Consider the following 72,089-nt stretch of genomic DNA (forward strand, 5'->3'; position numbering starts at 1 on the left):
CTGCTTCTGGTCTTGAGTATACTGGTAAGCTTGAATACAATAATGTTTCAGACGTTATAACCTGTGAAACAACAATATCTGCATTAGAGCAAGCTAAGGAAAATAGTATGTAAAGCTTGATTTCAGACCTGTTCAGAAAAATGAAACTGCATTTGCCTGCAGTGCCTGGAAGATTGTTGTTTTTTCTGCACTGTATTTAACCTTCTTCATGAGATAAACTCATGACTAGTATCACAGACTGCCCATAGTTTGCCTTAATACCTGAAGGAATTCCAGCCTCCTAATTTATCCACCACATGACTTTAAAAGTACTGGTGGATTCTGAATTTTACAGGGAGAATATAACAGTTTGTTGCTAAGGAGCCATATGTCAGGCGATATAGATAGCAGAAGACTTTGAAAGCTTAAAAAAGAAATTTGAAATCCTTAAAGAGGTAAAGCGGGACTGTTTCTGGAATAAAGGAAACAGCATTATACCTTGTGGTTGCTTGGGATGTATGTTCATAAAAGATAACTGCTGTGACACAGTGATTAAAATGCCAGATGAGGTCTAGGTTTCAAAAATGCCCGTCTCTCTCTCCCTCTCAAGTTTATCTATCTTACTGGGGTTGTTCAGAATAAAATGGAGGTAAGAGAACCATGTACATGTTCCTCTTCTTGGAAGAAGAGTAGAATAAAAATGTAATAGAAAATGCCAAATAGAACCCTATGTGCTAACTTGCAAATGAGACTACCCTTCTGCACACGACCTCTCTATGCACAGACTGAACATGTGAACAGTGAGAGCAGACTCAGGTGTTCAGGCTGGCCCTATCTTGTGCCTTCATGCAGCTGCCAGATCATAAGCACTTCCTCAATGTGTAGCTGCTGTGCTCAAAACAAGCCAGTGATCACACAGAGATGAGGGGGGCAAAGTCGGAGCACTTTTCCCCAATCCTGTTTGCTGTGAGTTTAGTCAATATGCAGAGTTGTTTGAAGAGAGGCTAATGGGGCTCTCCGTTGCTTCTGGTTTCTTCATAACACTTTCACCTAAAAGTCTAATAAAAATTACGGATTATAAGATTTTGATTTCAAAAGCAGCTTGTCAAGAGGCAACCCATAAAACAGCCTTTACTGGAGTGATGATTTCTGTCTTTGCGTTAATGCATTTGAAAGCTAGAGCTGCAACAACTAAATTCACTGTACATGCAATACAGATACCTTGCCTAGCTGGGTATACTTAATCCAGTGTGTATCAGTTGATGTGTTAATGATTCAGTGCTACAGTTTGAAGAGAAGCAGGCAGCAGTAAAAGATACCCATGTGAGAACTGATTATTTATAGCTCTGCATTCTCAATGAAGCTGATGGGACTGATCCAATTTGAGAAGTCATGGAGCATTCTCCTTTGATCAAATAGCAAATAGCGACCCCGTAGGGACCAAATGAGGACAGGGAAAATGTGCGAAAAGAAAGGGTTAACAAACTTATTCCTCCCTCCTGTGCTGTGGCTCTGATCCAAACTGGAGGCTTCATATTTGCTACATACCATTTTTAAAAACTGGAAGATCATTTCACAAATTCCTTCTGACACCGCAACACAGAATCTCAATTGTCTTTATCAAATAGTTACAAAAGTTCCACACATGGCAAAGCTTTTTAAAATAGATGTATGCTATTTCTACATAGAAAAGAGTCCAGTAGCACCTTTAAGACTAACCAACTTTACTGTAGTATAAGCTTTCGAGAACCAGTTTTCTTCGTCAGATGCATTTCTACAGTGACCTCTATAACATATTACATATTTCCACAGTGACCTCTATTACATACTATTTCTACACAGCCATCCAAATTCAAGCAGCATTGAAGACTGGGTTTAAACTGATGTGATGTGATAAAATCCAGATCAGCTTTCAAAATTTCTGTCCATAGTATGAACAGGGCTTTTTTTCTGGGAAAAGATGTGGTGGAACTCAGTGGTGGAACTCAAGACCACACAATGATGTCACTTTGGGTCAGCTGGAACAAGGGGGGGGAGTTTTTAAAAGTTTAAATTGCCCTCGGTGAAAATGGCCACATGGCCAGTGGCCCCACCCCCTGATCTCCAGACAGAGGGGAGTTTAGATTGCCCTCCACACCGCTCAGCGTGGAGATCAGGGGGTGGGCCACGGGCCATGTGGCCATTTTTAAGAGGTGCCAGAACTCTGTTCCACTGCATTCCAGCTGAAAAAAAGCCCTGCTGCTGAGGAAAGCTAAGTGTCTTCATAGGATACACACAGCATGCAAAGTATTCTGGGACATGTTCTAGAATACAGGCTTAGTTCAGTAGCCTGTATTCTAGAACTAGACAGGCCTCACACCTCACTGTCACCACAAACTGAATGCAACCCAATTTCCCATGCAGCAGCAGGAGAGGACTTGTAGTTAGTTCCAAGCTTATTCTCAATTTCTGATTGCCTAACTGTGGAATCCTAGGTAAGTTTCTAAGGAACCTCAGGAATCCCCCAAACATTTAGGGAGCCACTGGTTTAGGTGATCTATCCTCAAACCATATAATAATCTACAACCCATATAATAACAGACTAGACTTTTTTACACCCATGGTGCCACTCTGACAGCTATTAATATTGAGGTTCTTACATTTTTTATTTCAAATGTTATTTTATATATTACATTATATACTACATTATATAGCTAGAGTGATTATAAAGCAGTGACTATTTCTTTGCATTCGAAATTCCTGAACAGGCTCAAAGTAATCGCCAAACTGACAAAAATGGAACAATGCACATGACTGGGAATAAAATAAAAGCTTGTTCAAGGGAATTTGCTTGGGGACATACATGTATTTTGGGCATCACTTAACCAAGTCAGCTGCCCTTCCATGATTGTTACACAATAAATCAAAGGGTCGTTCAACATCTGCTGACGTAAGCAAAGGTGGCTTCACAAGACCCTTTCTGCAAGTCAGTTTCTATTTTTTAATTTCCATGATTTGCAATTTATAAATGCAAATGTGGAGTTTGTTAATATTTTTTTCTTTAATAGATGAGGAGAAATGCACCCACTTGGGGGGCTATAAAACCTCCCCATTCATTTTAAAATGTCCCTCTGTTGGTACAAGAACAGGAAACAGGAAAGAAGTTAATTGCTCTCAAGCATCCTCATTCCGTTGATGGCTCCCCCAAGCTCTCAGTATTTAGGCCTTGGTTATGTAAATGCTCCTAGCTAGCAGAGAACAATCAAAGGGCATTCTGAAACCCTGGCAGGAATGTGACACTTCAGACGGGACAAAGTCTGTGGGATGTGAGATGCCAGATAGTATCTCTTCCTGGGAAAAACAGGAAAAGAAGAAATGACCCATGGGGGGAGGGGTGGGCAGAGAGATAATAAATTTCCTGGACAAGAGGAGAATGGGATACTTTTTGAAGGGTCCATTTTGGCTAATAACATCTCGAAGAAAGAGCTCTCTTACCCAAGCTCTAGCTTGATGGCCGCTCTTGCCATGTGGAGCTAACTTAGAGTTGGCATCCCAGACAAAGACTCCAAGGTCATGGGAAGCTTTTAGAACACTGTAACTTCTAAGTTGAAAGAGCCTGCCTTGGCATAAGGCCAGCTAGGGTATGTATAGGGCTGAGGGACAGAGGTTTGTGTGTTTGCACCATTTCTTTGTATTCCTTGCTCAATCCATTGCCATGCAGAGTATGTGTGTGGGCTTTCCTTTTCAATAAATCCTTCTCTTTTTTAAACTTCTGGAAGTTGTTCTCCATACTATGTAGCCCTGCATCATTTAAGCATGCTATCTAAATGAGTGCCAAGGAAAGGGAGGTGGTTGGTTGCTAAATCACTGTCTCCACAGTATTAAGCTGTCTCTGCGGTAACCAGTGGTTGCATAGCAGGAGAAGCAGAAACTAGATGGAGCCTTTAAATGGCATCATGGATGGAGTGCTACAAGTGTTGGCTCTCTTTGCAAGTAATACTTTCATTGACTGGCTGGTGGCAGTGGAAATACCAGAGAGAAGAGTGAATATCTCTCCAAGAGTCTGACAGACTTGGAAGAATTGAACGTCTTTGTTCAGAAACTTAGAGCAAACAACAAGTGCTTAGACACCTCAGAGGGCCAAAATGGAATGGGGTTCATGGACCATGAGGTCCAGTCCACAACACTATCAAGCTAGCATAAATTACATAGGCTGATGTTGTCTGGCTGCCATTTTATGACTCTTTTGATGTATATCAATAGGGAAGTCCTGCTTCAGAAAGCTCCTTCCCCAAATGCTGTATCATTTATCATTACCAAAACAATGAAGGTAACATAGGTGGATAGTCATGCTGGACTGCAGTAGATCAGCAGAAATCGAGTCCGGTGGTACCTTAAAGACCAGCAAGTTTTTCAGCGTGTAAGCTTCTGAGAGTCAGAGCTTCCCTCTTCAGACACCATCTGTGATTTCTAGGTGTCTTATGGGCCAGCTGAATGTGCCACCTCTGACAAAATCCTCCATCTAAAAGAACCCCAAAGTCATCTGTGATTGTTGCAGTTAAATTGGACACAAACCAGGTCACAGTCTAACACAAAGTGAAGTATGTTTATACCTACTGAAATCAATGGTCTTAACTGTACCTAAATCTGTGATAGGTTGTGGATCACATTTTCATTAATGTTATTGTTTGGCTCTTTATAAGTTTCCCTTTGAAAGAAATTAATTAAGAGAAAATGAAAGTTTGGCTAGAGCTCGTTTTATGAGTCTCTCTGTTTCCATAATTTAAGAGCTTCCATGAACTCGTTTTCCTTTCTAGAATTACTGCTGCAACAAGAGGGCCTGTGCTACCCTTGCACAGAAAAAACAATGTATTACAAAACTATTTAACAGAACGGGCTCTACTGATTATTTCATGCAGGATCATTCTGGGAATAAACACAGTTCTGTAAATTATGGATCCAATGGATTCTCTTAGTGGGGACAGTCTGCAGAGGGAAAGGAGGAATTGGTGGAAATCAGGACAACTTTACATAGGAACACTGGTACCTTCTTTTAATAAAAAAATACTGTTTAAGGTTATGGAGCAGTTTAGCAGAAAAAAAAAGAGGTTATGTTTTTGGGGTCAGAGGGTAGAGAGCTAGGGAAGGAGGTGTGTGAGAAAAGGGTACTGATCTTGGCAGAGGCTGCAGCTTAATGGGAAAATTAAGAAGAAGAGCAAGAAGTGATAACTTGCCAGTCCTAAAGAGACACTGTAATCTTGTGGTGATGGTTGTGATGAAGAGCCACTTTGAAATGCTGAAGCTGAAGTTAATATGGCAGCCTGAAACTTGATTTTGGGTATCGTGACAGTTGTTCGGGCTAAGCTAAGCTATTTTGCAACAAGAGATGCCACTTTCTTTGTTGGGAAACTCAAGCAGGTGGTTTTACAGTGCAATGCTAAACACGGGTCATTTCATAGAAAAAGAGCTGGAGGAACTCATTAGCATATCTCATTAGCATAACTCATTAGCCTAACTCATTAGCATATGCCACACCCCTTGCCATCGCTGGAAGTGTGTCATTAGCATGACTGATTTGCGTATGCCACACTCTCTGACATTACCTATCCTGGGTGTTTTGGACCCAATCCTGGCCATTCAGGGCCGAAATTGGGCCCAAAATGTCAAAAAGGGGCTGAAAATGGCTGAAAAGGGGCCCAAAATGGTTAGGATCAGGCCGCTGCTGAGTGGGAATGTGATCCACCACCCATCAGAGGCCCAATCCAGGCCGTTTCAGCCACAATCCAGGCCAAAACGGGCCTAAAATGGCCAAGAGTCAGGTGGGCGGGGCCACCTGACATGTGACCTCTTTGGGGAACTGCTGGAACTACGTTCCTGCACATTCCCCCTCAAAATGAGCCCTGGCTAAACACAATTAGCCCCCCTCTAAAGCCATTGAAATTAACTGACGGTAACTATGCACAAGACTGCACTGTCATATCTGATGATTATTACATTGTTTTGAAAATATGTCAGATCATGCTGAAATGTTTGTTAATGTCTCACAAGTTCTGGTCATCCTGTTGGATTTAGGGTGGTATCACAGAGTCAGAAGCCTCTAACTTGGATTGCATACTATCTCATGCAACCCAGATTGCCTCACTGTGAAATGGTATTGCATTGCATTGCATTGTATTTCCTCCAAGGAACAATTAAAGAACTTTGCCCTTGCTAAAATGGAGTCCCTTTTATATCTTTCTAGCATTGTAAGGCCTTGGGCTTATAAGGTTTGGGGAATGTTACCCTTGAGCATCATAAATACTACAGAGCTCTGGAGTTCAATTTTCATTAAACTGGACCTGAAGGCTTCTGAAATAAGACGCTTCTGGGAATCAAAACGTGAATCTTATAACAGAGTTTTTTCCTGGAGAGGAATGCCATCACCTTCATTCCCTTCTTGTGTGTGTCCAATGCAGTCTGGCAGGCTGCTGTTGGAAACACAAGGCTGGACAAGAAACCATAGATCTGACCATTCTTATGGATTTATGATCTTAAGATATGATCTGTCATTTCAAAGGTTTGATTTCAATTCAGTGCGGAGGCCATAAATATTGCAGCAAAGAGGCAAGTTCAGTGTGTCCTACTGTGTGTTAAGCGCTGCTTTATGACAGCTTTGTAACAGATTGCAACACTATGTCTGTAGACAAATTGCTTTTGATTTCAACCAGGTTACTACAAGCCTCTGCAACCTTCAGGAGTTGTCTGGCTCCAAGTCAACACGGAGATAAAGATCAAGGGCATGGTAGGCCCATTGCAGGGACAGGGAAGTGAAATTGTAACTGGTGATGAAGAGAGGGCAGAACTGCTCAATTCCTACTTTTCCTCTGTCTTCTCCTGTGAGGGAGATGGTGCTCAACATGGCAATAACAGAACACATGATGGGGGAAGAAAGTTACAGCCTAGGATCGGCATAGAGGTAGTATATAAACACCTAGTTTCTTTAAATAGAACTAAGTCCTCAGGGCCAGATGAATTACACCCAAGGGTACTAAAAGAACTCACAGATGTAATTTCTGAGCCTCTATCCATTATTTTTGAGAATTTTTGGAGATCAGGTGAAGTGCCAGAAGATTGGGGGTGAGCAAATGTTGTCCCCATCTTCAAGAAGGGGAAAAAGAGGATCCAAGTAACCACTGACTCATCATCAGCTTGACATCTATACCTGGAAAAGTCTTAGAACAAATAATCAAACAGTCAGTCCTTGAGCATCTAGAAAGGAAGGCTGTGATTACTAAGAGCCAGCACGGGTTTCTCAAGAACAAGTCATCTCAGACGAACCTTATCTCTTTTATTGAGAAAGTTACTACCTTGCTAGATCAGGGGAATGCTATAGACGTAGTCTATCTCAATTTCAGGAAGGCTTTTGATAAGGTTCCACATAATGTCCTTGTCAACAAGTTGGTAAAATGTGGTTTGGATCCTATTACTATTAGGTGGATCTGTAACTGTTTGACAGATCGCATCCAAAGAGTGCTAGTTAATGGATCCTCATCCTTTTGGAGAAGAGTGACAAGTGTTGTTCCTCAGGGATCAGTCCTGAGACCTGTTCTGCTCAACATTTTTATAAATGATTTGGATGAAGGAATAGATGGAATGCTTATTCAATTTACAGATGATACTAAGTTGGGATGGATGGCAAATACAGTTGAAGACAGAGTAAGGATACAGGATGATCTTGACAGGCTGGAAACCTGGGCTAAAACAAATAAAATTAATTTCAACAGAGATAAATGCAAAGTTCTGCATTTAGGTAGGAAAAATCAAAAGCATAACTATAAGATGGGGGAGACTTGTCTTGGCAGTAGTAGATAAACATCTGCTAAGGGTCCCTGGCCCCAGAGAGGCCCACCTGGCATTGACCAGGGCCAGGGCCTTCTCGGTCCTGGCCCCAGCCTGGTGGAATGCTCTGTCTAACGAGACCAGGGCCGGGCAGGATTCTTTATTCTTTTGCCGGGCCTGCATTACAGAGCTGTTCCGCCAGGCATATTGGCAGTGCTACCCACCAAATTTGCAGGGGAAATAGTCTTCACTGTCCTCCCCAAGTTTCAGAGAGATTGCACCCCAGGAAAGGCAGGATCCATGGGTCTCCCCCTTTCATGTCATCTTCTTCACAGTGGCAAAAACTGGACTGTCTGCTGGAACCTACTTTGAGGGGTTACAAATTGATCTTCCCAATGTCCAATACCACCAAATTTGCAGGGGACATAGTCCTCACTGTCCTCTGAAGACCCCCAAAATTTCAGTGAGATTGGACCCTGGGAAAGCCATGATCCATGGGTCCCTCTCTTTCCTGTCATTTTCTTTTCACAGTGGAAAAAACCTTAATGTCTGCTGGAAGCTACTTTGAGGGCTTACAAGCCAGAAGGAAATCCCGAAGGAGTTCAGACAGAGTTCAGACAGTCCATGCCTATGTTGCCAGGGGAATTGATTGAAACGTGCCAGACTGTCTGGCTTTATGAATGGCTGACGAACGCTACGAAGAGGGCTTGGAACGAACACATGTTCGTCGGGAATGGAGCCTTACGAACAGCTTGCTCGTGAATAGCGGATTGGGCTCTTCGTGGCTTTTTTTTGTTTGTATTGCTGTTCATGCCCATCTCTAGTTCAGAGTAGAAGTGTCCATTGTTGAGTTGCTCGCACAATACAATAGTTAATATTCTAAAATGTGCTCACCTCCTTCATGTATACAGTTACCAAACTCCAGGTGTGGCCTAGAGATCTTCCAGAATTACAACTGATCTCCAGACTACAGAGATTACTTCCCCTGGAGAAAATGGCTTTTTTTTAGGGTAAACGCTATATGGCATTATTCGCTAGTGAGGTCCTTTCCCTCCCCAAACTCTGCCCTCTACAGATCTCTAGGAATTTCCCGATCTGGAGTTGCCAAGCCTATTCACAAAACATGAACTAAGGCCGAACTACATGAGCAGTTGGTTTACATTTTACTCTGGATTCCGTGAGATTCCGTGAGACTAGTGAATGCTAGTTACCTGAAGGTTAGGTATATATGCACATGTGTGTGTAATCTTCAAAGCAATTAGCTATTTCTGACTGAACATAAAATTTGTTTTTTTCAGCTGTTGTTTTTAAATTTTAAATTATAAAAAGGCATCGCTAAAAGCATTGCTTCTACAGTACAAGGGTTTTCTTGAAATAAGTTGCATGGTTCAGGCAATTTAAAATTCACACTTCTCTCTGAACATTTTGCAAGCTGTTATTTTTATCTTTCAGATGCTCCCAGAGCACTCTTTCCTGCAGTAGCCCCTACTCCCCTCCTTTCTCTGTAGGGCTCCCATGAAGCAACAGGGACAGGAGGACATTTGCTTTCAAATTGAATAATAGGAAGACACACAGGCTGCCATGACAGGTAGGCTGTGAATGTTTCACACTTGGTCTTTCCCACTTGTCTCTTTTTAAAGTGGAGTATATAATGACATTAAAAAAGAAATCAGCTGTATTCTTTTAGTTGCACTTTCTATACTGCCATCCTAAGTTCAGAGAAGTCAATGGGCTTTGAAGAGTGTAACTCTGCTTAGAATGACACTATAAGTCACTGTCCTCACTGGGATTCATTTGAGGTTAACTGGCTGTTCTAAACTTTTTGTTTTGATCTCACTGAAGATTCATTAATACACCAATCATGTGTGTGTGATTAAAATAATTTGCAGCCAAAATTATACCTAAAAGATGTTCAATTCTACTGAGCTGAGAAACATAAATCTCAGTGTGTTTCAGAGCCAGTTTGGTGTAGTGGGTTAAGAGCGCGGGACTCTAATCTGGAGAACTGGGTTTGATTCCTCACTCCTCCACTTGAAGCCAGCTGGGTGACCTTGGGTCAGTCACAGCTTCTAGTTCTCTCAGCCCCACCCACCTCACAGGGTGTTTTGTTGTGGGGATAATAATGGCATACTTTGTAAACCGCTCTGAGTGGGTGTTAAGTCATCCAGAAGGAAGGTATATAAATCGAACGTTGATGTTGTTGTTAGACCGGACAAGGCAGGCAATACTCCCTTGTATATGTTCTCAGGGTTCAAAATGAAGGTGCGGCATACACAGGCAAATGGATTGTATCTTTTTGTTTTGGAGGTGGATCAATGTTCTAGGCAAGTTGAAGATATGGATATGGCTGTCTTAAAAGAGTAGATCACTTTGGTAGTTTCAGATAAAGACCACTGAGAGAAATCTTTTCCCAGAGTGTCATGAGCCAGTCTGGGCTCAGTGAAAGTGAGGACACCTCAGGAGAAGAGGAGCTTTGTGTAACCAGCCCTGACTCAGCCGCTACCCGTGATCAGGAAGAACAGTTGCTGGCTAATCAGAGTCCACAGCCAGCAGCTGAGGCAGAGCCACCAGCACCCTCCAGCTCCTACCACAGGTGAAGCCCAGCCAGGGGCTTCCACCCTCCCAGGTTCACCCACACCCAAAGAACGCTGCAGATGAAGGCAGAGAGTGGAGCTGCAGGAGAGAAGGTGCAGTGTTCACCTCCTGGGACAACGCCAGCTGCTTGTGGATAGTGACGATGAGTAGCATCAGGACAGAGCCCAAGCAGCAGGCTGCAAACCACGTCTGGCTATAAAAGCCAGTCTAGAGGAACTGCTAGGCATGGAAGCAATGAGTTGAATTCCTGCTACTGCTGTGACCACTCCCTTGAACCTTGTCTTGCTCCTGTAGCCTTTAGACCGTGCCCTGTCTCTGCCTGCATCTGGACCTGACTTTACTGGTACTGACCTAAGGACCCCCTGACTTGGCTCATGGACTTTGGACTTTGGATTTTGGATTAGTGCTCTGATCCTGGACTGGACTTTATTTGGGCTAGCCCAGCACCCATCACAGAGGTTCCATGATGACTCTCCAACACACCATTCTATAAATCCCTGCCTCCAGTGAAGCTGATCTAGTTCATATCTAATTTAACCCTGAATGCACCACCTTCAATCTGACAGTGAATTATTTCTAATTACAGCTTTGTGTGTGTGGTACCCTCAAGTCAGAGTTGATTTATGGCAACCCTGGTGGGGGTTTCATGGCAAGAAACTATTAGAGGTGATTTGCAGTCACCTGCCTCTGTAACCCTAGTCTTCATTGGAGATCTTCCATTCAATTACTAACCGACCCTGCTTAGCTTCTGAGAGCTGATGAGATCAGGCTCACCTGAACAAAAGCTTTATTAACAGAACTAAAAAACTGGATAGGAAAGAGAACAAATAGCTGCCTTAATAATTGACAGAGTTCTAGAAAAGAGGTATAATAAAAACAGCATTCTGCAGACAGACAAGGAGAAAGTCCCTTTAGAAAGAAGGCACTCCCCCATACACCTGTCTAGCTAGAGTTTGTTGACCCCTGCAGGATCTTTTTCTTTTTTCTTTGTACACAAAACATGCTCTACTACAACAGTGTTTGGGCTGTAGCATTTCAGACAGCAAGCAAAGGCTCACACAACTAAATGTTTCACCATATTATAAAATATCTCTGCATATAGAAAGCAAGATGCCCAGAAAACAGGCTCTAATTGGTCTCTCACCATGCAAAAAAGAAAATGTTTGAATGGAAGAACATTTACTCATTTGAGGTCTGGCAGTGATCTGAAGAGATATGGCCCAAACATTGATTTACCATCTCAATGAGAAGGCTTCATTGTGCACAAGCTGCCTAGAATGTTACAGAGTACCTGTATTTTATGAAAAAAATGTCTGTGGGTATCTTGGAGCAGATTTACACATTGCATTTTATTAAAGGTGTTTTTAAATTAATAATGGGCTTCTTGAACAGTCTGCAAACACATACACCACAGACCCTTTGTGGAAAGTAAAAAAAGGGTAGAAGAAACCCATTATATTCATTATAACAAAAGGAATGCGTCACACTGACACCTCCATTCCTCTCCCAAGTATCAACTGTCAGCATATCACAATAGTATATATAAATATTGTTTCTTCAAGCTTACATGTCTACAAAGGCAGCCTATATATCTTGGCACTGGTCTTCATTATGTTGGTTTCTAAAAATGACATATTCGTGGTTGGACAATGTATGCACTGTAAAGACTTTTTTGCCACAGAGATTGCTCTAAGGATCCATTTGGTCTGCCCTGGGGTTAGCCCCCAAATTATCAATATCTATCCCAGAAATAAAATAGACTGATTAGTCTCTCCAGTTTGTGCCCAAAGGGGGCTGTTTGTTCTGTCAAGTATTACTGCAAATTGAAAATCTATCCCAAAGGATAATTTTCCATCATCCTGGCCCAGTGGGTTGATCAAGCCCAGAATTCCTCAGCTAAAAGAAATATAATGAGTCAGAACCCTTTGATCTTGTCTGGTAAACAGATTAGAGGTTGTTATACCAGATTAATGTATCCTGAAAACATGCCCTAATGTTTTTTATGGCATTAGCTGTAGACAAACTGGAGTTACCAATGCTCATCCCATGGTGCACCAATTTATCTCCAAGGCCCACCAGCACTCACTACATGTTTCTCATTTGACTATTGCCACTATGATGGACTCTCTTGGTTAAGTGAGACAGCAGCCACAGATTGGGTGTTATCAGTACAGACTTCTAATCACACAAAAAGGGCCCTTTCCACACAGCCAGTTATTCCGACCCTTTGCCCGTTTTTTGTGTTCAGCCTCCACACACACTCCCCAAAAGTGCTTACCTTGCAGTTTGGGAGGGGAAGTCAGGCATTTTTGTCATCCTCACCTGACTCCCTTTCAATTTTTTTTTTGCTCCGCACATGCACGATTGCATGCTGAGATTTTTGTGGGAGGAGCTGGGCTGTGATCAGACATTTCCTCAGAACGCTTTAACCAGTCGCATGCCCAAGAATGCAAAAGAAGTGCTCTATCAGCCTGCGGCAAAAGAAAAGACTAGTGCAGTCCCAGAAAGTGCAGTCCCAGAAAAGGCACCCCCCAAAAAAGAAAACCAAGGAGCCTGCAAGTGTTTTGCAAACGGAGACGTCTGGAATCATGGGGGAAAGCCACCAGCGTTCTATGAGTGGGCCATCCCTATAAGGATGTGTGGAAATGGCCAAGTTCTTGCATAAGTCAACTTTTATTTAACATGGTTCTGGGTGAGCAGGTTCATCCCTAATTCATCTACTTTAACAAATATGCTAGTTAAACCTTACAGTTAGCTCAGATATTCAGAAGAGCAAAGTAGCATCAACTTGTAATCATGTAGGGGATTGCATTTGACTGGCCCTTATATCTAACATGCCAGAGGAAAGGTTACATTGGAATCCCTTTTAATTTTTCTTCATCGGTGTTTGATTAATACTTGCATAAGCAAAATAATTCTGAGAATTTCAAATAAGTGATTTTCATGTGATTTTCTTCACATGAATTTCTGCACTGTATCTCTCAGAGGGCTTCACTACAGTGAGCTCTGCATTTTGGACACTTAAGCCCAATTTAAACATGATGCTGGTTAAGCGCCAAGTATTCACTCATGTAAGTGTTCCATGCAGCAGACATTTTGCATTAATGTACTTGCTAGTTCACACTTATGCAACATTAACATGCCCGTAATCTATAGCTGGGGAAATATGCCATTAAAATGGTAATCCTTTACAGATATGGGCCAGCAGATACATAAAGTGGATCGAAACACATAAAGTGGATTGAAATACTGCCTGTGACAATATTTAATTTGGACCTTTGACACTGCTAAAATTAATACTGTTTGATATAAAGAACCAGTGTGGTTTAGTGGTTACACTATTGGATTAAGGTCAGATCTCTATTCTGTCCTGTAGCTTTTAGCCGGTCACACTCACTCAGCCTAACTTACCACACAGGGTTGTTGTAAGAATAAGGTGGAGGAAGAGAGAACCATCTATAGTGGCCTGAGCTCCTTGGATGATGGGAGATAAATATAATGTATAAACATCTTTCTAGTAAGCCTGTATAATAAACTGCAGCACTCTGAACTTGAAATAATCTCCAAACTTTTTATCACTTCTGATTGAGAAACGAATTTCCATTCTTAATTATCCAAAGGTGTTACCAATTTATAAGCAGGAAGATAAATAACATCTAGTGTTTATGAATGTGTTCCTGTTAGTTCAGAATGTAGAATTTAAGAACCTCCAGGGGGGAATGGTGACAGCTGTTATTTTGGAACCATTTCAAAGTGTCCACACCTGACACTTACTTTTAATTTACACCTAGCTGCTATATTCTTTCAGGTCTCCCTCAAGCCTCAGCAGGCACAGTTTGTCACCTGTCATACATCATTCTGAAAATCCAAATAAGTCTCAAGCCATTAATGCTCTGTTCGGAGAAGGCAATCATGGATCCAGTCAGTTACACTGGGAGATTAACTCAAGCATGAAACTGAAGATCCAGCACACAGTAACTGTGCAAAACAGAAGTCTCAGGAGCAACTCCGTCCCTAACCAGCTCCAGCCCGCACATCGACAGACATACAGTTTATGTTAGCAATTCATTCCTGACCTAAATCTGAGTAGATTTCAGCCTAATCTTTATTTATTGGAAGTAGGTCCTGTCAGTTTCTTAGGGACTTCAGAATGCAATCTTTACTTTCTGTATGGATCTGTAGAGAGGCAGCATATACATTTTCTACATAAATAAAGAAACCGCTGGATTCATATACAAATAAAGAAATTATCCTCAAAGAGTTGAGCTTGAGGACTGATTTCATCATCATTGAATATTTAGCTGGTTCAAATGCTCACTTTACCATGGAAACTTGGGCCAGTCCCATACTTAAGTCTAACCTACCACACGGTTGTTGTTGTGGCGATAAAATGGAGGACAGAAGAATGATTTAAGCTGCTTTGGAGTTCCCATTGGGGATAAAGCTGGGTTAAAAAATAGACATGGGCACGAACAAAAAAAAAAAACCACGAACATGGTGTTTGTTGTTCGTTGCCATCCACGAACAACAAACATTGATGAACATGACCTGTTCATGAACATGTTCGTTGTTTGTTGTTCATGGGGGCCAGCAGGCTCTCCTCCAGCCATCAAGATCCCTACCAAACCACTCCCAGAAACCCTACCTGAGCAGACAGCAGGAAATATACCAATAATAAATAATAGCTTGGCCCCAGAGCCTGGCTGCAGCCCTGGAACCTGAAGGGGTAGATCCCTACCGCACCACTCCCAGAAACTTTACCTGAGCAGGCAGCAGGAAAGGTACCAGTAATAAATAATAGCTTGGCCCAGAGCCTGGCAGCAGCCCTGGAACTTGAAGAGTTAGATCCCTATCCTACCACACACAAAGAAAATTCAAGCTCCAATGCACTCTCCCTGTCTGTCTCTCAAAATACCAACAGCAACTGTCTCTCCCTCACTATCTGCAAAACCAGAGCTAGGAGCCTGCCCCCCCCTCTTTGCTTCCTTGTAACAAATTTGGAGCTCCACACTTGAAAGGAAGACCTGCCTATCAAACTAAATTGGGCTTAGATTGGGGTTTCCAGGGCAACAGCAGGAGTTCAGACGAGGCTTGCAATGACCACCTGTTCGTTTAGAATGGGGCCTCATGAACAGATTGTTCGCGAACAGCTGATTGGGCTGTTCCTGGCTTTTTTTAGTTCGTATTGCTGTTCGTGCCCATCTCTAGTTATAAACAACCTAAATAAATAAGTCAGAAACTTATCTGTACAATTGCCTGTGCTGTGCAAAGATTCAAAGGTCAACAAATTTCATGACACATATCAGTAAACATATGTAGTGATTGTCCCAAAAGAAGACAAAATGATCAAACAATTTGAATCTGATTTAAGCCAAACATGAGGTTTTGAGAAATGGACAGAAGAAGAGAAAGGAGAGAAGAAGAAACAAAAAGAGTTTAGGAAAGGGGTTCTAGAAGATGCAGAATTTTAGAAACAAAATGCTTAAGATTTACAAAGCAAAATAAGTTTCACTGAGTTGAGCACAGAACAGTCAAAGAATGCTTGATATACTGGACAAAACTGAATTTCTACAATGTAGTGAGAAGACAGAAAAACAACAGTCTTGTAAAAAAAATGTTCATACTGCATTTGTTGCGGAGTACCTCCAGCAAAAGCAAGGTCTAATGTAATAGTAGAGAGGCAAAAACAGAGAGTGAGCATTTGTACATTATAACCTCCACCAGCAGCTCTCAAAAAATTATCATAGCGGCAATGGAGAATTTTCCCTGGCCATATAACTCAGCTATAAGCCAGGAACCAAAAAGGTTCCATGTTCATCTTTGCACACATCTTTCCCCCCCTTTGTAAATAACTGTGTATACACTGAGGCTGGGAACATTTCTACTCACACTTGCATTAAATAAGAAAGTGAAATGAGCATGTAGGGTGAAATTAACAAAGTTATATTTTGTTAATTTTCTTTTATTTTCTTTCTAGCTGTCAGATCTCCCTAACATTCTCACTGTTAGCTGCACCTGTCCCCCTGCTCACACATCTTGGCTGGGTTTTGATTAATCCTTTTTTGCTGTTTTGTGACATTTATGTATGTGCCGGCATTGCTATTAAGTTGGGGAGGTTGCCAAAAATGTATGGGGGGAGTAGTCAAAATTTTCTCCAATTCTTTCCCCAGATCTGCAGAACTCTGCATGATAGTAGTAGTGACTGGCTCAGTTGCATGAATTTGGCTGTCTATGCATGGTCCAGCCTTTCTTTATTACATATACTCAAACATGAAAGAGAGGAAGCTTCAAACAGTGGAAAGATTAGGCATCAAAAATAAGTATTTCTACTGACAGTATTATTACTGGCCGAACAAAAGCCTAAGGTGATCTTGAAATGGAGGAAGGAGAAAAGAAGGATAAAACTTTGCAATATTGGGTGATGCCAGCTGCCCTCACACTGAATCAGGGCCAGATCTAGGGTTGCCAGTGCCCGGGGCAACCCTAGTTCAACCTTGCTCACGCGCGCACAGTGCGCTCGCTCCCGGGGCGGCATGATGACATCATTTTGGTGACGTCATCACGCAGGGTGGCAGAAGCAGCGTGTGGGGCTGGGAAGCCGCCTGCGCCATTCGCCTCACCGCTGGTGAATGGTGCTGGCAGCCTTGCAGCCCCCCGCACTGCCTTTCGCCTGCCCCATGGGACAGGGGGCAGCCTGCTTGCCGTGCACCCCCTGTCCTGCAGGGCAGGCAAAAGACAGCGCGGGGGGCTGCGAGGTCACCCGCACCATGCGCCTGCCCTGCAGGACAGGGGGCGGCCAGCTTTCCCCTCTCCTGCGGGGCAGGTGAATGGTGTGGGTGGCCGTGCTACCCTTTGCCTGCCCTGCAGGACAAGGGGTGCGTGGCAAGCCGGCCGCCCCCTGTCCCGCGGGGCAGGCGAAGGGCAGAGCAGGGGGCTGTGAGGCTGCCCGTGCTGCTGCCCATGTGCTCCGGCGCCAGGGGCAGACTACCCCCCTGCCCCCCCTCGATCCAGCCCTACACTGAATAGGTAAATGTATATTCAATTTGTAACACACACACAATATTCTATATACACGAATGATTTGTCTTGGAAGTGATGTGTGATGTGTTATCATCAAATTGATAGAAAATAGTGAGCACAGTGCTTACCAGTTTCACATATTTCCAAGAGGAAATTATCTCCAAAGTTAAACATGGACACACTGAATTCAAAATTTTTCAAAAGCTGGGGGTGGATGGGTTGGAGATTGGTAAAAAGAAAATTGAAAGAGGGAGCCAAGAGGGTCAAACCTCTTCAGGAAACTTGGGTGATATGTAAAAAAAAAAATGCTAACAGAAGCTGAGATAGTCATCTCTACAGATAAAGAAAAGTGCAAACCTGTTCCAAAGGATGTCATTACGATTAATGCAGACTATCAAAGACACCTTAAAATGTCTATTTCCTGCCTCCCCCTGAATCTCAGTGCACTTTGCTTTCTTACTTAGCTAGGTATACACTACTAGAGATGGGCACGAACCAGAAAAAAACCAAACCATGTGGTTCGTGGTTCGTCAAATTTCACGAACCTGCCCCTGGTTCGCAAACCAGTTCATTTGGTTCATGAAAACGTCACGTCCAGCTCAGAAAACCATCACTTCCAGGTCAGCAGAAGGTCACTTCCGGGCCAGCAGAAGTTCATTTCCAGGTCAATAGAAGGTCTGCAGGAAGTCCATCCCCTGTTGCCTAGAAAACTAATTGACTGGCACCAGGCTGTCTGCAGTGACGAACCAAAAAACGAACCAAATGAACCAGCCTAAAAGTTCATGGCAGTTCATCAGAAATGGGATCTGATGAACCGTGGTTCATGAACCATGAACCAGCCTGGTTCATGCTTAATTTTGGTTCATATTTCAGTTCGTGCCCATCTCTATACACTACTAACAGACTTTTCGTTCCTTCTTGGAAGGGAAATTAAACAGAAGTAAATGGAGGCAACAAGCTTACATATAAATGGAAAAGAGCCTCAAAACCTGCCTAGGAGCAACCAGGGAGACAAAATCCAACCTGGTAGCTGAAGCAGCTGAAAAGATCACTTAACAGTAGTCAAGTGGGCAATTTAGTCTCATGCTGATCACTAGCAAACCTCTCAATCCTGCCCATGGTGAATCAGCTAAACAGGGAGGGGAAATGCCATTTTAATCATATGCCTTTCGTCCCCTGTGGAATGATTGAGAAAAAAAAATCATTCTAAATAAAGTCTTTGTTTGAAAAGTAGGGCATTGTGAATGAGGTATAGGTCTTACAGCCTGAGAACTGAAATTTGTAATTGGTGCCCTTTAAAGCTGGAATTTTCAGACAAACCAAAGGGAGTTAGGAGCCTTCAACATTCATCAAAGGTGAGTGGTCGTTGCATGCTCTGAAACATCCCAATTTTTACATGTTAGATCATTCCAGACAATTCAGGGAAAGCCCTCCCTTCCAAGCTGTACCTTAGCAGTATCAGTGATGCTGTATTATCATCCCAGTGTAAATCTACTGCCAGAGGGCTGCTTTATACCAAAACAAGTCATTGATCCATCTACTGCTGGTTCTGACAGGCAGAGGCTCCCCAGGATCTGAGGAAAAGAAGCAACTTTCCAAACTATATGCTACCTGAGCTCCTTAGAGAACCTGTATATCTTCTGCTTTATCACTGAGAGATAGCCATTACTTGTAGACTGCATGGGAGTGGAGGGGTCGTGTTGTTTAAAAAGACCACAAAAGATCATTGTAAAAAGATAATACAGGCCTCTCAGCTGGCAGCTGAAGGCTTGAAGCCAGGGAGGATAAGCAGCAGCATTCCCCGGCCTCCTAAGGCTTGACCTGTACAGCTAGTTAGGCCCTTGCCAGGTTTTTTAGTTCATTTACAGTTAATGTTGTTGCCAAAATAAAAAGTGGCCCTTTATTATCCAAGCCTTGTGTCTATCTCTTTATTCTGACTGGGGGGCGGGGCAGCAAAGGTCAGATACTATATATGGAAAAACGAGAAGAAAGGAAATGAACAGTAGAAGAAGGAAATGTTGATGATGTTTCAGGCACCAACTAGTAGGTGCTGATGATGCAATAGCAAACAATGTCAACACATCACTTCATGTGCAATAGTTACATTATCAGAAATACAAATCAGATACACTTATACAGCATTCTCAGTAATGTGGTTGGGGGAATATAGTTTTTATTTATTTTATTTATAGTCTGCTTTTCTCACTGAGATTCAAGATGGACTACATGATGTAAAATAATGCAATCAAATAGCATGACAAACCCAAATAAAAAATGCACAAGGGCAAGGATTACAAAAATTAGAAACCATGTAAAAAAAAAAGTATGAGACATGATATGTCAAACAATAAAAAAAACAGAATCACAAAAGAAGAAACTATGCAGTTAAAAGATAATACACATAATAAACAGTGGTATAGACTACAATCCTGTTCTCTTTATAAAAGCACCTTACTGAACACATTGTTATACTATAGCCCTATTCTGTTTATAAAACTGCCCTACTGAACTATTCTGTTTTCACAGTCTGCACAATGACAGAAGTGTGGGAGCCTTTCTGGCCTCCTCAGTCAGGCCATTCCACAATGAGGGGGGCATAACAGAGAACATCTATTGATCTTATAAATAATGATAATGATAATAACAACAATAACAGTAACAATAACAATTATGCTTATATACCACTCTTCTAGACAGATTAGTGCCTCACCTAGAGCGATGAACAAGTTAGTATTGTTATTATCCCCACAATACAGCTGGGGAGCTGGAGCTGAGAGGAGTGGCTTCCCCAAGGCCACCTACTGAGCTCATGGCAGTAGTGGGATCTGAACCAGTAGAGTGCTGATTCACAGCCGAACCACTTAACCACTGTGCTACAGCAGCTATCGATCCATTTGCAGAGTGGCAACTTCAGAAATCTTTGCTCAGATAAGCAAAGCTGTTGTAGCAGAGCACAGGAGGAGGGTTGGTCCTATCATTATGAGGGTCCAAGGCCATGAAGGCTTTGCATGTGATACCCAGTGCTTTGAATTGAACTCTGTGACTGATAGGTAATCAGTGGGTTGATTGTGGTCTAGCTATAATACTCATATTCTGCCTAGCTCCTGATAGTAACTAAGTTTCCAAGTTGACTTCAAGGGCTGACCCATATAGAGTACATTTAACATTAGTCTAGCCTTGAGGTCACTATGGCATAAATTCACATGGCCAGATTGGCTGAGTCATGGTAGGGATCCTTCTTATGGTCTTAATGAAGATGGAAAATTGTGATTTTTTGCATATATATTAACTTGGTTCCAATATAATCCCTACAGTCAGTTGAATCCCATCAGATGAGGAAAGTACAACATCCTTCAAGAGCTCAGCCTTTCATTATTGGAAAGGAGGAGAATGTTTTATGGCTTTGCACACAACAACTGAGTAGCTATTACAAATGTCATGCTTGTGAGGGTGGAGAAAGACACTTAAATTACACCCTGTCGATGTAGGAGAACCGAAGAGGTTCCATGAAACTGAGAGCGGTCTTGACTTTTTTGTCAGCAAGCGGACATTTGTCTAAAGACAGTGGTGGACCTGTTTGGGTTAATTCTGATGCTTCATAGCTAACTGCAGTATCACACTAACTGCAGTGTGATAATTATTGGCTTTCAGAAGAAACAGTATCATGACAGTACAATAAGCTAATTCTGTATTACTTGTTCAGCTAACAAGCGTGGATGCTAGGACATTGGACCACATCACTAGAATGTACTTTTCCTCATTCAGCAACAGAGTAGAGTGTCGCAAGGGTCATTTGACCACTCTTGTCCAGGCATCCACTTCTCCTTTTTCCTAGGGGCAGTGTAGCCACAGAGTGTGGCACAAAGCTAGGTGAGCCAAAGCCAGTAGCAGATGGAGAGTGCAGGATTTCCTTGGAAGGCGGGAGTCTAGGCATTCTGCAGTGGTCACTACCACAATGTATAGTTGTCAGCAAAATAAGACTACCAGATGTAATCCATTTCCTGTTCTGTGAGTAGCGCAACAAGCAAAGACATATTGTTGTTGCTCAGCTCTTGTTCACTTTGTGGTGGCTTGTACACGGAGAACGTTCAAATGGAAGTGCCCGAATGTATGCAATGTTATTGAAAAACCTCAAAGACCACAGAAATGTTAATACGTTTGTATTTGTGAGTCGAAGTGGGGTTCATGGCCTTAAAAACCTTAGGACGTTTACCCCAGCCCACCTTAGCCCAGATGTGACACAAGACAACATTGGTGGGGTAACTATTAGGGTAATCCAATCAGAGGGGAGGCAGCAGGAGCTACTTACTATGCTGCACCATCCCCTTAGCAGGCATTTTGCTGCTGCGGTTGATCCCCCCTCCCATCCAAGGGGTAACACAGGAATAGCTGGTTGTCAGTTGGGCTAAAGAAGAATGGGGGGGGGGTTATGTCTAATTGGCTGTGGTGTGACCTCCTTTTTTGCCTGCTCCATGCTATCTCAGGTGATGGGAGCTGTCTAAATAGGCCTAGTAAGAGGGGGGAAATCTTTTTACTGGTTAGGCCACAACTAGTTGGCAAGAATAGGGAGGGCTGCTCAGGATAGGTAGGGTTAATCAGCAAATACCTAGAGGCATCACAGTGATGGAGGGCATGTCTGGAACAGGCCATCACAGGTTGTGAGGCTGGGGGGGGGTGCCGAGAAGGAGCACCCTTGGTGCTGAGTATAATCCCTCAAACCTGGTATGTGCCTTGTGTCCTGTCAGGGGAGGCAGAGGACACTGGACATATCTTGGCACAGATCAGCTATGCAGACTGGGATAAACAAGCTTGGGGAAACACCATCCAAGTTTGGAGCCAGGGTGGACTTGCCTGGTGGGCACCCAAGGAGGTTGCCTAGCACAGACTGCCCTTAAAATAGCCAGCTGATGTTCAAATAAGCAGCGATGTAGATCAGCCAGTTCAATAATTAAATATATAAATAAACAATAAGTTGACCCCACATAATCGTCTGTGTATTTTAGTGTGTCACGTTTAGGATGTTGGGGCAAATTAACTCTGTTTGTGACAACTCATGTGTGGCCACTGTCATGTCACACAACATGCTTGATCTGTATTTGACTGTAACCCATTTGACATGTGCTAATATAGAAGCATCTGCTGTGGCACATTGGAGCCTTTTGTTTATGTGGTGCACCTCTTGATTCCACAGTATTTTCTCCATTTTCTTTCTCTGCTTCTTTTTTTTCACATTCAGAATAAAAAGTCTTTTCACTTTGGTTTTTTTTCTGTTTTCCTTACAATTACTTCCCTCTGACCTTTGCTAAAACTTGTAAAATCACAAGGAGATCAGCGTGAAAGAAATCATGTGCTGTAGGAATACTTATCCGAGAAAACTCATTGAAGTAGAAAGGGTTTAGTAAGGGGGGAGACAGAGAGAGAGAAAGAGAGAGAGTCATGCCAACCCAAACTATTGGCAAGACTAGGATTAGAAAACAGACAGAAATCCAAAACAAATTAGCATTGCTGTGTTCAGGGTGCGAGCGGCCATAAAGACGCACAGGAACTCATTCAAGAACCTCTCGGGAATACGACAAAAAAGGTACAACACAGAGATCCTTTACGAAATAGCTTTTGATGTCTTAGAAACTTTGTTACAGCAGAAGTACGGTGCTAATGCCTAAAACAATAACCTCCAATACTTTTGGATTTAGGATTGAGAGCACTTTGGGGATCCATCTTCCAGAGTATTATATAGGGGGAAACTGCCTGTGAGGACCACCGTAGGTAAAGCCTAGAAAGTTTTCCCCCTTAATGTCCTTTAAAGTCTCTGACTGGAAGATCTCTTACAAGAATGCAATCCAGATTGTTTCTGTGAGGGAGGGATGGAAAGGAAATAGCTCAAGGACAATGCATGGATTTACAAACTCTTTAAGAAATGGACTTTGCAAAAGGGAGTGCTTCCATTTTCTGATTTAAGCAGTTTGGTTGTATTGCTTCATGTTTGCATATGCCTGTTGCCACATACTCTGCACTGCAGATTGTTCATTCACCTGGACAGGCACTAACTACCCTATGTGCTCCTAAATGCTGGTGATAAAAAATTGCTGTTGATGGTGCTGATGGAGCAACATCAAGGGACAGCTGCATTACACTCTCCTTCTAAAATTAAAAACAGTTTAGAGCAGTCGAGAGGGTTTCTTCCCTGTAATGAAACAATGTCTTATTGGGTCTTCTACATCATTTTTATCTCTTCCTCATTTCTCTTCTCTCATTTCAACAGTGCCTGGGGAAGACATACATTTCTGGATACTACCTCACAAGAAGCAATACAGCCTTGGATCCTTGTTCTGGACTGTTATTATGCAGTTAACAGTACTATTTCTCCTCACCCTGTCCAGAGAAATTAGCGCACAATTCCCCCGGCAATGTACCACAGTCAACATACTAAGATCAGGTGAATGCTGTCCTGATCTATCTCCCGTCGTGGTTCCTGGTTCAGACCGCTGTGGATCATCTTCCGGAAGGGGTCAATGTGTCCAAGTGACAGCGGACTTGCGGCCCCATGGGCCACAGTACATGCATGATGGCCGAGATGACCGGGAACAGTGGCCTCTTCGCTACTTCAACCGAAGCTGCCGATGCAATGGAAACTTCTCTGGATACAACTGTGGGTCCTGTCGACCTGGCTGGAGTGGACCATCATGCAATCAACCAACCAACATCGGTAAGGATAATAAAAACATAAAAAGAGAACATATTTAAACAGTTATGATGTTTAGCCCAGAGCTGCTTCTCTTTTCTACTATAAATTCAGCATTTCTCAAAATTAATGCAGAGACATTTCTTTGTTAGAGACAGCAGTCTTAAAATTAAGTATCCATGATGACACTTCGGTTTTCAGAACTTCTGGACATTCACACGGCAATCAACAGAAGTTTCAGATGCATAGTCATTCTGAATGCCTAAATAAGTCAACACCTTTCATTAAATACTTTTATAGCCACTTCAAACCTCCAAAGGAGAAGGAAAACCAGGATTAAAATGTTGCAAATAAATTATAAATAAATAAGAATATTTTGGAAAGATATGCACTGTGATGGAAGAAGTGGCAATTTGTTGTTGTTGTTATGTGCTTTCTATGATACCTCTCCAGAGAACCTGCTTGGGGCCAATTTTTACTGCTCCTTGCTTCAGTGCAGTAAACCCTCACCTTCTTTATTAGCAAACTTTTGAAAGGGGCACTCTGACCTGGATAGCCCAGGAGAGCCTGATGTAATCACATCTCAGAAGCTAAGCGGGGTCGGCTTTGGCAGTAATTGGATGGGAGACCTCCAACAAAGAACAGGGTTGCAGAGGCAGGCAATGGCCAGCCACCCTTGCTAGTCTCTTGCCATTAAAACCCCACCAGGGGTTGCCATAAGTCATCAATGACTTGAGGACATTCTCCACCACCATGAGGGGGGCACGTGTGAAGGTGCAAGATAAAACTGAAGGATGAAATATGGCATTCAAGGTAGCTGAACAGTCTCCAGCAGAGAATTCTCATTGAGAATTCTCATTTGTAGGGTGACTGGAGGCTAGCATTGTGCCCATTCCGATCTAGAGAGAAAGGAAGCCAGTAAAAGCTGACAACTCTTTTAATGGAGGCTACCTACACAAAGCTTTAAGAGGACATGGGAAAGATCCTATTTTCTTCTAATGTTGGTGTTGGATTAATGTTACAGATCCCAGATCCACATCCTGTTTGGAGGTGGCTGTATATTTGCACACCAAACAGATGGTTAGTGTGGGGTTAGGATGGGAGGAAATATAGGATCTTTAAGAAACAGAGAGTTCATATTTTTGTTAAAAGAAAACATACAGAAATATAGCTTGGTGCCACTGTTAGAGGTATCAATTCAACCCACTTGTAAGTGGCAAAAAGGCAACCCAATTTCAGAACATCTTAGAGCAGGCATAGAAAAGCATCATAATGCATAATATTAACAGTGGTGGGTTCACATTGAATAATGTGAGATGCGTAGAACAGTGGTTTTTTAAAATGAAATGAAGACAGAAGCAAAGAAAAATGACTAGGAGGATACCAACCCACTCACACAAGGAATATCTATGAAACAAGACCTGCTCTGAGCCCACTTGTGGGGAGGGCAGGCTAAAAGTCCAATAAATGAAATGAAGAAGACTTCGGCACAGAAAAGAGGATATGACCGGAATACATAAAAACGTTAGTAGATATATGTAAAATAGGACTAATTTAGCATCCTTTCACACCATCCTCATGGCAAATACAGCCTACACTCCAACATTAATTTGAACTTGTTACTCATTTTTGTATTTATTGTGTACGCTAGTGTTTTTAGCTGAACGGGTACATTCAAAGCATGCCTAGCCAGCAGATTTCATGAGGTGGTGTAAAGCGCTGTCAAGTCATTGCCGACTTATGGTGGCCCCTGCTGGGGTTTTCAAGGCAAGAGGCGGTTTGCCATTGCCTGTCCCTGCATAGTGACCCTGGTCTTCCTTGCTTAGCTTCCAGGATTGGAGACGACTGGGCTTGCCTGGGCTATCCAGATCAGGGCAGCAAATTGGCTTGTAACTTTACTAAACATATGCAAAGATAACCTCTTTAGAGGTCCAAATCTTCACAGTAGCACTATGATGGGGACAAGCATGCTGCAAAGCCTGTTCTCTCTCTACAATTGCCTTGCCAGCCTGCAGAATGGACTGGAAGACCATTCCAGCCTGCAGAATGGACTGGAAGACCATTCCAGCCTGCAGAATGTAGCTGTTTCAATATGCTTACGTGTTATGTGAATTATTCTTTTCTCTTTAGGAAGTTTCTTTTTTTTAGTTTCTAAAAAAATATTTTTATTAGTTTCCATTAGGGATAGGGGAAAGAGGGGAACAAATGTCAAAAGTATCATACATTCTGCTTGAAATATCATTCTACTTTTCTACATTTTCCAGCGTTCATCATTTAACTGTGATTATTAATAAAAAGTTACAATATTGTCATCATATAATTACAACATTCGGGTCCTTATATTATTTCTCAACCTGTTGTAGAATGGGGTCCATGGCGCAGCAAAGTCTTCTTCTATTTGTCCTTCCATTAGTAACGTCAATTTGTCTAGTTCAGCATTTTCCATTATTTTCGCTATTAGCTCCTCCTAGTGGGGTGTTACTGGTCTTTCCAATAAAACACTAGTAGAATTCTTGCTGCTGTCACTGCATTTATAATAAAATATTTCTGATCTTTATCTAAATCTTCTGGTACATAATTTAACAAGAATATTTCATGTTTCCATGGTATTGAAATCTGTAAGATTGTTTATAAGAGTCTATGAACCACTATCCAAAATTTATGTACCTCTTTGCAAGACCACCACATATGATAGAATGTTCCCTTATGTTGCTCACATTTCCAACAGTTATTAGATACATTTTAATACATTTTCACAAGTCTATCCTGTGTTAAATACCATCTATAAAATATCTTATATAAATTTTCTTTAAATGCCACTGATTTAGTTAATTTAACATTCACTTTCCATATCCTGTTCCATTGCACTGGATCAATACTATAACCTAAATTTTGTGACCACTTATTATTAATTTCTTCTACCCCCTTGTTTTCTTTCTTCATTTGCATTAAAAAATACACACATCTTTTTAATCAGTTTTTCATCCGAGTCACATAATAGCTTTTCAAAAGTATTTTTCTCTAATTGGAAACCTCCCAATTTTTTATCTTTGTTATATCTGGATTCTATCTGAGACCTTGACCACCAGTCTAAATTAAAACCTTGTTTCTGTAATTCATCTTTTGTTTTTAATCTTCCAGTATCACCTAACAGGTCTTTCTATCTAACCATCTTGTCAACTGAAAACACATTTGGTTGCGAAAACGCTTCTAAAGGAGATATCCATTGTGGAGTTTTAGAGTAGATTTGTGGTACAATTCTTTCCCGTGCTGATATAAGGGACTTTCTAATCCAATGATTCTTAAAATATTTATGTCCTTGTGTTTTCCCATACCATAGAAAAGCATGCCATCCTAGCTGTAGATCATGTCCTTCTATCGCCAAAAGTCTTTGATTTTCCAGAAGCCCATACTAAGCAGCATTCTTTATGATGCATTTTCCAGTCTGGTAAGGCCAAGCCTGCATTTTCTTTCCCCTCTTGAAGCATTCTCAATTTAATTCTTGGTTTTTTCCCTTGCCAGATAAAATTAGAGACTGTCTTATTTAACTCTTCAGAAAAGGATTTGCTAATACATATCGGGATAGTAAGTTTCTAGGCCATATATGGCCAGGCATGGATGCTAACTTTTATAGAAAATAGCACAGTCCTTTGCCAAGTTACTGTATTCTCATTACAATCCTAAGAAGAGTTATGCCCTTCTAAATCCATTCAGATTCATTGACTTAGAATGATATAACTATGCTTAGAATGGCACTATCTTGCACCTAAACTGTTCATTATTGAACATCTCTTATATATTCTTATTCTGAGTGTTATCAGTAACATAACAATCATTGGTGATGGGCTCAGATCAAAGAACACATCCTTCCTATTTGGTCACGAGGGTCCCAGAGTACATTTTACAATGGGTTGGCCATTGGCAGTCATCTGTTTCAATTTCTTGACTTCTTCTGTTAACATTCTTAAAGATCTGAGCCTTTACAGCAGAACATTTTTCTATTGAATTTTTCATTGAATTTTGATTTTAAAAGACTATCAAAAATTCATCAAAATAAGGGTAAATGACAATTCATTGGCGAGAATTAAGGAGCCCAGACTGAAATCATTTGTGTGTTGTAAAGTGCATGAAGTTAGAAATGTGACTGTCAATTCATATTCCTATATAATAATAATAATTATAACATTTAATTTATATACCGCCCTTCAGGATGACTTAACACCCACTCAGAGCGGTTTACAAAGTATGTTATCATTATCCCCACAACAACAATCACCCTGTGAGGCGGGTGGGGCTGAGAGAGCTCCTAGAAGCTGTGACAGACCCCAGGTCACCCGGCTGGCTTCAAGTGGAGGAGTGGGGAATCAAAACCGGCTCTCCAGATTAGAGTCCTGCACTCTTAACCACTACACCAAGTAATGCAGAAAGCTGGTGCAGGCACATTTAAAATTGCTTTTAGTGCATCAGAAACCATATACACACATATTTAAAACTGCCTTTCTCAAGTGCACACCAAATGGCATGCATGAATCAGTTTCAGAAGGTGCACCACCTTCCATGTTTTATCACAGAGTCTTCCTGCTTTGTGTTCTAACTTGCTGTTTTATGTCTTATATATGTATTTTGCTTTGATTTTAACTGTTTTATTATTTATTTTTATGATGTTTGTTCTAATGGTTAGGTGCCTCGGTGGCCCTGACTGGGTAGAAGGGTGAGAAACAAATATTGTAAATAAGTAAAAGAAAAAAGAGAAAAACTTTAAAATAAAATAAACAGGCTTCCAGATTGTAATGTAGGTATACCATCTGCAAATATCGAAAGGGTTGAAAACAGGTGTCAATTGTTTTCGGATTCTAATTTTCTATTATTACAACTTCAATTTAGTCATGCTGGAACTTATGTTGCTGTGATTCTGATCTGTTACAATTAACTATTCTTTATTTAAATTCTTTTTGGTTAGGCGTTGGCACCAACAATCCAACAAAATAACAATTTAATGTATGTGCGCACATACATATATACATAATATCACTTGACGTATCTTTGTCATTTGCTGTTTTAAAAATGGGCATATCAAAGCTCTAACACCCTATATAGTTTGAGCTACTTTAAAAGATATAGAAGCAATTGAACTCAACAGTATACGCATAACTGATATCCTGTTGGCAAAACCATTGCGTTGGCCCCAGATATTGAGATCGCCAGATGGCAAGGAGTAGGTGGGTCTGCACGCTTCCTTCTGCCTTGTGAAGGGACCACTGGGATCACACTGATCATGAGCTCTTATTTAGATTCATAATCGTATTCATGTATGTTGGTGTCATATGCATGTCCATTGTCTCAGGGATCCTTACCCACATTTGTGGCTAATGGCTGAATTAACAGCATATAGAAGAACCCATGTAAAAATCCAATATCTGCGGAAGATGTCTTTCTGGATCTGCCATGGCCTTGCAAGGCACCTACCTGGGATGCGATTCTTGGATAGGAATGGTAATCTAACTTGTAAATATTGCTGGAAGCATGGGAACATTCCATGAAAGGCTATAGAGCCTCAATATTGAAATATTGAAACTATTTCTTAGTATTCTTGTTCCCAGGCATCGGAATGACCATGTTGCAAAACTGAGATAGGACTACATATTATACCACACAAAGAGATGGGACAGTCTATGACATCTACAGTTGCAAGTGGGGGAGAAATTTTCTTTTCTTGAGATCTTTGGTTTAATTGATCATTTTAGATATTTCTCTTTAGATAGGAAACTGAAAACTGTAAGTTATCAATTTGACAAATAATTGCCATACTTATGTTTGGAACCACCTCTTTTTTAATCCTTAGTCAGAAGAAACATTTTGGATCTGAGCAGAGAAGAAACAAATCGTTTTCTAAATGCTTTGCAGCAAGCTAAAATTACAATGCATCCTGATATCGTGATAGCCACAAGGAGACGTGAGGAGATCATGGGTCCTGAGGGCAATACACCACAGTTTGAAAATGTGACCATTTATAATTACTTTGTGTGGTCCCATTATTTCTCTGTCCGAAAGACATTCCTTGGACCTGGTCAGCTGAGTTTTGGTGGCGTAGATTTCTCGCATGAAGGACCTGCATTTCTTACCTGGCACAGATACCATCTGCTGCAGTTGGAGAGAGACATTCAGGTGACGTTTCTTTTATTCATATTCTATATTCTCACATTAGAAATCATGCAGGTTTCCAAAAGCTTTCCACAAGTCCAAGAATCCAATTGCAGACCTCGCTGCCCTCGGTTACCTTCATAGAAGTTTAGGTTTTGAATAGTATTGAATTTTGCTTGGAATAAATGCTTTGGGATGTAGTGGTTCCTCAAGGTCAGTGAAAAATATATTCTTAATTCAGAGAAAGTAAAACAGATCATTCAATGAATTTTCTTTCTAGATCACCTTAGTGTGTAGGTCTCAGAAAACTGATTTTTAGGTTTGGTAAAAAAAGATTCCTCTGTTCAAGGAATCTCTGTTCCTCTATATCCCCTTGCCAAAGGAGGATAAACACTGTTAAAGTCATTTTCCCTTCATTGTCCCATTAATAAAATCTATTACTGTCTCCCTTCTAACATTTTTCATCAACATCATCTTTTTTTATCCTTACATTTAATTTTCTCTATGGGTCAGTTCACACATGCACATTTTCCTTCGTATGAATGAAGCATCAAGTAGTGGTTTGCATAACGAAGCATCACAGATGGAACTCTCTTACAACCAGTGTCACCTTGAACGGTTTTTTTTTTTAATGGTATCAATTACAGTGTTAGGTAGTCAAATGATGAGAAATCAAGTGATGTACAGGCACGTGCACGGAGCAGACTAAGAAATTAAAATGGACCTGGAACAAAAGCATCGGGGCAGCTCTGCGCATGTGCCTGATCAAGTTGAAGGGCAAAGCTTAGCAGGTCGAAGGGCACAGAAATGTAAAATACAGCACTTGGTCCTGGACCAGTTGCTTTGTCTTCTGTCTTCCTTGCTTACATGCTTTTAAAAATCCCCACCTTCCTCATTTTCACAAGATAGGCTGTTGTTGGCCTTTAAAAAATTATTAAAGTCCTCATCATTTTTAATGGGTGAAATGTCCATGCGGACAAACAAGGGGTGCCTGGAGGGATGGAGAGGAGCAAGGCTCCTGCTATAACGGGAGACCCCCTGGCATTGGTCCCCAATTCCGCCTGCTGCTTCACAGGTTGGTGGGGGGAAATGAGGGGGCGCAGTGGTATCATTCTGATGTGTGGCATTCCTTCTGGCATAAAATAACAAAAAGCAGTTTAAAAGGGATTTACTTTTCTTCCCCGATTAAATTCAGAGATACCGGGGCGGGGGGAGTAATCCTTCAATGTCTTTAAAAATACAATAGTCTTTAAAAATACAATGGTCTTCAGATCCAGAGGAGTTGGCCGTGTTAGTCTGTAGTAGCAAAATCAAAAAGAGTCCAGTAGCACCTTTAAGACTAACCAATTTTATTGTAGCATAAGCTTTCGAGAATCACAGTTCTCTTCGTCAGATGCACGGAGGCAAAAAGAAACTGGTCAGATATAGAGGAGGAGAGGGGAGGGCGGAGTAGATGCAAACAGTTCCTTCTGATATGGAGATGCAAACAGCTCCTTCTGATATGGAGATCAGTTTGCTTCTGTTAAGGAAATCAGTTACCTCTGATAATGAGATAACCATTCATAGTCCCTATTCAGTCCCAGCTTGACAGAGTCAATGTCTTTAAAAATACAATACACCAAGTTAGTTTGAGAAGGCACAGCAGGATCACTTAAATCACCTTGTGTGAGCTAAATATCCTGCCCGCCCACCCACTCCCACCCACTCCCACACACCCCACCCCATGAACCATCCTTCTATGTTTCTTTCACTTTCATGGAAAATTGAGCAATTCACTTCAATGAAACATAGCCATCAAGTATCATGTGACACCCTCCCCCCCCCCCCAAATAAGAGTATAGGGCATGTGAATTAAGCAGACAAGCAGACAATGTGGTTTATTTCCACCAAAGCATCCGATGTCTGGGTGGGAAAAACACCATCTCATTTATTCCACATTCAAACCAAGACAAGGGAAGAAACTGCAGAGAAGTGCTGTACATGAATTGACCAAGGTTTCAGCTGATCTACCTACACCACAATGAAGCTCACCATTAACCCATCTTCTCTCATCAGGACATGCTACAGGATCCTTTTTTTGCACTTCCCTACTGGAACTTTGCAACAGGTAGAAACACCTGTGATATCTGCACAGATGACCTGATGGGAGCTAGAAGCAACTTTGATGCCTCTCTTATAAGCCAAAATTCTATATTCTCTCAATGGCGAATTTTATGTGACAATATTGAAGACTATGATACTTTGGGAACCATTTGCAACAGTAAGCCAAGATTGTTTGACTGTGTTTGGTTGTTGCTGCTCTCTCCTGTAGATTTAATGGAACAACTTCCAGGGCATTACAACTTCTACATGGCTGTGATACAAAACCTACTGTCTTAAATCCTTATCTTGAATATTCTACCCTCCAGTTCCTAGAAAAATAAGTAACAATTTACTTTTAGATCTTGAGGGATTTAAACTGAGAAAATGGTGTGTGTGCTATCACTTCGGCTGACCTTTGGCTTGACAATCTGATCAAGAACTTTCCGCTATCTTGTCAAATTTTGAACCATGATCTTATATCCAAAGCTGATTTTTTTAAAGTGAACAATTGTATAGGTTTTCTCTGCCTCTTTACACCAAGGGTTCCTTCACAGCAGCTACCCTAATATACCCCCATTTACTGTGTGCAGGGCTTTTTTTCTGGGAAAAGGGTGGAATGAGGTGGTGGAACTCAGTGGGTTGCTCTCGGAGAAAATGGTCACATGGCTGGTGGCCCCGCCCCCTGATCTCCAGACAGAGGGGAATTTAGATGGCAATCTCAACTCCCCTCTGTCTGGAGATCAGGGGGCGGGGCCACCAGCCATGTGACCATTTTTCAAGAGGTTCCGGAACTCCGTTCCCCCGCATTCCCCCCTGAAAAAAAGCCCTGACTGTGTGTGTTTGAGAGAGATTGTGCCATTGCCACTGAAAAGACACTTTCCAGGAAATGCTTCCTGACAACAAAAAAGAAGGGGGGGGGGGAGGTTGACTAATGCAATACTAGAGCTCACCCTGAAGAGACGAATACATGTTATCCAGTTCTTATGAAAAGTCCTTTCGATAGGAAAGCAAATCTCTTGAAATTCAGCAACACTCTCCCATCCCTGCTACTTATATGTACAGCCCTCTCCCCCCAGCAGATTTTATCACACTTCATAACCAACTCCATAAAAGCCTGGAACTGACAAGCTTTATTAGTTTCAATTGGGTACAACAGTATTCCTGCAAGGGAAGGGAGGGGGGGTGTCAATTCCACTGATACTTATTATTATGTGCATTCCCGGTAGAAATGACTTAGCTATGACCCAATTCAGTTTGAATTTAGAGAAGGTCAGTGAAACTTACAAGGCTTGTCAGTTTCATCAGGGTCGCCCCATTAGCAGCTAGAGATTTTTTTAAAAATGGCAGCAGGTTAAGTGACATACAGAGGGCAAGTTTATTCAACAGGGCTTACTCCCAGGAAAGTGTTTTTTAGGATTGCACTAACAGCCACCAACACCATCATCGATCACTTCTCTATTCTAGGTGAGATGACATCTGAAAACTTAAAATTACAATATTAAAAACTGCAAAAAAATGTATAAGGGGGTGGGGGGGGGGGAGAATGGCATGATAATTATGAAAATGCAGGGATACAATTGGCATGGTATGACCAGGATGTTTAGGAACACCCAAGTGAACAAATGGAATCCATGCTGAAGCAAATGACCCAGTGTGGAATTATCTGGAATATCTCAGATGTGCTGCAGGAGCTAAAATGCTCTAATTTCATGCAATAAAAATTCAAAATACCCCCTAGACAGACACAAACACATTGCTTGTTTTTATTAAGCCTGGCCTACCATTGTAGTTTTTAGGTTTTAATCATCATCTTAGAGCGGAACTACAACTAACAAAAGGCACAGGTTGGACACTTGTCAGCTTCCCTCAAGTTTTGATGGGAAATGTAGGCAGCTCAGCGGAATGTTGGACAAGTGACAGTTGAAAAGTCCATTGGACAGCAGTCGGAGAGCCAACCTGCAAGACTAGGATGCCTACATCTCCATCAAAACTTGAGGGAAGCTGACAAGTGTCCAACCTGTGCCTTTTGTCACTTGTAGTTCCGCTCTTAGAAATGCCAAAAAAACCTTCACCCTCTTATTTCCTTCCCTCTTTCTCATGACAGGCACCGAAGGTGGTCCAATTAGACGAAATCCTGCTGGAAATGTTGCCCGCCCCATGGTGCAGGCGCCTTCCTGAGCCACAGGATGTTGCTCTTTGCTTAGAAGTTGGACTATTTGATACACCTCCGTTCTATTCAAACTCCACAGACAGTTTTCGTAATACAGTGGAAGGCAAGTAATTATTCGACAAATGGTCTGGAAGCAGGATGGGTGGGGGATGAAATCTGCCGAACTCATCACACTGAGTAAAATAGGTCAAATCCTTTGGCGGGGTGTGGGGGGGGGGGGGGGGGGGGGAGGGAAGCACACAGACTATCTCTATTTTCTGTCTAATCCATTACTATGCGGTGAATAGCACGTGTCTTTGGGATACCCTTGAAACTGCTTTTGAAGCTTTCCAAACTGGAAATAAAGTAGCAGGCCTTCACTTAAAAGAAGAAGAGTAACGTGTTTTTTAAAAAGCAAATGTGTAAAAAAGCCCAAACATTACCACATGCCATAACCATTCCCAATCATCAAAGGCAAAAAAAAAGTGTCTTTTTGCCAATATTTTAAAACACTAATTTCCACTGGGAAAAATGTTGGTTTTATAGAATCTCACACATTTATTTTGACATACTGAGCTACTGCAAAAAAATAAAATTGCATGGCTAGCACCGTTTCTGGCTTTAGCTGCGAATACTATCCTCCTCAGAAAAGTTCTACAATGTCAGCTTTTTCAAGTAGCTCCTTTCTTTACATAGTAAACCAGTCTGCTGCACATACACTGATATTTTTTCCAAAGCTCATAAAAAGTTGACAGGATACCCACGTCAGTTTTGCACACCCTCCTGTGAACTGTGAATGGACCCACTTGCACGTGTCCAGTATTGCAAGTATGTTGATTATGTTTAACATGCTGCAATTATCTGTTCTAAACAGTGTTTGGTATGTGGGATGGGGGATGTTTTCTTTCATTCATTCAAATGAATTAGACAAAAAATTTTCCTCTCAGAGCTAAATCACTGCCAAAATTGTGAGGCAAACAAGTGTAAAAAACACTATACTCTTAGATAAATTGGTGCATGTTTTAAACTAGTGGGGAGATTCACTTAAGTTCATGTATCATCAATTATTTATTTTAAAATGTAATAATAATAATATAATAATAACATTTGATTTATATACCGCCCTTCAGGATAACTTAACACTCACTCAGAGCGGTTTACAAAGTATGTTATCATTATCCCCACAAACAACAAACACCCTGTGAGGTGGGTGGGGCTGAGAGAGCTCCTAGAAGCTGTGGCTGACCCAAGATCACCCTGCTGGCTTCAAGTGGAGTGGGGAATCAAACCCGGTTCTCCAGATTAGAGTCCCGCACTCTTAACCACTACACCAAACTGGCTCCCACCAAACTGGTGTAGTTCTTTGGGAATTACTATTAATCTGGGATTTGTCTGCTTTGTGTAACTCAGTTTGTGTTGTATGACTAGTGTCCCAACTATAACCCAAGAACAACGCTTAAAATAAATAAATAAAATTAATCAAGTAGTCCAGTAATAAAATTACATAGATTTCATATGCACAGTACAGTTTCTTAATCTGACACCTGTGCACAAACACAACACATCAAAATGGCAAGGGATCTTCTGACTCTGGTGGGAAGAATGGACAGCATGGTGGGAGCAGATCTGGCAGGAGAGGGAGAGGAAGGGTTTTGGAAAAGCAGGAGCTGCCAACAGTAGTAAGCGGTCTTGACGTTGGAAGTGCCCCCCCATTCCCCTGCAGATCTCAAGTTAGTGTTCTTGAAGCTGCAGTTTCTTGAAAAGGGAGACCTTCTTATACTACCTTCACCTGATATTTGACAGTGTCGATGTCCTAATGGAGTTCTAATATTCCCCTAAGTTCTATCCAGTTCAGCTAGAAAACCAGGAAGCTACAGAATCAAAAGGAGGGAGGATCTTCCATTGAAACCCATGGGAAATAATAACAAAACAGAATTGTGAAAATGAAACAATAATGAAAGAAACATTAACAAAAGAAAACCACGTGAAACAATCCAATAATGAAAACAGTATCATTGGGAATGAATAATAAAAAAAGAAATGAAACAAACTCTTGCACGCAAATCTAATGCTTATCAAATATAGGATGCAATGCTATAGCCACACACTTATCAAAAGCAGGCTGCATCCATTTCTGTCCTTGTTCTGATTTTGAGATTCTAATCACATCAATCACAGACAATACAGTTTCCTCTGAGATCTGAATTTGTCCCTGCAGTCTAACCAGTTATATCCTTCTAATTCCACTGATTCTGCTCAGGCTCGTGCAGTATTATCTCCTTTCATTTTTATGAATTTGGGAATGCCAGGGAGTATTTGACTGGTTTCCAATCCTTCTGGTTTGATAGCTGCCATCATTGTCTTTAGAATATCGTACAGCTTTTGTGTCCATTTGGTACGATCTGGCAATGCCAATGTTAGCAAAAGTGAAGTTTCCAAGCATACAGATTTTCTCATTTGCTATTTTTAGCACCATTCTTGCAGGAGAAACTTTTACAATGTGGTATTAACATAAACAGAGATCTGTGCCCTGAAGCATCATCATTTTAATTGACAGTGAACAAGATGAGAGAGGGATTGGAGAGGTGCAAGGGAGAGAGAAAAGATACAAATTCACGCACTTGAGAAGGGCTGAAGTTAGGTTACAGCTGAGGTCTGGAACAAAGGCTACACTATAGCCTTTATAGAAAAGGTAAGCTTTGCAAAATGAACGGAAGGAAGAATATAATATGGAGAACCTCACACATGATTAGGGAGGGAGTTCCAGGGATAAGGAGCAGCAAGAGCAAAGGGTAGAGACATTCAAGGATCTTGAGGCCTTTGAGCAGACAAAGATCTCATTGTTTGGTTTCTACAGTTATGGGTCAGAACTTAGAACATACGGAAAACAGGGCTTTTTTTCAGCTGGAACGCAGGGGGACGGAGTTCCGGAACCTCTTGAAAATGGTCACATGGCTGGTGGCCCCGCCCCCTGATCTCCAGACAGAGGGGGGCTGAGATTGCCCTCTGCGCTGCTCGGTGGCACAGAGGGCAATCTAAACTCCCCTCTGTCTGGAGATCAGGGGGCAGGGCCAACCAGCCATGTGACCATTTTCGCTGAGGGCAACCCACTGAGTTCCACCACCTCTTTTTCCACAAAAAAAGCCCTGACGTAAAATAATATAGAATGATAAAACATCCTCATAAAATGGGGATTTTTTAAAATGTTCAGTTCCTACTGTTTTGGTCTCACTTTATAAAATGGTTAGGAGGGTTTGTTTGTTTTTGTAAAAGTGCTCCAGAACTTCTGAAGACTACAATTCCTACACATGAAGAATAAGCATAGTGGTGCTGGAGAATCAGCACTGAGGAACGGGTCTCTCTGAAGCACCTTTCTAAAACAGCCTACAGGCAGCCATTCAGGAAAGACAGGGGGATTTGAAGAAATAGTTGGCTCACTATGATACATGGGCACATTTTGACACGGAATCCTGCTCCTGAGGGACACCCGGAACAGGAATCAGTGGTCTCCTGTGGGAAGAGGGAATTGGCAAAAATCATCACCCCCCCCCCCACATGCACACACATACACACACATGCAAATTCTAGGTGGGATCCAAGTGTATATTTAGCTTTGATCTGATGCTTATGCACAAGATTCTCACTATGATTCCCAATTTGTGCCTCCCATGTCTGATGCACAGGCTACAGCGATCCTTCAGGGAAGTATGACCCAGCAGTCCGGAGCCTTCACAATCTGGCCCACCTCTTTTTGAATGGCACTGGAGGGCAAACCCATTTGTCCCCGAATGATCCCATCTTTGTCCTCCTGCATACATTCACAGATGCTCTGTTTGATGAATGGTTGAGAAGACACAGCGCTGGTGAGCTGGCTTTGTTTGTGTTATTTCACCACATACAGCAAGGGAAGTTGCCCATTATAACAAACTGTGCATGAAGGAAATTGGCCAGGTGCCCATCTACGTCTGCACCAAGGAGATATTATGATCTTGCTGAAGTAGTAAGACCCTTCAGTTAGGGTTCAGTAGCACAACTGAATTCTTTTCCTCATGTCTTTGGAAGCAAGAATAAAGTGCAGCCAAAGAAGGAGTTATTGTATTTGTTGTTGACGCCAAGTAAGTTACAGAAAGGGATCACAAGACCGAGGAGTGTTTAACCATGTCATCTGATCAGGGCAAGGGAAGCCGTTGCAATCTCTGTTTCCTTTTCATAACTTCAGAAATGTAGACAAGGCCCTGTTTTTTTTTTAGTCTTCAAAAAAAAAGAAAAAGGCAAAACAGCACAGCACTGCTATACCTTTACATGCAGTCTTTAAAAAAGGGAGACAGCCATGGATTTTCAGAGCAATTCAAGTGGCAATTTTGGCAGGTCCCAGAGAGCTGTTTAATCCTGCAGGGAAATCACATAAGTTCATGTCATGTTTCCCTAACAAACACAAAACAAAAGCAGATGGTGTGGCAGGAGGCAGCCAGTCTCTTTTTGGGCCTGGGCTAATGCAGATCAAAACAAAAAAAGGAACAGGAAAGACACATAACAAGAGTCAGAACATATTTGAAGAATGGGACTTTTCAAACCACATTCCAGGGAATCTGAGGATCTCAAGAAACTGATCTTGGGCCCCTCAATAAGAACAGTCATGGTAGCAAATAACAATTCGCTTGCCTTTTGCAATCTTCTCCCACAATGAAAAGCAATAGGGCAGTGTTCAGCATGGGGCAGCTCTGAGGCCCAGTGGATTTCACCAGAACCCTCATGGTTTCATCCTCCTCTTTCTGTAAAGGGTAAGCAGAGGTTGTACCTTTTAAAAAAAATATTGAAAAAAAAGGAAGAAAATTAAAGCAAGCCACATACAGAATAGAAATAAAAATATGACAGTCATGAAAGATCAACACATGAGCATCCATAAATGGTTTCCAAATATTTAAAAAGAAGTCACTCCGCAGTTGTCTATATGCCATACATTCAAATACTGATACAGTTGTTAGGCCTTCCATCTATTGAATTATGGAAGATAGATATTTGTTTTTTCAATGCTACAATATAAGTCTTTTAGTTACGGTAAGGACATGGAGGGTCCATTTTTGTTGACTATCGGTTAGGTTCTAGGAGATGGAAAGATAGTTTAAAAGTACAGAAACATCCTCAAAAATCAATAGGCATTCTAATGCAAACTTAATATAATAAGGTAGCCCTGTGGCGCAGAGTGGTAAGCTACAGTACTGCAGCCCAAGCTCTGCTCACAACCTGAGTTCGATCCCAGTGGAAGCTGGGTTCAGGTAGCCGGCTCAAGGTTGACTCAGCCTTCCATCCTTCCAAGGTCAGTAAAATGAGTACCCAGTTTCCTGGGGGTAAAGTGTAGATGACTGAGGAAGGCAATGGCAAACCACCCCGTAAAAAGTCTGCCAAGAAAATGTCATGATGCGACATCACCCCATGGGTCAGTAATGACTTGGTGCTTGCACAGGGGACTACCTTTACCTTTAATAAGGTAGCGGCCATGTTAAAAAACTGATCCTTGATAACATTATCTACACTGTGATCCAAGAAGCTAGATCGCTGTTACTGATGATGGGAAGTTGGGTAGTCAAATGGATGGAGTCCTTTACCTGCATCTTTCAAGACTGAGACTATCTGTGCCCATTTTCCCAGCTTCCTCTAGCTTGGGAATTCCAAGTCAGTAAAAATCCTAACTCTTGCCATTTTAACTGCACTGATTCTGGTTGCAGTTCTTGCTCCTGAGCCGACCTCTGCTCAGCATACAAAATGGTCAGAGGCTTTGATTTCAGGCCTGTCCTTGTAATTAACATCTGGAACTATAACATTCCAGCTGAAGGAAAAGTCTTCCTCATAGGAATCAGTGTCTCATTCCTTATAGCTGAAGGCTTAAGGTCTGAGGGCAACTCGGAGGATGTCATTTCCAGTACTCTTGCCCACAGTAACCTCTTGAAACTGAACTTTTTTTTTCCAATTTAGATATCTCCATATACCCACTAGAGAATGCCCCCATTGGACACAACAGACGGTACAACATGGTACCATTCTGGCCCCCTGTGACCAACAATGAGATGTTTGTTACAGCACCAGAAAATTTGGGCTACAGCTACGAAGTTCAGTGGCCAAGTAAGATTTCAGCTATCTTTCTCACCGTATACTAGATTGTTGTGTTGTACTGTTCACTTTTCCTTTAAGTGACTCAGAAGGTGGTTTACAATGTGTGAAATCACTGCACAGTGCTTGGCTTGGGCTGTGTATATAAAAATATATTGCTACTTGGAACCCCTCAAAATGCTGGCTTCTTGTTCTAGGGCCCTCCTTTGTCAACAGCACTTACTAAAAACCAAGGAATAATTTCAGTTTTCAGCATCAAAATATGGCAAAAGGCAAACCTTAAAATTCAGCAATCAAAAATACATGGACACACTGGCAAAATACAAAAGGCAATCCCTTTACCTGGCACAAGAGACTAGTCCATGATGGTACCCTATCAGTAGGTTTTCCTTACCCTTTTATTGTTGGGCTTATGATTCTTTGCAGGGGTCATTTTGTAGAAAAAGAGCTGGAGGAACTCATCAGCATAACTCATTAGCATAACTCATTAGCATATGCCACACGTCTTGCCATCACCAGAAGTGTGTAATTAGCATAACTGATTTGCATATGCCACACACCCCTGACATCACCTATCCTGGCTGTTTTGGACCCAATCCTGGCCATTCAGGGCCAAAATTGGGCCCAAAATGGCAAAAGGGGGCAGAAAATGGCCAAAAAGGGGCCCAAAATGGTCAGGATCGGGCCACTGCTGAGTGGGAGAGTGATCCACCACCCGTCAGAGGCCCGATTTGGGCCGTTTTGGCCCCAATCCAGGGTGAAACGGGTCCAAAATGGCCGAGAGTCAGGTGGGCGGGGCTACCTGACATGTGATCTCTTTGGGGAACTGCCGGAACTGAGTTCCTGTGCGTTCCCTCTCAAAATGAGCCCTGATTCTTTGACTTTGACCCACAGAGTTTCTGAAGAAGGTCAGCAGAGAACGTATCATTTGAGTTTTCTGAGGACAGTTAAGAAAAACAGGATGCTTCCTTGTTCCAGCACGCGGAGCAAACAGTTCAAGTGGTGTTAGGCAAATTCCATCTCTCAAAGCTACATTGTAACATGATTCTAAGACCTGTAAAATCTATCATTGTGGAACTTGAGTATCTTAACAGCTCTAATCAGCTGAAGTGACTGGAACTTAGTATCATTCATAATCTCTAAAACAATAATATCCAGGGTAATGAAATCTCTTCTCTCCTGTAACCATCTCTGCCCCCTTTTTATGCTTCATCCTAGCTCGGAGTCTTCAAGTCACCGAAGTCATAACTATTGCCATTGTCACTGCACTGATCCTGGTTGCAATTATTTTTGCGGGTGCCACATGTATCGTTCATGCCCGGAGAAACAAAGACGAACTGCATCAGCCTCTTCTCACCGATCAATACCAGACTTATTCAGATGATTATGACAGCATACCGACCCCAAGCCAATCAGTGGTGTGAAGTGTAGACTGACTAACCTGTACCCCGTAGTGCTGGGTTTTGTTTTGCAAAAACTCTTCTGCTTTGCAATGAAGAATGTGAAAACCCCTTGTTAGAATTCCTTCTTGTAACACCAAGGAAATCTCCATCCATGTCCACTGTATGGTTTCATCTGATTCACTGCCTATCTATTTATCCATAGTATGAAGAAAATGTCCTGAACGTACCAGAGTGTAGAGAGGCAAAGGACATTTTTAATAAGGTTAATTATTAAGTGCAATGCTTGTTCAGCTTTCTTTTCTAGTTTTTATGCATGGAAATATTTTATGGAAAGATTAGCCCTTAATCAAAGAGTGTGACTGGAAACATTTTCAGGAGACTGGATGTAAGAGTTATTGCCTTCACTTTCAGTAACCTTTGCCATCACTGATGCTTCACTGATCCGCGAAGATAACCCATGTGTCCAATCCAGGAAGTATTGCTTTCATTCTACATTGATTTTGTTTGCCTTCAGTGAAATCAACACGTAGCCAGATTCAATTGGCTAAGTAGCACTGTGATGAAATCACTGTAGGATCACTCTAGGAACAAGAAAGAATCCCAAACCAGAAAAAATAGCACCAAAGCAGGCAGAAGAAGGAACAGCGAGGAACATTTCAAAAAGGTATTTTCCAGAATAGACTACAGCAAGCTGCTTTCAGAAAAATAGGGCCACTAGTCCCTGAAATATTTCTCCCCATCTTTTGTGGGGGGGTTTTCTACCAAACATCTAGCCCCTGAAGAGTTCTGGGTACTTGAAAGCTTGAGTACTTGACAGTTCATTGGTTTGTACTATTGCTTTAAAAAAAAACAAGAACAAAAGATGGACATTTGAACATTTAAAATGTTAAAGAGAAATATTTCCGCAAAGTGCAGCTTTCAACTCAAAAATCAAAATTGTTGAATATCGATTTCCAGGGTCCTTTAAAAATGCAATAACAGTTATATACAACTGCCACAAGATGGCAGTACAGTGAACAGTTGACATTAACTACAAACCAAAACCATTCTTTTAGGTAGAGAGATTTAGAAGATCCTATTAAAATACTTGCATCCATTTTCAGATGGAAGAAATACAACTTCTCATTGCAGCAAAGAAAAATAGTAATATAGTATTAAAATTATAAATCAGTCATTCTAAGAGCAATATGATTAATGTACAAGCATACGAATCTAGTGGTTCCTTCTGTGCATGGAAACTCCAATGCACATATGAATCTCTGGCTGCACTTTCCTGGGAGTAAGCCCCGTTAGAATACATGCGACTTACTTCTGCACAGAGGGTACTCCCTCTGTCACGCACAAGGATCTCCTTATTTTGTTCAAAGAGGCAAGAGCTCTGAGCCCACAGAGATTCTGCCTGGCACTGTTGTGAGTGGGGACAGACCACCTATGCAGGGTTGTTGCTTCAGTTCCCACCACACTTAAAGTCAGTGGTGTTTAAAGTCAGCGTAATCTGGTGCTAAGTAAGTGGGTGATCCTTAACAACCTTGTAAATAGCAGAGTGCTGTCATTTTTGAGTTCTGTCCTCCATTCCTTTGTATCTTTAAAACTTAATCTTAATAAGCAGAATGTAAGAAGAAGAAAAAATAAAATGGCAAATCCTGGTCTAACACAGAATAAAGTTTTTTTAAAATTTCCCTCAAAAGCATTACCTCCCCCCCCCCCCTTTTTCTAAGAGGTGGTTGAACTCTCAAGAGGGAAATGAGAGAGAAACACATGGGATTCTTTGAAATAATATTATTTTCCCACGCTATGGACTTACATTAACTGTGAGACAGAACCTCCTACTTTGGGGGTGTGTGTGGTGGTGGTATTAAATTACATAGGAACTATCCAGTAGGATCATACTTATCACAATAGTCGTGAACTCCATGGTAGTAAAGTCTGGGGTTCCTCTAGTGTCCCTCCTTGTCCCTTTACTGATGGATCTCTTTTGAGACAGTTGAGAAAATCCTGGAATTTGGGCAGGGGGGGCAGTGCCTGGGTAGAGGAATGACTTCAGCAGGGTACAATGCCGTAGAGTCCACCAGCCAAAGCAGCCAAGTAATCTCTGTGTCCTGGAGATCAGTTGTAATTCCGGGAGATCTCCAGCTACCACCTGGAGTCTGGCAACCCAGCATCATGGATGAGGTGAAGAAGCACTTTGGTTTCCTGGAACCAGGATTGCCAGCTGGCCTTTCCTTCCCTCAGCCCTTCAGTGTTAGGGTTGCCAGCCTCCAGGTGGTACAACAAAATAGAGCAACACGGTAATGTAATTGTCACAACAGAGAATCTCCCGTGTGGTATTATGTCTTCACAATTGTTTTAATAAAGGATATATTAATTGAGTACTGTTTCACAAATTTGTTTATACAGAGTAAGGGATGTAATAAACAATTTGTATATTCTTTTGTTTCTCATAATGAGAAATAGTGTCATAAGATGCCAAAAGCAATTGCACTTTAATAACATCCATGATAGCACTTTGAGCACGGGACACTTTAATGAATTGTTTTTAGAACGCATAAGATGCCTGTATAATTGAGGTCTAGGGAGGTTGCAATATATGGTGTAGTATACGGTTGTGTCAAGAGAAACAAAAGAATATACAAATTGTTTATTACATCCCTTACTCTGTATAAACAAATTTGTGAAACAGTACTCAATTAATATATCCTTTATTAAAACAATTGTGAAGACATAATACCACACGGGAGATTCTCTGTTGTGACAGCCTCCAGGTGGTGGCTGGAGATCTCCTGGAATTACAACTGATCTCCAAGTCATAGAGATCTGTTCCCCTGGATAAAACGGTTGCTTTGGGGGAAGGACTCTATGGAATTAGATCATGCTGAGGTCCTTTCCTCCCCCAAATCTCCTGGAATTTCCCAACCTGGAGCTGGCAACCCTACCCTTCATGCATATTTTTTCATCCCCTGCACATCCTTCCCTGCTCATCTCCCCCCCACAGGGATGTACTAAAACGAATGACAGGATTGCCCATTGGAAATAATGGGAGAGGCTCGAATGCCCATAGGAAATAATGGGAAACTGGAATGCCCATTGACTTGCATGGGCTCCATTGAAACACATTAGAGCAAAAAAAGAGGTGCAAAGAAAACGTGGAATGGATTTTGAAGGAAAGTGTCTGGGCTCAGATAACCTGTTCTGGGACTGGATTGACAGGTCCCATGCTGGAATGACGGCCCCTCGGTGTGCCAGAAGGGCTCTGGGAGTGGAATGACAGGCCCCTGACTAGAATGACGGGCCCTGGGTGTGACAGAAGGGCTCAGGGACTGGAATGACAGGCCCCTGACTGGAATAACGGCCCCTGGATGTGCCAGAAGGGCTCGGGGACTGGAATGACAAGCCCCTGACTGGAATAACAGCCCCTGGGTGTGCCAGAAGGGCTCTGGGACTGGAATGACAGGCCCTAGACTGGAATAACGGCCCCTGGGTGTGCCAGAAGGGCTCTAGGACTGGAATGACAGGCCCCAGACTGGAATGACGGCCCCTGGGTGTGCCAGAAGGGCTCGGGGACTGGAATGACAGGCCACTGACTGGAATGACGACCCTTGGGTGTGCCAGAAGGGCTCTGGGACTGGAACGACAGGCTCTGTGCTGGAATGACGGCCCCTAGGTGTGACAGAAGGGCTCAGGGACTGGAAAGACAGGCCCCTGACAGGAATTACGGGCCCTGGGTGTGCCAGAAGGGCTCGGGGACTGGAATGACAGGCCCCTGACTGGAATGATGGCCCCTGGGTGGGCCAGAAGGGCTCTGGGACTGGAATGACAGGCCCCTGACTAGAATGACGACCCCTGGGTGTGACAGATGGGCTCTGGGACTGGAATGACAGGCTCTATGCTGGAATGACGGACCCTGGGTGTGACAGAAGGGCTCTGGGACTGGAATGACAGGCCCCTGACTGGAATGAAGGGCCCTGGGTGTGACAGAAGGGCTCGGGGACTGGAATGACAGGCCCCATGCTGGAATGACGGCCTCTGGGGGTGCCGGAAGGGCTCCGGGACTGGAATGACGGGCCCTGAGTGTGACAGAAGGGCTCGGGGACTGGAATGACAGGCCCCTGACTGGAATGACGGGCCCTGGGTGTGACAGAAGGGCTTGGGGACTGGAATGACAGGCCCCTGACTGGAATGACGGCCTCTGGGGGTGCCAGAAGGGCTCTGGGACTGGAATGACAGGCCCCTGACTGGAATGATGGTCCCTGGGTGTGCCAGAAGGGCTCTGGGACTGGAATGACAGGCCCCAGACTGGAATAACGGCCACTGGGTGTGCCAGAAGGGCTCTGGGACTGGAATGACAGGCCCCTGACTGGAATTATGGCCCCTGGGTGTGCCAGAAGGGCTCGGGGACTGGAATGACAGGCCCCTGACTGGAATGACGGGCCCTGGGTGTGCCAGAAGGGCTCTGGGACTGGAATGACAGGCCCCTGACTGGAATGACGGGCCCTGGGTGTGCCAGAAGGGCTCTGGGACTGGAATGACAGGCCCCAGACTGGAATGACGGCCCCTGGGTGTGCCAGAAGGGCTCGGGGACTGGATTGACAGGCCCCATGCTGGAATGACGGACCCTGGGTGTGCCAGAAGGGCTCTCGGACTGGAATGACAGGCCCCAGACTGGAATGACGGGCCCTGGGTGTGCCAGAAGGGCTTGGGGACTGGATTGATAGGCCCCATGCTGGAATGACAGCCCCTGGGTGTGCCAGAAGGGCTCTGGGACTGGAATGACAGGCCGCTGACTGGAATGAAGGGCCCTGGGTGTGAGAGAAGGGCTTGGGGACTGGAATGACAGGCCCATGACTGGAATGATGGCCCCTGGGTGTGCCAGAAGGGCTCTGGGACTGGAATGACAGGCCCCTGACTGGAATGACGGGCCCTCGGTGTTCCAGAAGGGCTCGGGGACTGGAATGACAGGCCCCTGACTGTAATGACGGCACCTGGGTGTGCCAGAAGGGCTTGGGGACTGGAATGACAGGCCCATGACTGGAATGACGGCCCCTGGGTGTGCCAGAAGGGCTCTGGGACTGGAATGACAGGCCCCTGACTGGAATGACGGGCCCTCGGTGTGCCAGAAGGGCTCGGGGACTGGAATGACAGGCCCCATGCTGGAATGACGGCGCCTGGGTGTGCCAGAAGGGCTCTGGGACTGGAATGACAGGCCCCTGACTGGAATGAAGGGCCCTGGGTGTGCCAGAAGGGCTCGGGGACTGGAATGACAGGCCCCTGACTGGAATGACGGGCCCTGGGTGTGACAGAAGGGCTCTGGGACTGGAATGACAGGCCCCAGACTGGAATAACGGCCACTGGGTGTGCCAGATGGGCTCTGGGACTGGAATGACAGGCCCCAGACTGGAATGACGGCCCCTGGGTGTGCCAGAAGGGCTCGGGGACTGGATTGACAGGCCCCATGCTGGGATGACGGACCCTGGGTGTGCCAGAAGGGCTCTCGGACTGGAATGACAGGCCCCAGACTGGAATGACGGGCCCTGGGTGTGCCAGAAGGGCTTGGGGACTGGATTGATAGGCCCCATGCTGGAATGACAGCCCCTGGGTGTGCCAGAAGGGCTCTGGGACTGGAATGACAGGCCGCTGACTGGAATGAAGGGCCCTGGGTGTGAGAGAAGGGCTTGGGGACTGGAATGACAGGCCCATGACTGGAATGATGGCCCCTGGGTGTGCCAGAAGGGCTCGGGGACTGGAATGACAGGCCCCTGACTGTAATGACGGCACCTGGGTGTGCCAGAAGGGCTCGTGGACTGGATTGACAGGCCCCATGCTGGAATGACGGGCCCTGGGTGTGCCAGAAGGGCTCGGGGACTGGAATGACAGGCCCCTGACTGGAATGACGGGCCCTGGGTGTGCCAGAAGGGCTCTGGGACTGGAATGACAGGCCCCATGCTGGAATGACGACCCCTGGGTGTGCCAGAAGGGCTCTGGGACTGGAACGACAGGCTCTGTGCTGGAATGACGGCCCCTAGGTGTGACAGAAGGGCTCTGGGACTGGAATGAAAGGCTCTATGCTGGAATGACGGACCCTGGGTGTGCCAGAAGGGCTCTGGGACTGGAATAACAGGCCCCTGACTGGAATGACGGCCCGTGGGTGCGATAAATTATGTCTTGGCTCCTTGCTAATGCTATTTCTTTAAACTTGAAAATATTTGCCGTATGGTACTCGTATCAGGACAAGCTTTACTCTATAAACTCAACATTACCTCCACTGACCTATCAAAATCTGCACAAAAAAGTTAACTCATTCAGCCCCTACTCCTCATAAAGGAACTAATTCCAGTAAGAAACAACTGAGCAACAAAATGGAAAGCATTCCAGAGTCAAGAAATTGGTTTTTTCCCCATTTCTTTGCAAGCCGTATAAGTGGGGAAGGGGGGAAACAATCCAAACTTTAAAAAAAACCAATTTAATATGTCACTAGCAGTTTGTGCTACCCAGCAGTATTGAGGTTCGGGGGGGGGCATTTTCTCTTGCTCCCAATAAAAACAGGCCCTTGATTTTGCACTTTTGTTCAACTGGCCCAAATGAGTTCACTTTCAACAGGGTCTCTCAGAGGCTGTACATATATCATGTTTTTTTGATTTAGCATTTGGTATGAATATTGCTTTCTTATTAATTTGAGTTCAATAGTTTTTGTTATCAACATTATATTGCCTTTTCAATGGGTGGTGGGTAGGCGGTGAAGTTTTGTTATTTTATACTAGAAACAGAGCCCGTTGTGCAAATAAATACAATGGGCTCTAGAAAGCTGGGGCTGCGGAGGGCTGGTGGGAAGTTGTGGTTAGAAAGGGCTGGCAGGTGGGGGGCATGGTGGGTCTGGGGAGAGGTGAGAAGCAGGAGGGGTCTGGGGAGGGATGGCAGGTACGGAGGCAATGGAGGTTTGGGGAGGGCTGAGAGGCAGGAGGGGTGTGGAGAGGAATGACAGGTAGGGAGGCAACGAGGTTTTGGGGAGGTCTGAGAGTCAGTTGGGGTGTGGAGAGGAAAGGCAGGTAGGGAGGCAATGGGTGTTTGGGAAGGGGTCAGAGGCAGGTGGGGTGTGGAAAGGAAATGCATGGAGGGAGGCAATGGGGTTTGGGGGAGGGCTGAGAGCCAGGTGGGGTGTGGAGGGGAAAGGCAGGTAGGTAGGCAATGGGGTTTTGGGGAGGGCTGAGAGCCAGGTGAGGTGTGGAGGGGAAAGGCAGGTAGGGAGGCAATGGGGTTTTCGGGAGGGGTCAGAGGCAGGTGGGGTGTGGAAAGGAAAGGCAGGGAGGGAGGCAATGGGGGTTTGGATCGGAGAGCGGAGTGCCGTGGCTCCAGAGGCTTTGCAGGGCGGTGGCACTCCACTCACGCCGCCTTTCCCCGGGCCCAAGGAGAGTGGAAAACTGCTGCCCTGCGAGGCCCCAGGAACCCTGTGCATTGCTCTCCTCGAACCCGGGTCGAGACACCACAAGAGGAGCACCGCAGCCATGCAAGGCCCCGGGTCTTTGCAGAGTGGCGTGTCCGGCTCCAGCAGGGCTGACATGGCAGCGGGTGCTTTGCCCTCGTCCTGTCCCTGCCGAAAGCAGCGCGGCGTGGTTCTGGCAGGGGTCAGAGGGCAGCAGGCTTTTCTCCTGCCACGGCTCCCCTGAGGCTTTCTGACACGCCGCCCTTGCTGCCCTTCCTGCGCCACCGCGGGAAGGGCTGAGAGGGGCACCGCTGTGGTGCAAGGGCTGAGCGGAGTGCTGCTGCCGTGCAAAGCCCCGGATCTTTGCAGAGTGGCACACCTGGCTCCGGGAGGGCTGACGCGGCAGCGAGCACTTCACCCTCGGCCTGTCACCCTGTCCCTTCCAAAAGCGGTGCGGCTTGGCTCCAGCATGGATCAGAGGGTGGCGGGCTTCTCTCCCGCTGTTGCTCCCCCAGGGCTTGCCGACGCGCCGCCCTTCCCGTGCCGCTGCCACCGCCCTCTGAACGGGCTGCGAAACCTGCGGCATCGAGCAAAACCCTCCAGAAGCGGCCTGCCTGGTGCACTTACTGGTGCATCGAAAACCTGCTAAGGGAATTATAAAGTAGGACTAGCAACAAAGCCCGTTGTGGGGGGAAAAAACCAACAGGCTCTAGAAAGGGCAGGGCAGGCGGGGCAGGCATTTCCTCTTCCGCCCTGTGCTGCGCCCCCTTCGCAGTCGCGCGGTGCCCGCTCGGAGTTCAACAAGGGGAGAATCTGCACATGGATTTGGAGCGACGCGCGTTCTCGGCCTGGGGCAGCACAGGCAGCAAGAGCTTCGAAGTGGGCGGGACAGGGTAACAGCCGGAACGAGACGGAACAGGCCGGAACGGGCACAAAAGAAATGCCAGTGCCACAAAAAAGAGGGGGATGTGTTAGAGACACTCCAGAGCAATATTTTAGAAATGAAAACTCTGGACTGGCACCCTTTAATTAACCCATTCCATGCCAAAAAGCTCCCGGAACAGCACAAAACAGCCCAGAACGGGCACTAAAGAAATGCCAGTGCCACAAAAAACAGTGGGATGTGTTAGAGACACTCCAGAACAATATTTTAGAAATGAAAACTCCGGACTGTCCCGCTTTTATTAACCCATTCCATGCCAAAAAGCTCCCGGAACAGCACAAAACAGCCCGGAACGGGCACTAACGAAATGCCAGTGCCACAAAAAACAGTGGGATGTGTTAGAGACACTCCAGAGCAATATTTTAGAAATGAAAACTCTGGACTGGCACCCTTTAATTAACCCATTCCATGCCGAAAAACTCCCGGAACAGCACAAAACAGCCCGGAACGGGCACTAAAGAAATGCCAGTGCCACAAAAAAACAGTGGGATGTGTTAGAGACACTCCAGAGCAATATTTTAGAAATGAAAACTTTGGACTGGCACCCTTCAATTAACCCTTTCCATGCCAAAAAGCTCCCGGAACAGCACAAAACAGCCCGGAACGGGCACTAAAGAAATGCCAGTGCCACAAAAAACAGTGGGATGTGTTAGAGACACTCCAGAACAATATTTTAGAAATGAAAACTCTGGACTGCCCCGCTTTTATTAACCCGTTCCATGCCAAAAAGCTCCCGGAACAGCACAAAACAGCCCGGAACGGGCACTAAAGAAAGGCCAGTGCCAGAAAAAAGAGGGGGATATGTTAGAGACACTCCAGAACAATATTTTAGAAATGAAAACTCTGGACTGGCACCCTTTAATTAACCCTTTCCATGCCAAAAAGCTCCCGGAACAGCACAAAACAGCCCAGAACAAGCACTAAAGAAATGCCAGTGCTACAAAAAACAGTGGGATGTGTTAGAGCCATTCCAGAACAATATTTTAGAAATGAAAACTCTGGACTGGCACCCTTCAATTAACCCGTTCCATGCTAAAAAGCCCGGAACGGCACTAAACAGCCCGGAACGGGCACTAAAGATAGGCCAGTGCCACAAAAAAGAGGGGGATGTGTTAGAGACACTCCAGAACAATATTTTAGAAATGAAAACTCTGGACTGGCACCCTTTAATTAACCCATTCCATGCCAAAAAGCTCCCGGAACAGCACAAAACAGCCCAGAACGGGCACTAAAGAAACGCCAGTGCCACAAAAAACAGTGGCATGTGTTAGAGACACTCCAGCACATCATCTTCAAGGCCTTTCCATTATCTTCAAGGCCTCCTGGAGGACTGGGGATGTGCCACAAGATTGGAGAAGAGCGAATGTTATCCCAATCTTTAAGAAAGGGAGGAAGGATAACCCGGGAAACTACAGGCCAGTCAGTCTGACTTCTGTTGCTGGGAAGATATTAGAACATATTTTAAAGGGATCAATCTGTAAGCATCTGAAGGACCGCTCAGTGATCCGGGGAAGTCAGCATGGTTTTGCTCCTAACAGATCCTGCCAGACCAACCTGGTTTCCTTCTTTGATCGAGTGACCAGCTTGCTGGATCGGGGGAACTCTGTTGATGTGATTTATCTGGATTTCAGTAAAGCTTTTGATAAGGTCCCCCATGACATTCTGATGGGCAAACTGGAAGACTGTGGAGTAGACTATAGGACACTTCAGTGGATAGGGAACTGGTTGGAGGACCGCACTCAAAGAGTGGTGGTCAACGGCATTTCATCAGATTGGAGGGAGGTGTTGAGTGGGGTGCCGCAGGGCTCAGTTTTGGGCCCGGTACTTTTCAATATTTTTATCAATGATCTGCATGAAGGAGTGGAAGGGCTGCTCATTAAATTTGCTGATGACACCAAAGTGGGAGGGGTAGCAAACACCCAAGAAGATAGAATTAAAATTCAACAAGACCTGAATACTCTGGAGAAGTGGGCAGCTGTGAATAGGATGCAATTCAACAAAGACAAGTGCACAGTATTACATCTGGGCCACAAAAATGAGAAGCACAAATACTGGATGGGGGATACACTTCTGGGCAGTAGTATATGTGAAAGGGATCTTGGGGTAAGAGTGGACTGTAAACTGAATATGAGCAGTCAGTGTGATGCGGTGGCAAAAAAGGCTAATTCAATCCTGGGTTGTATCAAAGGGGCCATAGCATCGAAATCGCAGGAGGTCATAGCCCCTCTCTATACTGCCTTGGTCAGGCCGCACCTGGAGTACTGTGTGCAGTTCTGGAGGCCTCACTTCAAAAAGGATGTGGACAAAATCGAGGGGGTGCAGAGGAGAGCGATGAGGATGATCAGGGGTCCGGAGACTGAGCCCTAAGAGGAAAGGCTGAGGGCCTTGGGAATGTTTAGTTTGGAGAAAAGGAGGTTGAGGGGGGACATGACTGCTCTCTTTAAATATTTGAAAGGCTGTCATTTGGAGGAGGGCAGGGAGCTGTTCCAGTTGGCAGCAGAGGGTAGGACGTGAAGCAGTGGGCTAAAACTACAAAGGTACTGACTGGATATTAGGAAAAACTTTTTCACCGTCAGAGTAGTTCAAAAGTGGAATCAGCTGCCTAGGGAGGTGGTGAGCTCCCCCTCACTGGCAGTTTTCAAGAAGAGGCTGGATGAATACTTGTCAAAGATGCTTTAGGCTGATCCTGCACTGGGCAGGGGGTTGGACTAGATGGTCTGTATGGCCCCTTCCAACTCTATGATTCTATGATTCTATGAGAAATGAAAACTCTGGACTGCCCCGCTTTTATTAACCCGTTCCATGCCAAAAAGCTCCCGGAACAGCACAAAACAGCCCGGAACGGGCACTAAAGAAATGCCAGTGCCACAAAAAACAGTGGGATGTGTTAGAGACACTCCAGAACAATATTTTAGAAATGAAAACTCTGGACTGCCCCGCTTTTATTAACCCGTTACATGCCAAAAAGCTCCTGGAACAGCACAAAACAGCCCGGAACGGGCACTAAAGAAACACCAGTGCCACAAAAAACAGTGGGATGTGTTAGAGACACTCCAGAACAATATTTTAGAAATGAAAACTCTGGACTGGCACCCTTCAATTAACTCTTTTTATGCCAATATGCTCACGGAACAACACAAAACAGACTGCAGTTTTCTGCAGACTCGGGACTGAAAGCACACCCAGACCATGTTTTTTGCTTCCCTCCACCCCAACAATTATCTGTTGGTAGCCTGGGACTTAGCCTCAGGTGAAGAGAAGTTACCTGGCTGGATGCTCCAAGTAACAATCAAAAAATATGTCCTATTTTTTCAGTTATTTATTTGTTTATTTATTTGAAAAAAATTAAGAGATGTCCGATTAATATATATAATAAACCAAAAAAAGGAATCCACTTTAAGGATTGCTTCCCATAGACCAATTCAGTTAGAGGGTCAAAATGAAGGTGAGTGCAAAAATGATGCGAAGGGTGTGTGTGTTTGTACAGTGAACAGTGGATTAATGTGAACAAAATCAGTGATGCAAAAATTCGTGACAGCTTGGTTGGAAAGCTGCATGAAGTATTGGTATCTGAAGAGGGTTTTGACTAAAGCGTCAGCAGGTGCTTGGAGAGACGGTTCAAGCATACAGGAGGGAACAGCAGAGCTGATTTGAAGAGAAGGAGACTGGGTAAGGTTGCAACCTCCAGATAGAGCCTGGAGTTCTCCTGGAATTACAGCTGATCTCCAGATAAGAGAGATCAACTCCCCTGGAATAGCTGCTTTGGAGGGAGGACTCTATGACATTATATGCCACCGAGGTTCCTTTCCTTCCTAAACCACACCATCCTCTGATATTACCCCTAAATCTGCTGGCACAAGCAGGAGTCAGCAACTGTAAGACTGGGGAGGCTGAGGATGGTGAAGCAGCAAATATCATACTCTAGAATGTAACAGATAAAGGGCTTCTAAGCAAGATCAGGTTTGCCATTATGGCCTCTAGGACAAAATTTCCTATAGGATGGTGGTCTGGGGTACCACTTGTCTGCACACAACACACACACACGTCAGTGCCCAGGCAGCCAGGAGGGCCAATAAGGCTGGCTAGGCAAGAATCAGCCAGTGGTCTAGTGGTGGAGAAAAGCCTGGTGCTGCAGATGCTGCCTATCCTCCTCACTTGGCTTGCCTTTGCCTCAGTTGCCCCATCAGTGATCCCTCTTGATCAGAGACACCAGCCACAGATGACCAATGATGAGGCAAGTGAGGCAAAGACGAGCCGAGGGAGACAGGCAGCAATAGTCCTTGGCTTCACTGTGGTGCTGCCTCCTGCTTGTACTTGCATATTAGCCCATTATCTGTTGGATCTCCTCCAGATGAGGCAGTGTTGATGGAAGAGGGATGGGACCAATGGTGAAGAACCATTTTCCATGGCTTCTTTGGCAACCCTGTCCACCCCCGTTGCCACGTGATAAAGATGATCCATTTCAGTCTGATTGTTGCCCTCATCATGGCAGACTAAGATCATTTGTTGCCCTGATGAATGCCCTACACTGATCCTCTTATTTGGAAACTGCATCCTTGTTTGTTTTCCTGTACTTCTTAGTGCCTTTTGATATCGTTGACAATGCCATCCTGTGACAGCACAGCATTCATATTTGCTAATGCTGTGACCTGGAACCAGGTATTTGGGACACAGGGAAGTTTATATCCCAAACATCTGTCTGCCATGCAGCCACAAAGAGGTAGGTAGATAACATGCACAAATGATGTCTTCTTCACACACTGGTTTGTAAAGTGTGGGTTGGTGAACCCCAAAAAATGAGGCCAGGGCATCCATTGTAGATGTCAGCACTCAAAAGGCAAGGATTGGTGGGGGGGGTTTACCTCCCCCTGTCACATATGTGGAAGAGAACAGCTTCTCACATATGTGAAGGACAAAGGCTTTACATTCAGTAGACAAATGGCAGCTTTCTCCCTCCCTCCTCGACGGTATCTGAAGACAGCCCTGATCAGGTGAGCAAAGCTGCTGTGGTGGAACATAGAGGAAGAGGTTGTCCTACCAATATGCCAGGCCAAGGCCATCTCACAGTCAAGACTTTGAACTGAGTTTGATAACTGATGGCGGAGGCGGGGGGCGTCGGGGGGAGCGGTGCAGCCGCGACCCCCGGGGGCCCGGCTGTCCTTGTCCTCGTCCTGGGCATGGGCATGGGCATGGGCATGGGCATGGGCAATTTTATTTTTGGCAACCTCTTCTACATGCAAAACTTTTTTGGTACAAAGTTGTAATGTTATAAAATGGTAAAAATTTCATAAAATTGTAATTTTACTAACAATCCAACTCAAATAAGTTTATAGACAATTCAAACAGTATTGCTTTTATAATCATATTAGGCATAAATATTAAACATAACTTTTAAACATTAAGTAAAAAGTATTAAACACTCGGTAGAGATGGGTTGAAGGTTTTATCTTAAATCCTGAGCAGCTTGAAACCTTCAAGTGAGAACTGAAAACATGTTTCTCTGTTTTAGAGAAACTGCTTTTCAGTACAAAATAAACGGGATGTATGTTTTTGTTGCACTCTCCCAACCAGGAGACAGACTCCTCCTAAGAGTTTAATGGCTTCTTTCATTAACAAACGCTAGTCGTTTTCATTACGTGAGGTATCAAAATATAAATGTTTATTTAAATAAAACATAGAAAAATAGAACAGATGAACGCAACAAGAATTAAGTTTCCTAACATTTCTTAATGAAATCTAACTCAGTCAGATTAACGATGAAATGCATTCAAGTTACCGTAGCACATATTACAAGGGTAAGTTTCCTGCCTTTGTTTTCCTTCATGAGATTTCTTTTGGCCAAAACCCTGATCTGCTATTTGGATTACCATTTTTATATATTATCTTATGCAGAAATCTAAGATCTTTTCATATGATAACAAAGATAAATATCAAACCAATCATAATTTAATTCTTTTTTACTATTTCCAATCATGTGACATTTTACCTAGCCAAAAGTACCACTATGCCCAGCTGTAAGATAAGAGATATGGATAGTAAAAGTGACAAGAAAAGTTACATGACCAGATCATCCTTGGTCTCTGCTAACAATTACAGAACATGTATCTGATACTGTTCACTATTTTTAATTGGCTGTCAAAGATAAAGAAGCACCAGTTATACACCATACTAGAAAAAGAACTACAGTGATGTTCATACAGTGTTATTTAGAATGCATATGTTTCACTAAGTATGTGTTCTAAACCATAATCAGCAGTCTACTGGTTTGAATCCCACTACTGACATGAGTTCAGTAGGTGGCCTTGGGACAGCCACTCCTCTCAGCCCCAGCTCCATTGTGGGGATAAGAATAACACTAACTTGTTCACTGCTCTGCGTGAGGCACTAATATGTGTAGAAGAGCGGTATATAAGCACGGTTATTATTATTATTTATATTTCCATGACACCATCCCTTGACATGTGAAATTAAGTATTTTGATAAATATGAAAGTGATACCAAATATAAATGCATTGCATAATGTGTGAGTGTACATATACAAACTTTAAAAATTGTATTGGATAATACCGCAAAGCATGATTACTGAGAAAGCTGCTTTCACTGCTTTCAGTGTGGAGAGCTGCTTGTAGATCAAAACAACCTGACGAGCTGTCTTCATGCAGAGTGCGCTTGATTCTCTTGGCTTTCAATTCTGCTTTCATTCAGCATGGGTAAATCAATGTGTCAGCAGTAAACATTTGTATCACTCCTCTCAGAATGACCTTTTAAATTTTACTGCCTATCGTGTCAAAGCAATTAAAATTAACAAAACAGTTACTAAGCTGCTAAGATCAATTAATGGCTCTTAGGTTTTATCTATTGATCTAGTGACATCTTCAAAACCCACTGGTAACAGACTATACATACTTCTCTTCTATCCACAATATATACACAAGGATTAATTACATATTCTTATCTCCTAAATTAATTAGTCAAACTCTTACATCAAGGATGGGTGACAAGTTGTGGACAGGCTACGCTTGGACCGAATGTACACTGAGAATAAATGACATCAAACAAATTGGAAACTAAATAAATCACTTTTATTTAACAATTGAATTTCTTCTGAAGTCTCTTTAGAAATTAAACAATAGAAACAAACTATGTGGCATTCCTCAAATCCACGTGTAGGATGCTATGGAAGTGGTACTTAGAGGGAAATTAATCTCCGTTGCCTCCTGTCATGAAGAGCAAAAAGAAAACATTAGAAATGAAATGATATCTAGGATAAGAAAACTAGAAGATGAACACAAAAAAGGCCACCCAATCTATAAACTTGCTTGCATGAAAATTAGAGGAAAAAACCTCCTCACATTCTATACAAGCTATTAAAGGCACCCAGGAAAAACTCAAACTAATTCTGTAAAATTAGCCGATGTATTTGCTGAATACTACCAAACCATTTGTACATCAGACAATCCTGACACTAATCATATTTTAAATTATTTATCATCACAGGAAATTATTTGGAAAAAAACTCACAAGAACATAAACAATATCTGGACCAACCAGTCACAACAGAAGATGTTACAGTCACTATCAAATCCTTGAAAAAAATAACAAAGTTTCAGACAGGGATGGATTCCCTGCCAAATTTTTACAAAAAAATACATTCACCTACTTTCAACTCCACTAACTGCCACATGCAACTCTGTTATGTTAGGAGGTAGCATCCCTCTATCTTGGTCAGAGGCTGAAATAGTAGTTACTCCAAAAAAGGACAACCATATTACAAATACTAAATCTTCTCAACCAATACCCTTCCTGAATCAAGACCAAAAGATCTTTACAAGCATATTTGCCAAAACATTGTCTAAATTTAAATAACCAACTACATTCACCTTGACCAGACAATACACGTAACACTTTAACTATAATTAATTTCTGTGAAGCATACAAAGCGCCTGCATTACTTCTGGCCTTTGATATAGAGAAGGCGTTTGATTAAGTGGAAATACCATATCTAAAACTTTTACTTCAAAAAAGGGGTTTTGGCGACCAATTCTAAAATGCCATTAATGCTCTTTATCTTTCTCCAAAAGCTACAGTTAGGACTAACAATGTACATTCAATAGATATCCATATAGCAAGGGGAACTAGACAAGGCTGTCCCCTTTCCCCATTTCTGTTTGCCATAACTATAGACAGGGCCAATGCTACCATTAGACCAAGTTCATACAGCAAAACTTCTCAGAGGTGCGCTGAGCTGGCCAAGGTCGAAACAGCAGATAAGACAGGATCCTTTCCCATGGAATCGGCTCCTTGCTGGTGTTGCCTGGAGGAAAAGAAGTCTAAACACTACACGATTAAATATGGCGTTACTTAGGTTAAAACAGTTTCTGACAATATGATTGGTTGAGGACTGAGAGGGTGGGTGGAGTGAATGCAGTTTGAGACTGAGAGTAGAGAGAAAATTTTTAGTCAGAAGAAAGCAGGCTAGCTGTGTGCTGCCTGAATATGTTGAAGTGTTTATGAGAGAAATATAACCTGTGTGGAACCTGAACTGAGCATGTTTGTGAAAGGACACTCAGTCAGGGAAAGAGAGGCCAGCTGTGTGAATGAGAGTAAATGAAGTAACTTTAAGAACTGAGAACTACATTTATGAAACCAATACGCTTCTCGAATAAATAAAAGCTTATTTTTGTTTTGCTATATCCCAGTGTAGCTGTCATTGCTATATCCCATTCCTATCTTCAGGGCCACATAGAACCACGAAGGAGCCTGACGCTTAGGAACGTTACCAAAGGGAAAATTTAAATAAAATATCTTGGAATAAAATATTCCGGGTGGCAGCAGACTACCCAGAGGGTTAAGGGATAGATTAAAAGAAAAATCTACCCTAAAGAAAGTAAAGGTCATACCACCATCCATCAGCAGATAGAGCTGAGTGTCATCCGCATACCAGTGACAACCTAGCCCAAAGCTGTGGGCTAACGGGGCAAGGGGGCACATATAGATGTTAAATAGCATCGGGGAAAGAATCGCCCCCTGAGGGATGCCACATACCAAAGAATGGTAAGCAGACATCTGTTCCCTGAGTGCCACCCTCTGTCCTAGATTGTGAAGGAAGGAGTTCAGCCATTGCAGGGCTGTTCCACGAATCCCCACATCGGCAAGGCAATGGGTCAGAAGATTATGATTGACCATGTCAAATGCTGCTGTAAGATCTAAAAGTATCAGCAGTGCCGACCCACTCCGGTCCAGGTGTCGCCACAGATCATCTGTGAGGGCAACCAGAGCCGTCTCTGTACCATGGCCAGGCCTGAAGCTGGACTGGAATGGATCCAGGATAGAGGCATCACCCAGGTATACCTGCAGATGTTCCGCTACTGCCCTCTCAATTACCTTACCCAGGAACAGAATATTCGAAACGGGGCGATAATTAGCTGGATCAGCAGATTGAGACCACTGGGTGCCACAGTCCTAAGATTAAAAATCCATTTGGCTTCCAAACGAAGGAGAGTTTTACGATCTACATTGCTCCTGGGGTTCTTTGGGAGATAGTGGCATTTGGAGATCAGTTGTAATTTGTGGGGATCTCCAGGAGGGTTGACAACCACAGAGTCATCAAGCCAGGCAGCCTTAGCATGGACCTGCCTGCTGCCAGAACTGCCACTGTCTCCCAAAGAACCCCAGGAGCAGCGAAGGCTGAGGGTAAGGGCAGAGTCATGGGCCAAGCACAGGAGCGCATGCCTGGCAGCCCACAGCCTTCCCCCTGCTGAGGAAATGTCAGGAGAGCCAGTACAGGATCTGATCTACTCCTCCTGAGTAGCAGAGATGAGCCAGCTTGGAGAAAGAAGCTTAATGAACCCAGCCTCACCTGTAGGAGAAACTCCCTTTATAAGGCTGCAGCTAGCATGGGATTAGCTAGTCAGAATTGTGGCATTCTCAACTTGGCTGTTGGTGAGCTCTTAGGCTCTGGCTGCCTGAGCCTTGGTGGGTCACAGTCTTTGATTTTGGAATCTGTTACTTGACCATGGAGTTTGACCTGAGAATCTTTGTTGTTGGCCCTGTTGTCATCAGAACTTGCCTCCAACCTAGTGAGCATGATATTTTTAATCTTTCTGTTTCTATTTGTTGGTCTCCATTATACTCTTAGAGTATGTTGCTGCTGTTTCTTTGGGTTTGTCATGAAAATATGGTTTAGAGCAAATTATACTAAGTGATACATGTGTATTCTAATGAACTTTGTTTTAGAATTTCATTAGGCTGTCTTGTTTTTGGGCATAAATTGAGCCAAATGTGTAAGTTTGGTTTTCTATAGTGCCTTTAATAAATATGAATCTGTCTTTTGGATCTCTTAGTGTATTTTTACGTTGGAAGGGTAAATACTTTTACTTTACCCTTTCAACATAAATTTTAAATTTCCGGCATGGGAGAGATGGAGCTCTTTCAATGTGCTATCATTCTCTTCAACACTGACACCACACCCTCCGCTTTTCTCCATTTCTCAGCTTCTTCTGGTGGTAGCTAGGATATTTCACCCCATGAAGTAGGCTCAGGTATTTCTGCTGTTCTTAGTGCAGAGGTAGTCAAGTCAAGTTTATTATTACAGTCTGTGACCAGTACATATAAAACCATTTGCAAATCAGTTTAAAAGCCGTTGAGACTGGAAACCGGGGAAGAACGATGAATAAATATAAGAGTAAAAAAATAAGATCATCATAAATTAGTTGTTTAAGCTGCCTTATGTGATTTACGTTGCTTGTAGACCTGGGCACAGAATCTTGCTACTTGACATGGTGTCTGGTGATTCTGATCAGACAAAAGATAATCAAGTTTGATTTTATTTGAACTTCCAGGGAATCTTTCTACTAATAGACTAATGGTTTCCGCTCTAATTTTACTATGACTTGGGCAGTTGAAGAAGATGTGCTTCATTGAGTCAGTTTCTCTTAGGGGATAGGAGCAAAGCCTAAGAGAGTAATGGACAGCTTTAAACTTTCCTTCCAGAATGGCAGAGGGTAGAGTTGAACTTCTAGCTAAAGCAAATGCCCTTCTGGAGTTACTGGATTCAAGAAAGTAAAAATAGGCTGCAGGAGCGGCAATATATTTAGTAGTATCTGAAGAAATAAAACCTGGTGCTCTAAGAAAATGTTTGTCTTTCAATGTCTGTCACTCACTGCTTAATGAGTGATTTTTCTCGGTCTAACCCCATGACTAGCAAACTTTGAGGGGAAAGACCCAATTTTCCCAGGGATTTCAGAGTCGTCTTTTGCCAATTAGATTGAAATTTGTCTTGGAATAACAGAGGGAGCAGACGTTGCGGGTTTAGACACCCTGACAGCCATTTGAAAATTGAAAGGATGGTGATTCTGGCCTCTACCCTTAACATTCCTGTTTCCAGTCTAACCCATGAGTTAGGCATGCATTTGGGTACTTGTAATAGAGCTCTAAGGAATTTGGAGTGCACTCTCTCAAGTTGAGAGAAAGAGGAGGATGGCAGCCCCAAGAATGATCCGTATACTAATTGGGCCAATGGTTTGGCTTTAAACAATCTGAGCGCAGCCGGTACATACTGCCCCCCTTGTGATCGATAGAATTTCAGTATACCGTGTTCTGTTTTTTCTCCCACATCAGCAATGAAGCTGCTATGTGTTGTTTTGGTACCTGAGGCTTGCAAAACTACACCCAAATATTTGAAGCTGGTAAGTTGTTCTAACTGATGCCCCTGAAGCTCCCATCGTCTGGTCTTTGGATTTTTACCAAAAGCCAGGATCTTAGTTTTTTGGTAATTAGTTAGAAGGTGTTCAGTATCACAGAATTGGGAGAATTTTTTTAGGGCTCGTTTCAGCACTATGGGGGTCCTAGAAAGTAATACAGCATCATCTGCATAGAGCAGTACATGAATGTGCCTATTTGCTAATTTGGGAGGATGCAATCCAGGGGCATTCAAAAGGTTTACCAAATTGTTGATGTAGAAGATAAACAGAAAGGGGGCTAGAAGGCACACCTGCCTGTAAGTTTGAATGGGGTCAGTCAAATGCCCAATTCGGCTGCACCTTACTCAAGGCAGTTTGCTTGTGCATAGCCCCCAAAAGGGACATCAGTTGCCTATCAATAGAGGAGGCCTGCAGTTTCCTCCAAAGTCTATTTCTAGAGACTGTGTCAAAAGCTGCTTTTAAATCAACAAATGCCCGGTAAAGTGATGCTTGGTTTTCTGTAGCGTATTTCTCTACAAGGTGTTGCATTACTAGGCAGTGATCTATTGTTGACCTGCCAGCTCTAAACCCAGCTTGCTCATCAGCAATTATTGCCTCCTGTTCTAGCCAGTCTAAAGATTTCTTCAGCAGATGTTTTGTAGACAACTTGCTTACAATGCTTAGTAAGCTGATTGGTCTATAATTGGATGGATCCTCCTTCTTTCCCTTCTTATGGAAGGGGACTACTATAGCCATTCCCCAATCATTGGGGATGTAGCCGGTTTCATCAATATAAGTAAATGGGGAGGCTAGGAAAGTTTCCCACCAGTCCTTATTTGTTTTTAGTAATTCTGGAGATATTCCATCAAGCCCAGGGGCTTTTGCATTCTTTACCTGGCTAATATAAGCTTTTACCTCTTCGGCATGAACTGGGGGGCATTTGGCCAGATTTTCTATTGTTAGGGCAGGAGGGGGTTGAATAGGATCATCATACATTTTTTGGAAAAAAGAAGTCCATTTATCTGGGGGGGATAGAGGAAGCCAAGGGGGAGGCGGCTGTGGAGGCGCAGTTTGACACTAGTTTCCAGAACACCACTGAGTTTTTGCTCGTAGCTGCTTCAATTATATTGGCCCACAGTTTTCTGGTATGTTCTTTCTTACAGCGGGCAACCAGTGATTTATACTTCTTTTTAAAAAATGAAAGAGAACGATATGCATCTTGTCTAGTCTTTTCATCAGCTCTCAGTGCTAACTTATAGGCATAGATTAAAGCATTTTTAGCACAAATACAGCTCTGATCAAACCCAGATTTAGATGACAAATTGGTCTTGACCAGTTTTCCCTCTCGAGCACCTACCAAAAGTGGCCTTAAGGATTGGATGAGGTCATCATAACTCTTTAAAGGATTTTCAGATTTTGAGGAAACCTTAAAAGCTTGGCTATAAAGTTGTAGGTTCTAGTGCAGAGGTATTTTTCCCTGCACTTGTTCCTCTGCAGCAAGTATGCTCTGCGCGTTGCTACAGCAGAATTTCCCTACTTTCCTCCCTTTTATTGCAGCCATGAAGCTGACTTTCTGCCCATTTCTTTCCAGACACAGCAGAATAGTTGTGAAGATTTTAGTGTTTTCCACTCTGCCTCTTCTCTTGGTGTTGCTGGGATACAGTTTGCTCTATGAAGTGGGTTTTTTCTTAGCTCTGGAGGCAGTTTCTCACCTTTTCCCTTTTGTTTTCCTTCTCACTTCTTGCTTGGCTTCCTCAAGTTGCTGAAAAGTTTCTTTTTGTAGCATTGGTGTAGCAGGGTTCAGTGTTGCCAAGAATTGAGACTAGACAGAATCTTCAGGAAGGAATGATGTTTATTGCCGGCAGAGCTCAGCGTGACTAGTGCCACAGAGAACTGAGCTCCCGATTCATTCACAGTTCCTCATTTTATACATACAGCATATAGACACATCACATGGTGTTGGTGTCAGGTAAGCTAAGCTCATTTTAGCTAGAATGTATCTGTTTTCCCATCTAACCGCGAGGCACTTCAACTGACATTTTAGATGAACATGTCTACATTGCTTCCGCTTTTACTTTGAATGCAGGCTATTTTAGATAAGCATGTCTACATAGCTTCCTCTTTCACTTTGAATGCAGGCTACTGTAAAATGTGAGAACAAAGTTTATTTTTCATTATAATCATTCAGTATTAATGGCACTCAGCATTTGCAATCTATTAGTAATTAAACAATTGGTATTTCCTTCAGCTACATTTCCCCCCTTTCAGCCTCTGATTAGCGCAGCCAAGAGGCTGACCCAAAACTTTGTCTGTACAATTTATGCCTTTAGCCCTACATACTCCCCCTCCTTCTTTTCATCCTCTGATGGGGACCTCAGAGCCCGCATCTTAATTGAATAATCCCGTTCAGGAGATACAGAGGTAACAGTATATAGCTGAGTCAGGGGTGGGGCTCCCCTGGGTGGAGGCGCCACCGGTGTGGCCATCATTGTCATGCCTGAAACTGTAGATTGTATGAGGCGAATAACACAGGGAATACAACAAGGGAGGAATATAATACCGGCTAGAGCACACCGCATCAGAAGCAAAGCTTTCTTCCACCAACCTCCTCCTAAGAAGGAGTCCCACCAGGTAGTGTCCCAAGCAGATTTCTACGTCTGCACAGGGATATGGGCTAGCTTGCGTATATTGGAAGCTATGTTTGTAACTGCTTGCCTACTGTCATCAATTGATAAACAACAATCCGAGAGATTAAACTTTCTACATACTCCTCCTTCCTCGGCTAGCAGGTAGTCTAGAGCCAATCTATTTTGGTAGATAGGTGCTCTCATTTGGGTCTGCTGCCGGGCCAAGAGTTCAAGAGCCGCAGCTGTTTGATTAGTAATAATCTCAAGGACAGCCTGAAGATGGATTAGGCGGTTCAGTATGTAAATAGGGTGTGGCAGCCCCAAGACCCATCCTGTGCCCAGGTGGCTGGGCCATAATACTCTATTATACGCTGGGGGGCCTGAACTGTATGGTTTCACTGGGTTAATATTTCAGGGGTCACTTCCATTGCCACCCAGGGCCATTGCTCACTCATAAGGGGTCCCCCACACACCCAACAATCTGAGACATTTAAAGAGGCGGCTATTTGTTCAGCAAGAGTCAAAAAGAGATTTCTACCAGGGGTGGGGATTGGAACATCTGAGGCAACCTCCTGATACAAGGAGGAGTATACCACAATCGGGGCCTTAGTTGTGGCCTCAGTTTCTGGTGGCTGAGTTGCTCTGGGGGCGTAGGCCACACGATCCTTCCCCCACGCAGCTGGGATGCATAACCATGGTATGGTTGGGCAACCTTGCACCGTACCAGACCAGGACCACCCTATATTTTGGACCATTGCATACATTTTCCCTTCATGATAACAAACTTTTGCAAGATGTCTGTGATAACACTTTGTAATAACAGGGGTGGTTACGGCATGAAAAGTTCGGATATACCGTTTCAAGCCAAAACAATGGTTACACCTCCATCCTCTCTGTGGGAGTGTCATCTGTGTTGGAAGGAGTATAAGGAGGAGGAGAAGACAGCCTACAATTGGGGCACGTCGTAATAGCATAGTGTTGGCACTTACAGACTGGACAAGTCTCTATTTATGGTCGTCTGCCCAAAATACACCTGAGTAGGCAGCTGAAAAGAAGGGTTAGCCAGACCCCAAACACACACCCCAATATAATAATGAAGGCAGAGTATGACATGAAGCTCTTCTTAAAACTTAACTTTAAATTGCAGCCTGAGTCTAGCACATTTTCCCTGGACCAGGCTTTTTAGCAAAGCGCTTATAATATAGTCAAGCAAAGCTTAATCTAGATATAATATCAGAGCGGTGGGTGAGTAGCACCACTCCCTGGAGTGGGAGAGTAGGAGGAGTATATAAGAAACACTGGGGGCAGGGTACGTTACTACAATGTTGTTGACCACAGTCAGGACAAACTACCTCTTGGATGCCTGTCCCGATCTTATAAAAACAACAGATAAGGAGAACAAAACACAGGAAAAATGCACAGCCAGTAAAGGTATACGAGAAAACGCGAAAAAACATCAACTGTTACTGTAGTCCACCGATGATCGAAGCTTCAGCTGTGGGTAGACTAGCCAGCCCAGGAGTGGCTAGACCAGAGCGTCTTCAGCCTTGAACCTGAACAGCCTCCTGGAGTGCTTATGTACCAGGCCCTGGAACTGTTGCCTGTGAATCTCAGCCTTTTCTGGTAGGCTGAGATCCAGAGGGTAGCTTCTTCAGTCAGAAACAGAGGGGATCGTCTGGACAGATCTCTGAAACTCAAGGCGTGGCAGCAGGTTTAATATTAGTCCAATGAACCCAAACTGCAATGCCTTTTACCTTCACAGCAGTAGGAGTTGCTAACAGGACAGTGTATGGGCCCTTCTATTTAGGTCCTAGCAGAATTACTTGCCAGTCCTTTACCCAAATCTCAGCTCCTGGCTGAAACTTATGGACTAGATTAAACACTGGCAAAAGCTATTGTTCTCCTACATACTTTTGAATTTTCTGCAAAGTCTTGCCCAGGCCCACAACTTGTTCCCTGAGTCTCAGATCTCCCAACTGACAAGGGTTTCCTGTAACACCTTGTAAAATAGGAGGTGGCCTACCAAACATTAACTCAAATGGGGACATTTTCACTTAAAATAACTGCTGGCAGACCCCACCGTCCTACAATTTCCTTTAAGAGACACCGAACTACCTCTCTGGTATACTTGGTACCGTGGCAATTCAGTAAAATCTACAACTAGTGACTGAAATGGCAGAGACCCCGGGGGTTGGAACCCAGGAGGTGGACCTGGTCCTTGTCGGGGGTTGTTTCTGGCACACACGACACAGCTTCTGGAAACAGCTGCACACAGTCCATGTAGTTTAGCAATGTACAAGTCCTTGTTTAGTAACTCTGCTAGTGCTGACTTTCCATAATGAGTGGCTTCATGGGCAGCTTTTACTACTGCATGAGCAATTGATTCTGGCCCAAAGAGTCTTCTATCTGGAAACTGAAGCCAGCCATCACGTCTCTGGGTATTCTGAGGACTAGCCTAGTCCTCCTCCTCATGGGAATACTTTGGAGTCCAATCAGACATCTGGACTTGGAAAAGGACATTGAAAATGGGATGGCTGCAAAAATTCTTCTCTGGCCACTGCAATGTATGACAGTTACTTTTTAAAGCCTTGGAGCAATTGCAAAATCTCAGGTCCATTTTTAATTCATTTTCATGAAGCAGTGATGAGACCTTTCTCTTTGTATAAAACTCCATGAGCATGCAGAGTAAGAAATGCATATTTAGAATCTGTCCAAATGTTAACCAAATGTTAACCTTTTAATCCTTCTGCTAACTGAAGGGCTCTGGCTAAAGCAGTAAGTTCAGCTTTCTGAGCAGAGGTATTGGGTGGCAAGGGTTTAGCTTTTATATTCTTTGTCCAAGTTACTACTGCATACCTTGCGTTTCTAACCCCATTTTCGACAAAGCTGCTGCCGTCAGTAAAATAATGTCTGGGTTTGGCATGGGGACATCAGTCAGGTCCTTTCGGCTAGAGTAAACTTCATCGATGGTTCGGAGACAATCAAGGGTTGGGCTCTCCTCATCTATTGGCAGTAAGGATGCTGAGTTGAGAGCACTAATTACAGTTAGCTTCACTTGTGGGTTTTCAGCAATCCCTGATATGTGGTCATGCATACATTTGTGAACGAATCTCTTCCCTGTAGTCCATCAGGGCGAGCACAGAATGTGGGACTTTAACACAGACCTTCTGTCCCAAAGTCAGCTTCTGCGAATCTTTGACTAGCTCTGCTGTGGCTGCTACAGCACGGAGACAGGCTGGCCAGCCTTTTGCTACAGCATCCAACTGCTTAGACAGGTATGCTACTGGCCTTTCCTAATTTCCCAGATGCTGGGTTAATACTCCAGCTGCTGTGCCATTCCTCTTATGCACAGACGAGCAAAAAGGCTTCATAAGGTCTGGCAGACCCAGGGCAGGGGCTTCCAGCAACTGTCCTTTAAGAGTCTGGAATGCTTGCTTCTTGCTCTTTTCCCCACAGAAAAAGGATCCCGTTCTCCCCCCTTTGTAACTTCATAAAGGGGCTTTGCTGTTTTTGCAAAGTTGGGAATCCAAATTTGGCAATACCCTGCAGACCCCAGAAATTCTCGCACTCGCCTCCTGGAGGAGGGCTCTGAAATGGAGCAGACTGCTTCCTTACATTCATGGCCCAGGGACCTGATTCCTTCTGATATATCAAATCCCAAATATTTTACTTGGGGCTGACAGAGCTGTGCTTTCTTCTGTGACACTTTGTAGCCAGCTTTGTATAGCACCTTTAGCAACTTCTGGGTAGCCTCATAACAAATCCCCTTACAATGATTGTTTTATCTGTCACGGGGACTACTGGCTGAGTTACTACTGAACATTCAGCTCTAGTGTCCACTAAGAAAGAAATATTTTGGCTCCTCATGCAAATTTCAACCATGGGCTCCTGGGGGCCAAGATTGAAGGTGCTCAGTCTGGCTTATGCCTCCCATTCTTCGTCCCATTCAGAGTCTATTTGCCATCCATATTTGTCCTCTCTCAATGCTGCTTCCATGGCTGGTCCTCATCTTTTATACATTCCATCTCGGACTTCCCCTCGGCTCTGGGGGTCCCATCTTTTCCTTCTTCTATCATCTCGTCCTCTTCCACATCCCCTGATACTCTGTAGCCTCTCTTTGCATTCATCTTTCTAATGCCCTCTTTTAAAACACCACGCACGTTTCAAAATCTAGGGGCTGCCTGCCTCCTCTCTCTCAGGGTGCCCCCCATACGTCCCCTTCCAGGGGGGTACTGTCCCTCTTGGGGCTGCTGGGCCAGTGCTACAGCCAGCAATTCTGCCTTCTTTTTCATTTTTCTATCGGTCTCTCTTTGTGCTTCCTGTTCACGATTAGAAAAAACTTTATGGGCAATTTCAAGCAGCTGCTCTGTATTCATTCCCAGGAACCCTTCTTGCTTCTGTATTTTCCTTCTAATGTCCCCTGCTGCTTGAGTGACAAAAGTGTTCAAAACCATTCTCCTATTTTCTTCTGCTTCTGGGTCATAGGGAGTGTATTGATGGTAGGTCTGGTAGACCCTTTCTAGGAAAGCACCAGGAGGCTCATTTGGTCCTTGTTGACACTCTTGTATTTTTCTCATATCGGTTGCCCTTTTTCCTGCAGCCTTTATCCCTTGCATCAGGGCCTGCTGGTACCCGGTTAGTTTAGCCATGCCTCCCTCTTCATTGGCATCCCAGTTCGGATCTGCCATAGGAAATGCCTCTTTCACCTTTTGTTTCTGCATCCTCCCCTTCTTTCACTAGCTTTGCTAGGTATTTCCTAGCTCCTTGTATAATACGTTTGTGTTCCTCTGTATTGAAGAACGTGATTAGGAGCTGGTTACAGTCCTGCCAAGTTGGTTTATGGCTATTAATTATGGACTGAAACAAAGTAGTCACCGGTTCTGGCTGATCTGAGAATGGAGGTGTGTGAGTCTTCCAATTGTACAGATCAGTAGTTGGAAAGGGTATATATATTAAATGTGAGGTCCCTGAGCGAGGGTCCACTGTCTCTCTTAAGGGACAGGCTTTAGTTTTCTTCAAGGGATAGACATTGCTCTCTTCCCCTTCTTTTTCTAGCTCTGGGATATCTTTATACTCATCTTCTGCCTCTACATTTTCTTTCCATGTCTAAGATCTGGTTTTGGCAGGGGTAGCATTGGAGGGGTTTCTTGGTCCACCCCCAGCTCCCCTTACTTGCTCTTCTACAGGCCCTTCCACTCTCTCTCCTCCTCTAGGCAGTGAGGGAGCATATGGTGGTGCGGGCACCTCTTCTTCTTGGGTTTGTTGAACAGGCTTAGACTTCGGCTGGAGCCTAGCTTCTAGAGGGGCAGTGGGGCAGGCAGTATCTCGCTTTACTGGCACCACCGGGTAGATGCCTCCCTTTGGTGGTCGCCTTCTTGACTATGGATTCATCCTCCTTCCTTTCCCTAGGGCCATAAGCTGCACCTCCTTCTTCCTAGCCCGGTACCCCAGCCAGTTCTTAACCCAGGGAGGGGGATTCAAACAAGTATCAAACCATGACTGTGCATATATAATCTGATCATCATGTTACTTAAGAGTAAAGTGATAAACATTTAGGGCAGTTGTTTCATCAAAAGTCCCTTCCTTTGGCCAACCTAAATCAAATGTAGGCCAGAAAATTTCCAACAGCTCAGGGGTTGGATTCTCCCCTGACTGGACCCATCCTCCATACACCTCTTGGAAATGTTTCAACATCAATTTCAAGGGGGTTGTTTCTGGGGATGAGCATGAACCACCCATTATCAACACAGAGCCCAGACAAGACAAGACAGTCTAGGGATTAATAACAGTGAGAAAGCAGTAAGGGGTCTGCTTCTCACGAGGCCCTACGCACTCGCTTCTCGTCTTTGACGACCTGACGAAGTCGCCCAGCCAGGAAATGCGTCTCGGAGATTCACACACCAATCGCCCTAGGCATTCCATTCATGTCATTCACATGACAAGTTTCCATCCCAGTTCCTACAAGCACCAGTGGGTTCAGTTGAGTCCCTCTGACTCACTTACTTGGGCTGTGCTAGGGGGTGATCAAGCCCCTCTTCGCTCCAAAGTGGAACGGTAACCCCAATTACTCCATACTCACATGTCCTGGGACTTTCCTGGATCACTCGTTCCTGATTCCATCACCGGGTCGTTGACGCCCCAGTGGTGCACCGCTGACACCCGAGGAAGGCAGGGCCTGCTCCTGAAAAACTCAGGGGGCGCCCACAGGTCCACTACCAGTCTAGAACCAGCAGCCACGGACTGGGGGTCAAGGGGGTACCCCAAGGGTCCCCTCAATCCTGGAAGAACGAGCCCCCCAAAATGTAGCAGGGTTCAGTGTTCCCAAGAATTGAGACTAGACAGAATCTTCAGGAAGGAATGATGTTTATTGCCGGCAGAGCTCAGCATGACTAGTGCCACAAAGAACTGAGCTCCCGATTCATTCACAGTTCCTCATTTTATACATACAGCATATAGACACATCACATGGTGGTGTTGTCAGGTAAGCTAAGCTCATTTTAGCTAGAATGTATCTGTTTTCCCATCTAACAGCGAGGCACTTCAACTGACATTTTAGATGAACATGTCTACATTGCTTCCGCTTTTACTTTGAATGCAGGCTATTTTAGATAAGCATGTCTACATAGCTTCCTCTTTCACTTTGAATGCAGGCTACTGTAAAATGTGAGAACAAAGTTTATTTTTCATTATAATCATTCAGTATTAATGGCACTCAGCATTTGCAATCTATTAGTAATTAAACAATTGGTATTTCCTTCAGCTACATTTCCCCCCTTTCAGCCTCTGATTAGCGCAGCAAAGAGGCTGACCCAAAACTCAAAGAACAATATACACGAATCGCTAGCATCTTTTTCACCTTAATAATTACTTCAACTGGTCCACTTTGTTGGGGGAAAAGGTTAAAAAATAGCTTTTCTTCAGAGGTGCAATGGATCTTGAATCAATAGAGAGTCAGCACACGAGTTTAGCTTTTAAAATCATTTACTTCTAAAGGAAAAAAGGTTAACAGGATTGCCTACAAAATAACAAATGCCTGGAGCTACGTTCTCACTACTGGTTACAAACAAAGAGCTGGGATAACTGAATGGAGAATCTTCTCCCTCTGTCTTCTTGACCCTGAAAGAAAATCACCTGACCTGTTGACCAATAACAGTTTACAAACACTCAAGTTTTCTGGGCTTGCAGATTATTGGCTTTGAGCCAGGTTCCCCTTCCAGGTCAATCTAAACAATAGCATGTTAGGTAAACACATTAACCCCATAATGAGTGAATCTCAGACCTTGCAACACACATATATTCCAACACATTTATGGTACAGGTTTCTCATATTTGTTTTACATATTGGGAAATGTCTAGTTGAGGTAGTGGTGCTCATTCGAGTGTTTCTCCATCAGGCTGCTCCCTCTGCCAAAGATTGCTGGCATTGATTGTGTGGGCCTGGTGTGGGATGCTGAGGAGAGTATAGCCA

General features: G+C 43.6%; 1 protein-coding gene across 1 annotated transcript; it reads left to right on the forward strand.

The window, feature by feature from the left end:
- The first annotated feature begins 23,733 nt into the window (after positions 1 to 23,733).
- TYRP1 (tyrosinase related protein 1) lies at positions 23,734 to 41,977 on the forward strand. Its single transcript, XM_054986990.1, is given in 8 exon segments — positions 23,734 to 24,097; positions 29,916 to 30,238; positions 32,270 to 32,474; positions 34,401 to 34,462; positions 34,464 to 34,569; positions 38,129 to 38,308; positions 40,419 to 40,565; positions 41,772 to 41,977. Coding segments are annotated over 8 exon segments (1,593 nt in total).
- The last annotated feature ends 30,112 nt before the right edge of the window (positions 41,978 to 72,089 follow it).

This window comes from Eublepharis macularius, chromosome 8 (assembly GCF_028583425.1).
Source record: "Eublepharis macularius isolate TG4126 chromosome 8, MPM_Emac_v1.0, whole genome shotgun sequence".
In the NCBI taxonomy this organism is placed as follows: Eukaryota; Metazoa; Chordata; class Lepidosauria; order Squamata; family Eublepharidae; genus Eublepharis; species Eublepharis macularius.